Source organism: Zea mays, chromosome 9 (assembly GCF_902167145.1).
Source record: "Zea mays cultivar B73 chromosome 9, Zm-B73-REFERENCE-NAM-5.0, whole genome shotgun sequence".
NCBI lineage: Eukaryota > Viridiplantae > Streptophyta > Magnoliopsida > Poales > Poaceae > Zea > Zea mays.
In genome coordinates, this window is record NC_050104.1 from 97,204,246 (window position 1) to 97,276,334 (window position 72,089).

The 72,089-nt window shown below is 49.5% G+C and overlaps 1 long non-coding RNA gene and 1 pseudogene across 1 annotated transcript; both read left to right on the forward strand.

The window, feature by feature from the left end:
* The first annotated feature begins 36,813 nt into the window (after nt 1-36,813).
* On the forward strand, nt 36,814-37,916 carry LOC103640097 (acidic leucine-rich nuclear phosphoprotein 32-related protein 2-like; annotated as a pseudogene).
* A 2,431-nt stretch (nt 37,917-40,347) lies between these two features.
* On the forward strand, nt 40,348-41,502 carry LOC109942351 (uncharacterized). Its single transcript, XR_002265120.2, has 3 exons — nt 40,348-40,435; nt 40,743-41,133; nt 41,274-41,502. It is a non-coding gene; the product is annotated as an uncharacterized lncRNA (long non-coding RNA).
* Nucleotides 41,503-72,089: the final 30,587 nt, after the last annotated feature.

Below are 72,089 nucleotides of genomic sequence, written 5' to 3' on the forward strand. Positions count from 1 at the left end.
CAACCAAATAACATGAAAAAGGGTAAATGTAACATTTCATCTGTTCATGTTGTTTGCACTAATGATATCTAGGGGTGGTAATGGATCACGATCCAAATGTTTCTTCACAAAAAGTTAAGGCCCTCAAATAATATTAGTTCAAAAATGAATAAGAATAAGGTCCGATTCTAATCCGATTCGACTCTTAAAATTTGCAGTGTAAAGTTTATAGCCCATTACCACCCCTAATGATATCTCTATGACCTCCAAGAGCAAAAAGATGATGATAAATGGCAGGCACGTCCATAGCACGGTGCAAACAAAGCGATGGCACATGGCCCCTATTTTTTATGGGCTCCCAAATTCATCATATATAAAGGAACTAAACATTCCAAAATCAAACCGTCAAACAACCAGCACACAATGGACTGCTAGGGCCGGCCAGCGGCCAGATGCCTAGATTGTGGTGTGTCGGCGTCGCATCACGTTGGCTCCGTCGTGGTCGAGTCAAAACCTAGAAGACGACCGCTGGGACATGAAGGTCTAGAGCGAGTCAGCGAGCACCCGAGTAGCAGTGTGCCACCGCGCCGGAGAGAAGACATAAGGCATCAGGCCATCAGTCATGGAGCGACGGTATTCAGGTCTGGCTATAGCCTATAATTAATGTTTATTTTATTTTATTTATATTGTGTAACAGTTGTGAATGTGATCAACAAATTATTTTTAGTTTATTCAAAAAACAGGCCTCATTGACGGATTGTCATTGATCATCAAAAGTACTAAACTAGAGGTGCAGGTTAGCTCTTTGTTCTTTGTCGTTAATTTATTATTTCATTTATTTGTACCATATTTCTTGATGTGTTTTATTCACACAACAGAGAAATTATTTATCATGTCTTCTAGAATTAGAAAATATGATTCTAGCTATGAGAAGCACAAGAAGAAAAAAAGGCTTCAACAATTTGTGGACACTCAAAAAGGTGCTCTTGATAGATTTGTTGTTAAATAACACCAAACTAGTATAGAAGATCAAACTTTACAGATAAGTAGAGATGAAAAATATTGGTAATAACTTCCATACCACTGAAAGTATTGAAATCAACAATCAGCCTATAGACTATGATGATTTGTGAGTTCCTTTTCAGCCTGATATTTTTGATTCGAGATACTGGGATGGGCTTGATAGAAAATGATTGATATTTTACTTCAAATGGGTCCTAAGAGATACTTATTAGTTCAGAAAGGTCCTAGAGATAGGCTCAATAGAAGGTTTTCTGCAAAATTATTCACTAGAGTTTTATCAAATTGAGAAACATGTGATAGTTGTATATTCAAAAGAGCTTGATAGAGTATTTTGTTTTTGTTGCAAATCTCTACTACTTATTAAGACTGCAATAGTAGTCGGCCATTCCCTGTTCTGCCTTTCCGATTCCCTCCTCCCCGCGCACAGTCCATTCCTATGTTGTGCATTCTCATTCCAAGGCCATTCTCATTCCCCGTACAGCCGATGCCTAGCTAAAATTAAAAAAATACACATGGCTCCAAAGGGATTCAAACCCACGACCTCTCAAACAAATAATAGCAGTAGCTACCACTACACCACCTGTGTGTTTATGTCTACATCTATAACGGAAAACACATCTACTATATCTCTCACCAAGTCCACCTGCTACCCTTGCACAATGCGTGTAGTAGATAAGTATCACCGAGATTCTTCAATTATATTTTTGGATGGAGGGAGTAGTATTTAAAGAAGAGCCTTGCATGCAATTTCTTTTGTTTGAATAATGTTTTCAACTTAAATTTCTTTTTTGCATGTGTGATATTTATTCTTCGTAATATTTTTTCCATAGACTTTTATAAACCAACGCCAAACATGAATCCACATTTCTTACTTGAAAACCCCGAACAAACACCATTAGCAGGAGGCACTCGTGTTGGAGTCGCTCATCGACGACAAGAAAAACTTGGCGACTGCCAGTCCGACCTCTAGAAACAGTCCTACGTGGCCGCATGTGCCGCTATGTACGACAAGCTCCGGCGCAGCCGCCGCTTGGACGCGGTGCAGAGCGGCTGCTCCGCGCTGTCCATCGTCAAGCAGGGGGACCTCATGGTCGTCGCCAACGTCGGCGACTCTCAGGTTGTTCTGGGCACCACATTCGACGACGACGCCATCACGTCGTCCAGCTCATCGTCCACCTAAAGCCCAACCTGCCACGTAAGTCGCTACTGAATGGCCATGAATTCTTGTGCGCTGAGACGATGGCCGTTGCTGACGTTGTATGAGTGTCCTCGAACACGATGTATGTAGAGGAGTAGCGCATCCGGTGGTGTAACGGTCAGGGGTACTACCTTGCTGATGAGCCCGGGGAGCACTTCGTTTTACAGCCCAGCCAAGAGTCATCAGTACTCGGTATGTCGCGCGCGTTCGACGACTACTATATCGAGGACTGTGACGTCATCTTGGCGCCAGAGGTGACGCAGAGGAGGACCGACAACAATGACCAGTTCGTCATCCTCGCCACCGTTGGGGTAGCTTTTGTGCTGGCTTGCCTTTAATTCTCTTCGCAAACACACACTTGCCTTTTTGTTTAAGCAAAAGCGTATGGTGGTACGTGTCTGATGACTAACGATGTACGAGGGAATTTCTTCCGGTATGTGTGAAACGTGCTCTCCAATGATGAGACCATGCAAATCGTGACATATATCGAAGTCTGCATGATACTGATGGTTGCAATATAGTGGTGAAACAGATAGATTATAAATAACAAAATTTATGTATGGCCAGAATCATAAATTGATTATGAAACATTTTCTTATAACGGTATAACACACATTTTATATATAAGTTATCGTAGTATACTGATATTATATATTCTCGTTGCAACGCACGGGCATTCAGCTAGTTATTAAGAAAGGGGCATTTGAAAAGTCAGCTAGCTAATGAAGGTTTCAATGACTGGTCTCATGTTAACACTAGGCTTAATGATCATGAAACGAGTGCAGATCATATTACAAATATGGTCACATGGTACGACATGCGTCTTAGGTTTGATAGTAATCAAACCATTGATAATGTTGCACAAAGAGAACTTGAAAAGGAAAAGGAGCACTGGAAGAAGGTTTTGCTCAAAATCATTATGATTGTAAAATTTCTTACAAAACATAATTTAGCTTTTCGTGGTACTAATTGTAAGTTGTACCAAGATAGCAATGGGAACTTTTTAGGCCTGGTGGAAATGGTGGCTGAGTTTGATCCGGTAATCCAGGAGCATGTCGAGCGCATAACAAATGATGACATTCATATTCATTACCTTGGTCCTAACCGCGTGTGCAGAGCAGATTAGGGTTCCGAGTTTTGTGTTACGGTTGTTAGCTAAAATCACGGGAAAAGCTCGGAAATTAGTTTGTAAAGGGTCCAGCCCCCCACCTCTATAAATAGAGAGGTATACGGCCGATTTGTAATCATCATCAATCGAATCAATACAACTTCTATTTCGCATTTTATCCTAGGAGTAGTTCTAGTCTAGTATAGGTTTAGCCTCTCGATCCCCAAATTCTCCGCCTCTCCTCGACTCTACGTCGATTAGATGAGTCTAGGTCGGCCTGCCCGAGCCTAGACAACTCCTAGGATCTCTCCTCCCCGACGGGGTCCCTCCCGGGAGCGAGATCCAGGCGCCGCCGGCGATCTTCCGCCGCCCCTGCGCACGCGCGGACCGTCCGGCCCTAGGGCGCGGACCGTCCGGCCGTCAGGCAGGGAACCCGAGCTCCTGCACCAGGTCGCAGACCGTCCGGCCCCGTGCCGCGGACCGTCCGCGCTTGACCAGAGAGCACAGCCGCCTCACGCCAGGTCGCGGACCGTCCGGCCCCAGGCCACGGACCGTCCGCGCCTGACCAGAGAGCACCGCCGCCGGTTCTTCTTGAGTATTTGACGCTCCGAAAAGGCGTCAACATACTTTTTGGCGACTCCGCTGGAGACAACACATATAGACCTATCAAATCGGTCCTCAATGGCCGGTTCAAAAGATAGCTCTGAAGTTTCCACCAGCAATATCATCACACCGACATGGGAAACCTTGCCGACTGAAGAACAGCTCCTGTTCGAGGAGCGCCAGGAGCAGCTGATCCAAGAAGCAAAGGCGAAGTTCCTGGCCGACTTCAAAGTGGACAGGAACAACAAAGTCGTTCGGCAACGGGCGACAGATCTGGCTTTGCTCCGACCTACTACGATTACCCCCAATGTATGTAGCACCAACAAACTCCAATCTCTTAAAGCTTACATAGACGAACAGCGAGAACAGTTACAACGTATCGTAGGGGATATACAAAATGATCATAAAAGGCTAGTGCGTGTGCTTGATAAGTCTACTATGGCAAATCTTCCTTCGCACGAGGTTGATTTGAGGGAATACACACATAATTCATCGGCTACAGGTTGTCACGACCAGTCACAACCCCTTTTTGGGATGCCGATGAACATGTACCCTGGCCAACGACAGCCTCCCACTCATATCGGCGATAAATTTGTCGATCTGCGCATGTCCGGACCGTCCGCACGTGGGCGCAGACCGTCCGGGCTAGCGGCGGTCGATCCCATTTTTAGAAGCGAATTACCGAGACCTGCACCCAAGCCACCACATGCCGTGCAAACCCTAGATAGCCCATTCGGACCGTCTGCGTATGGCGCCAGACAGTCCGAATATAATGTCGGACGGTCCGGCCACATGGCCGGACAGTCCGCGCACGGGACCGGACGGTTCGCGTATTCAACCGGACGGTCCGACACAGAGTTTTTTAAGGAGGATGGATATCCAACTCCGTATCCGTCCCAGCTAGACTCCCCATCTCACCATATGACACACCAGCACCATAATATAATCTATCAAACCCGTGAGAGTGAGTACTTTCCGGCCCCTAGAAGGCCAGAAAGGAATGGCCAGTCTTATGAACCTCATAGGGCATGCATTAACACGCTGCAAAACCCAAACCAATGGGGAGGAAAACAACACACCAACATCCAAACAAACTCACCCATATTGGATCAAAGAGCCAGTGGTCTCCCACCGGCTGCCATCGATATAGTAAGGGAGGAAATAGCTGGGGCGTTCCGAGATAAGCTCAGAGTTAGTATAGTCCCCGGGGGGCAGTCATATCGGAGACCTTATGATAGCCAGTTTGACCGGCTCCCATACCCACAAGGGACCAGAATACCTGAATTTGCAAGGTTTTTGGGTGACCAAGAAAAGAACACGCGTGAGCACATAGACCAGTTCTTAGCACAGTTAGGAGAATTGGCCGACACCGAAGCATTCCGTGTACGTTTATTTTCATTATCTTTAACAGGAACTGCTTTCACATGGTATGCCACGCTCCCTCCTAACTCCATTTTGTCGTGGGGGGATTTAGAACAAAAATTTCATGAACATTTCTTCTCTGGCGATTATGAGCTAGATTTAGTAGACTTAGTAGCCCTACGACAAGAAAAAGATGAATCGGTTAGTGATTACATCCGGAGATTCCGGGATACGAGAAACCGATGCTTTCAAATTCATTTAACAGATAAACAACTGGCAGGAATAGCCTTTGATGGATTGCGCTATTATTTACAAGAGAAATTAGAAGGCATCCAATTCTTTACGCTAGCACAATTACAGCAGAGAGCTTCGGCTTGTGAAAGCCGAAGCAAAGAACTAGTCAAAACGGTTCATCATAATGTCCATATAGTAGAACATAGTCAAAGTAGTTCGGACGGTGAACCAAAGGTAATTCACACTGCCGAAATAGTTTGGCCTGAGCAGGCCAAATCTTCGGCTTGCTCCTCCTTGCAGCCAGTTCAAAAGAAACGACAGGAGGAGATTAAGTTTACATTTAATGTTGGCAAATGTGATAAGATATTCGATGAATTACTAAAAAATGGTAACATTAAGATTGATTATATCGTTCCACCTGCCGACGAACTAAAGCGTCGCGCATATTGCAAGTGGCACAACTCATTTTCCCATGCCACTAATGATTGTAATGTGTTCCGACGACAAATTCAATCGGCCATTAATGAGGGACGATTGAAATTTCAGGAGGACACAAAGCCCTTCCCAATGAATATGATTGACTTCAATGGCAAAAAAGTCCTAATTCGGCCCAACACAGCCGATAAGGGCAAAGACAAAGAAGTCATCATCGGCAATGCACGGGAGGCCGATGGAAACAACAAAATTTCTTGCAGGAAAGTGGTGGACGAGAAGACTCCTGATGGAGGAGAGACACTGAAAGTAACCATCACAAACTCCAGCACTGGGGGGCAAGCGCAGACAAGGGAATACGCGCGAGGACCCATACTACGCATCGCAGACGGTCCGGTATCCAGGCGCGGACGGTCCGGAGCGTTCCAGCGGACGGTCCGGCAACACCGAGGAGCCACGACGACCACGCACCTTCAAACCACGATGACCAGAAATAGGTACGTGGAAAACTAACATGTTCAAGGCAACTGACCGGTTGGTAAAATCTAGCCCGACCTTTGATCAATTATTGTCTAAATATGTGAAAAAGAAGGCTGGCCCCAACAACCGGCCACCAAAGGGACCTCGCTTACTCACCTAGGTGCGACGGCAGGTTAAGCCGATTGGACCACCACACCAATCGGAAAGGACGGAAGGTCATAATGTTCAATTAAGACCTAACGTGCCTGCATGGACACCACCACCACCATATCCACCTATGCCATATCCATACACATACATACCTCCACCATATGTCCCAAATCAAATGTGGGGCATGCCACCATACCCATTTGGGATGCCACAGTACCCCGCTTGGGGGGGCACCCCAAACATCTGTATTCAATAGGTTGACACCTCCAGTACAAGACCGATTGAGAGCCCCTCAATCTGGTCCACGAGCACAGGCCCAACAAGATTGCCGAACAACTCGGCCCCAAAGGCTGACTAATACGACAGGGGGGCATACAGCTACAACCTCCAACACTACGAAAGAGGGAGACGTCATTAAAATAGGAACGACAGATGTCGTCGTACAACAAAATAACGAAGGGCCGATGATTTTTGGTGAATCGGCCGACACAAACAAAAAAGAAAGTACGACTGTCAATAAAATAGCTGATCCAAAATACTCCATGCCCCGATGGTGCCCATCGGGATTGACACGATCGCAAAAGCGAAAATTACAGCGCCTTAGAGCAAAGGAGAATCAGGAGAAGGAGGCAGAAAAAATATTCAATGACACACATCCGCAGTACCCGCCACCACAAAAGAGATGGAGACCAAAGGTTGTTGAGGAAAATCAAACGGCCATAAAGACAGAAAATAAAACAACAACTGTGCAGCTCTTTGCAGGTATAGCAGACAGTCCGGCTATAAAGAACGGACCAACCGTACAGGGCACGGACCGTCCGACCCCTGAGGTCGGCTCATCCGCAATACACCATGACACCTGCAACGACGTACCAACACCCATGGAGGAAGACGACCTGCAAGGAGAAGACCTGGTCGACTACAAAGCTACGCCAGAACACTTAGAAAATTAGGAAAGCAAGGTGACGAATTGGTCAGGACCAGTATGGCGCTCGACGGTATTGGGACTAACAGTTCGATTAAAGCTAAAGGGGTCAAGTCCGTTGAGTCAACCATCGGGACTAAGGCCACTGCGTGTCATCCTAGTAAGTGTCAAGATGCCTAAGAAAACTGATGTGATCACATCGAGTTAGTTGCTTTTGGTTCGCTCAGCTCCACCAAAAGGCAGGGGGCATATGTTGAGCACCGAATTGAGCCTGCGGACGGTCCGGCCCCGAGGCCGGACGGTCCGTGGTCCGGACAGTCCGCGCCTGGGGGCCGGACGGTCCGCGCGTGCGCAGAGCAGATTAGGGTTCCGAGTTTTGTGTTACGGTTGTTAGCTAAAATCACGGGAAAAGCTCAGAAATTAGTTTGTAAAGGGTCCAGCCCCCCTCCTCTATAAATAGAGAGGTGTACGGCCGATTTGTAATCATCATCAATCGAATCAATACAACTTCTATTTCGCATTTTATCCTAGGAGTAGTTCTAGTCTAGTATAGGTTTAGCCTCTCGATCCCCAAATTCTCCGCCTCTCCTCGACTCTACGTCGATTAGAGGAGTCTAGGTCGGCCTGTCCGAGCTTAGACAACTCCTAGGATCTCTCCTCCCCGACGGGGTCCCTCCCGGGAGCGAGATCCAGGCGCCGCCGGCGATCTTCCGCCGCCCCTGCGCACGCGCGGACCGTCCGGCCCTAGGGCGCGGACCGTCCGGCCGTCAGGCAGGGAACCCGAGCTCCTGCACCAGGTCGCGGACCGTCCGCGCTTGACCAGAGAGCACAGCCGCCTCACGCCAGGTCGCGGACCGTCCGGCCCCAGGCCACGGACCGTCCGCTCCTGACCAGAGAGCACCGCCGCCGGTTCTTCTTGAGTATTTGACGCTCCGAAAAGGCGTCAACACTATTGCTATCAGGTCCGAGATAATTAAAAAAAATAAAGGAATCAAAGTGTTTTGCAGTTATACTTAACTGTACTCCTGATATAAGTCACCAAGAGCAAATGTCCTTGATCATTAGATATGTTGATACTTCTTCAGATTGCATTGAGGAATCATTTTTGGGTTTTCTAGATATAGATGATACAACATGGCAAGGATTGTTTGATGTTTTACAAAAGGAACTGAAGAATCTTGACCTTGAAATAGATAATGTGAGAGGTTAGGGATATGGTGGATCAAATATGAAAGGGAAAAATCAAGGAGTACAAAAGAAACTTCTGGATATTAATCGTAGGGCCTTTTATTCTGCTTGTGGTTGTCATAGTCTTAATTTAACACTATGTGATATGTCCAAGAGTTGTGGTAAAGCAAAAAACTTCTTTGGAGTCATACAGCGGATCTATACCATTTTTTGCTAAGTCTACCAAGAGATGGAAAATTTTGAAGGATAATTTGACAGGACTAGCTCTAAAGCCCCTTTCAGCTACTCGTTGGGAGAGTCGTGTTGATAGTGTAAAGGCTATAAGATTGCATATGCTAGAAATAAGAGAAGCTTTACTTCAAGTATCTGATACCAATAATGATGAGATAATAAGTAGTGAGGCTAATTCCTAGGCAACTAATGAGCTTGGTAACTTTGAATTTGTGGTGTCAATAATTATCTGGTATGAAGTACTATATGCTATCAATTTGGTTAGCAAACAATTACAAGAAAAGGATATGCTTATTGATATTGCAATTGATAAATTGCAGGGGCTAATTTCTTTCTTCACTGCTTATAGAGAAATTGGTTTTCTAAAAGCATTAGAGTCTACAAAAGAAATTGCACGTGACATGGATATTGAACCAACATTTCGTACCCAGCGTAAAATTAAAAGGAAGAGACAATTTGATGAGACCCTTGATGATTCATTTATTGCTTCATAGTCTGTTGAGGACTCAATCAGAATAAATTACTTTTTACCCATTGTTGAACAAGTTATTACTTCGCTGACTACAAGGTTTAAACAATATCAGGGGTATGAGAAAATCTTTGGATTTTTGTTTACATCACATAAGTTGTTCTCTCTAGATGACAAAAGTTTGTTATCTTCTTGTACTCAACTTGAGATGGCGCTAAAGAGTGGCCCACAATTTGATGTTGATGGCAAAGGCTTGCATACAGAGTTAATGTTCCTGCAACGGTTTATCTCTAACAAAGACATGCAACCTCGTGATATTCTAAAGTTTGTAAAGCGGATGTGTTGTTTTCCTAATGCATATATTGCATACAGAATTTTGTTGACTATTCCGGTGACAGTTGCATCCGCAGAATGAAGCTTTGCAAAATTGAAGTTACTCAGGTCCTACATGCGCACTACTATGACACAAGAAAGGTTGAATGGATTGGCAATAATTGCACTTGAAAATGGTATTCTGGAGAAGATTAAATATGAAGATGTAATTGAAGATTTTATTTCAAAGAACGCGAGACGCAAGATACTCTTTACTAGAAGTTAAGTATATCAGTGTCATGCACCTTTATTTCTTAACATTAATGTTCGATGCTGACTTGCTGTTCTAAATATTGAGATGAAAATAGTGAAATGAAATTTATATTATTTTATATCTATTTAGTACATATTATATTATTATAGGGCCCATTTTATGTTTTGCACCGGGGCCAAAAAAACTCGGAGACGACCCTGATAAATGGGAGATGTTTCCGATGCAACCAAAAGGGTCACTTCTTTGCTTCATGTCCTAGTAATCAAGAAAGCACATCTCCAAGGGTGACCTTCACCAAGAAAAAGAGCAAGTAGCAAGTGTCATGCAAGACTGAGCGTCGTTTCTTCTGCACATGTGGTGAACGAGGTAATCTAATAATGGTTTGTTCTAATGGTAAAATTTATAAGCCAAATAATTCATTATATTATTATTTGCTTAGGGGACCCAGATATTACACTTGTGCTAGAACCATGATCAGTTCACCTAGATTTAGCACAAATGCTATTTGAGCACTTAAGGCACTATTATCTGATCTTAATGGACCCATCTCAAGATGGGTACCAAAGTGTGCACACTATACCTTGCAGGTACCCAGAGATGAACTAGAGACTTTGGGAATACTTAAGACGGTTGCTTCAGATTCTAAACTTAAGCTAGCAAAATTATTGTTTATTCATTGACCCAAAGTTGAGATTATTATTATATCTATAACTCCATGTTCATCTCAAGTCGAGTTGAGTTGTAGGGATAAAGGACTTTAATGGAGAATGAAGAAAGAAACCTACAACATGGAAATCTCCAAAGGACGATAACTCTGTGATCCTAAGCACATTATTTTCAATTGGTATATTCCTTGTGCTTTGAGTAGTCACATAGGAAATTCTTGATGCGCTTGAGTATGTGTATATATTTCTTTGCTTGTCCTTGGAGTGCTCCTTCTATATACGAGATTGCTTATGCCTTCACTAGTTCATTCTGGCAATGCACATGTTTAAATTAGTTTGATCATGGCATATACTTCAATTGGTATTTATCATGCTTATATAGTCATGTCATTGCGATTAATAGATTCTATCTAGATCTATTTATTTGTATCTGCCATGGCTTATGATATGTTGATTTATGTGGCTAAACCTGGAGTTTGTTTTGTATTAATCATACTATTTCATATTTGGCGCAATTTTGCAATTAGTATGAGCATGCATAAATTGGTATTCATCTTATGCAAGCATGATATTTAAAGTTTAGCCCATAACTATGGGGATTCTTTCTTTTCGTAACATATGGTTGCTAGAACAAGAAAACTTCTTGCTTGTGTGCCTAATGCACTCTGTGAGCTATGTCAAATAGAGATCAAAGGAGGAGTGGCATGAACAAGCAAAAGAAGAAATGCCTTAAGAATGGACTTCGTTATATTCAGGTAATGTAAAGCCCAAAATTGGTAGAAAAAATAAAATAAAATAATAAAACAAAGGAATAGATATAGTTATTGTAGAATGAAAGCCTTTGGAGAATTTACTAGGACCTTTCCTATTCATAATCAATTAATAATGTTAATTTAGTTAAGTAGCCACTAAATAAATAATGAGGAGATGCATCTCTTGCTTATAAATTGTGGTGATACATCCTATTGAAATAAGGTATCATAATTTAAATTTGACCTCAAAATTTTAAATGAAAATATAAAAGAGAAAATGAAGGAAGAAATTGTAATGGTCACTGATTAAAATTATATAATGGGTAGTAGAATAAATAATAATAGGGATAATATTAGTGTTTATATTCATGATTGATCATATTTGATATTGGGAATCTAGAATTCAAAATAGAGATTTAAATTTGAGTTTTAAATAATTCAAATTGGAAATAGAAATTTGAAATAGAAAAGAAAAGAGAGAAAAAGGAAAAAAATGCAAACCTAATGTGGGTCTGATCCCACAATTCTGGCCCATTCCTCCACTAGCTCGGTCTGCTTCAGGGTTGTGCGCCCGCACGCTCCTCAGCCCCGCCTTGCCCCATCACGTTTCGTGGATGACTGGTGGGCCCCGCTCGCCCAAACCCTCACTCTCACTAGCGTACGGGCCCCATTGCTCAGATTCCCTCGCGTCGTTACTGCCACCACCATGGGGACCCCACAACCTGGTAGCCGGCCGCGCGCTCAGATTTGTTCCCTGTCACTGAATGGTGGGGCATGGCTGTTGTGGTCATCCCCTAGTTCTCGCCTTAACAGAACTCCAGCGTCCGCGCCGGGAATCACGCGACTTCTTGGCCAGACACCCCCTCCACTGATGGCCTATAAAACTCGGGCCCATTCCCTCATCCATTGGTACCCGGGCTCCATAAATTCGTGCAAGAATTGGTGTAGAGGGAGAAGCTCACCCTGACCGCCGCCATCGTCGCCGGGTGGCATCGTAGGGAAGCGTGATGTCTGCTAAGGGTTGAGGTCGGGAATAGGCTCCGGGACCTCTGGGTCTCGCCCGTGCGAGTTTCTGGTCGACGAGGCGTCGAGAAGCACAAACGGTCCCTCACCGAAGTCCCCAGTCGACTGACGCACCTCCTGGTGCCGTGATTCGGGTCTTCTCCACCGTGAACTAAGGTAATTTTGCCCTCCACCTCTTCGCCATGTCCTCGTGGTGGTTTAGCTTCAGCCAATTTTGAATATGGGGCGTCAGGGTGCTTGTTGGTGGGCTCGCCGGCGGAGCGCCGCCGCGGTGTCCCTGCTCCGCCGCCCAAATTCGGCCAGGGCGGGAGGTTGGGGCTGGGACCGTTTGGATCTCAACGGATGGTTGAGATTAAGCCAGAACGTGCCTTTCCGCGAAATCAGATGGTGACCATGGATCTAGAATCGGACGGATGAGAGTCAACTGTGGGCGGTATTAAATCCGAACCGTAGTTTCTTAATCTAGTGGCTATGGGGAGAATAGGGTGTCGCGAACCGTGGACCGTGGATACTTGATCCAGCAGTTGAAGTGCAATGATGAGCCCTCGGGAACCCGATCTATTCCTGGCTGTAGCTAAGGGATCCAACGGTCATGATCCAAAGATACCTTTTCGGCCATAGTCTTTTGCATAAGAGCCCTCGGGTTTCTGAAAAATAAACCCGTCGTCCACCCTAATGTTGTTAGTATTATGGATTGGCCCTGAACTTTATGAGTTAGCCCCTAGGCTTCTAGAAAATTGTGGGCGCAGTCTAGAACCCATGGGAAATTCAGGATTAAATAAGGAAAATGGGATTTAGTATAAAAATAAATCTTGAAACTTGTTTAATTCATATTTAATTCATTTTAACTCCAAATTGATCCAATCCAATTGCATTAGATCCATAATAATATTGTTTATCCCTTGGTAGCTTTATTTTGTTATGAAATCTAAATTAAAATTATGTTCTTAATATCTTTTGTACCTGACTCCTAAATCTTTAGAAAATCATAACTTTATAACCGCAACTCCAAATTTAGTGATTCTCGAACCTACGATCTCGTGGCAACGCGTAGTTATTATTATGCATCTTGTGCTTATGTTTGGTGTGATGTTAATTTTGCCTATACCATGTTTGTTTGTATTGCTACATTTAGTAGTGAGGTCACGAGTCACCTGAAGAGCAAGTTGGTACCTGGAATATCAAGTCCCACGCAAGTTGTGCCCTTGATCACTTCTATTTACCCAATAATGTTCCTTTTAATCATTATGATCTGCATAGGTTAATTTTGATGGGACCCAATAGGTCACCCTAGTTTGGTCATCTTTACACCTTGTTTACCCCTGAACTATTTGTGTAGTTTTTGCTATTGCTCTATATGGTTTTCGGATTAATATTACATTATGATTATGTTCCAATTATACTATTGTTTTACTTATTGTTCATGACAAGATCATTGTATTAATTGGAATATCGAGCTTAACTTGAGAAACATGTGCCACCATAAGGGTGCCATGGGACGCCCTTGGCTGACTAATTAGGAAAGCTAGTGGAAGACTACCTTACCCGAAAGGGGCAAGGGCAGCAGGGGAGTAGGCGTGTAGGGAGGTTCTCGAGTTGATTTTGCTGCGATGGCAGTCAGACGAGGGATTCCTACATTGCTCTTCCTAGAACTGTAGCGTGTTTTCGGAAGCTAGTGGAACTTTCTAAAGGCCTCATAGTGGATCCCTAGTCATTCACCTTGGAAGTGTCTAAGGGTATTGCAAACCTAGGCGAAATGGGATACACGACTTGTGGGTACAGGGTACAACCTCTGCAAAGTGTAAAACTGGTAGACTAGCCATGCTCGCGGTCATGAGCAGCTTAGGACTCTCGCATGATTAATTTATAGAACTAAATTCAATTTGTCATATGCATTGCATCGCGGGTGTTGTTATCAATTTTGATATATTATTACTCTGGTTTGGTATCTAATTATACTTAGTAACTGCTAATAAAATTTTGACCAACTTTATAAGCAATGCTCAGCTTCAACCATCCTCTTTGGTAAGCCTTACACTTCACATGAGCTCCCACCTTTGGCGAGTTCATGCACATTATTCCCCACAACTTGTTGAGGGATGAACATATGTGAGCTCACCCTTGCTGTCTCACACCCCCACAGGTCAAGAACAGGTACCGCAGGATGAGGTGCATGGATGATGCTGCGATGTGTTCGTGAGAGGTCTAGGCCGTCATCTCCCAGTCAACTTTGGGTTGCTTGATCATTGTCTCCTTATGATGTAATTATTTATTTATTTTGTATAGAACTCCTATTACATAGTAAAGATGTGACATTCGTTTATGTACCATGATTCATCATATGTGTGAGACTTGGTCCCAGCACACTTGGTGATTATGCTCGCACCTGGGTCTTGGTGCCCAAAATTCGGATGTGACAGAAGTGGTATCAGAGGAATGTTGACTGTAGGACGAAACCTAGATAGAACTGGATAACCCTTATCTTACTTACCTTTGCTACGCTGATTCTTTCTAAACTTTTCTTAATCTCTTCTCATCCACTGGCGCTCTACTCTGATTATTATTACCCTTTTCACTTCTAAAGACAAAAGTGGATTTCAGACTTTGAAATCCTGTACCTAAAGTGACCCTTAGGAATAGGAGACCTAATCTTAGGAACCAAAACAAAACTATTTTTATAAGTATCTATATGCTTGAATGCTTGTTCTTATGATATTTGTCTGATTTGGATCTTTGATTGAGTGTGATGAGTTGTGGAGTAATGTCCACAATTGCATCTGCATATACATCTAGGCATAAAGAAGAATATTTATAAAATAACTAGACAAACTATATTATACCCATTAAAAATGTATCTAGTATCCCACATCTATCTTATCCTGGCAGATTCTATCCTACCTTTTTGTCAGCGTTTCGAGACCGGGGGGTCCCTGGACCGACGAGTAAACTATCGCCGCGTGCCCCAGCCCAGATGGGTCGGCGCGAGACGGAGCGCGAAGGGGGGAAGGCAGCCGGAGGGAGACGGGCGTGAGAGGTGGAAATCCCGCGGCCTTCATGTTTGTCCCGCGCCCAGGTCGGGTGCGCTTGCAGTAGGGGGTTACAAGCGTCCACGCGGGAGGGAGCGAGCGGCCTCACGCGAGCGTCGTCCCATCCTTCCCCGCGCGGCCAACCCTCTGTAAGAGGGCCCTGGTCCTTCCTTTTATAGGCGCAAGGAGAGGATCCAGATGTACAACGGGGGGTGTAGCAGTGTGCTAACGTGTCTAGCGGGGAAGAGCTAGCGCCCTAAGTACATGCCATTGTGGCAGCCGGAGAGGTTTAGGCACCCGGTTCGTGTGGTGTCGTGGCCGTCGGAGGAGCGCTGGAGCCTGGCGCAAGGACAGCTGTCGGGGCTGTCGAGTCCTTGCTGACGTCCTCTTGCTTCCGTAAGGGGGCTGAGAGCCGCCGTCGTCATAGAGCGTGCAGGGCGCCATCATTACTTGTCTGGCGGAGCGAGCCAGATGGGACGCCGGTCTTGTTCCCGTAGCCTGAGTCAGCTTGGGTAGGGTAATGATGGCGCCTCCTGTTGACGTGGTCGGTCCGTGCCCTGGGTTGGGCGATGTGGAGGCTCCTCCGAGATCGAGGTCGAGTCTGTCATCTGAGGTCGAGGTCGAGTCCGAGCCCCCGGGTCGGGCGAGGCGGAGACCGTCGGTTGAGGCTAGGGCTGAGTCCGAGCCCTGGGGTCGGGCGAAGCGGAGTTCGTCGTCTTCTGGGGCTGAGCCCGAGTCCGAGCCCTGGGGTCGGGCGAAGCGGAGTTCGTCGTCTTCCGGGGCTGAGCCCGAGTCCGAGCCCTGGGGTCGGGCGAAGCGGAGTTCGTCGTCTTCCGGGGCTGAGCCCGAGTCCGAGCCCTGGGGTCGGGCGAAGCGGAGTTCGTCGTCTTCCGGGGCTGAGCCCGAGTCCGAGCCCTGGGGTCGGGCGAAGCGGAGTTTCCCATGGCGCCTAGGGCCGGACTTGGCTGCTGTCAGTCTCACTCTATCGAGTGGCACAACAGTCGGAGCGGCGCAGGCGTCGCTGTCCTCTTGTCAGACCGGTCAGTGGAGCGGCGAAGTGACTACGGTCACTTCAGCTCTATCGACTGGAGGGCGTGCGTCGGGATAAAGGTGTCAGGCCACCTTTGCATTAAATGCCCCTGTGGTTTGGTCGGTTGGCGTGGCGATTTGGCCAAGGTTGCTTCTTGGTGAAGGCTGGGCCTCGGACGAGCCGAAAGTATGTCCGTTGCTGGAGGGGGCCTCGGGCGAGACGTAGATCCTCCGGGGTTGGCTGCCCTTGCCCGAGGCTGGGCTCGGGCGAGGCGTGATCGAGTCCCTCGAATGGACCGACCCTTGACTTAGTCGCACCCATCAGGCCTTTGCAGCTTTGTGCTGATGGGGGTTACCAGCTGAGAATTAGGAGTCTTGAGGGTACCCCTAATTATGGTCCCCGACAGTAGCCCCCGAGCCTCGAAGGGAGTGTTAATACTCGCTTGGAGGCTTTTGTCGCACTTTTTTGCAAGGGGACCAGCCTTTCTCGGTTGCGTTTTGTTCCGGTGGGTGCGCGTAAGCGCACCCGCTGGGTGTAGCCCCCGAGGCCTCGGAGGAGTGGTTTGACTCCTCCGAGGTCTTAATGCCTCGCGCAATGCTTCGGCTGGTCTGGTCGTTCCCTCATGCGAGCTGGCCGTAGCCCGGGTGCACGGTCGGGTCCCAAGTTCTCGGGCTGGTATGTTGACGCTGTCAACGGTTTGGCCGGAGCCGGGTTTGCGAGAGCAGCCCCCGAGCCTCTGCACAGGGCGAGAGGATGGTCAAGGGCAGACTCGACTTTTTTACATACGCCCCTGCGTCGCCTTTCCGCAAGGAGGAGGGGGGGAAAGCGCCATGTTGCCCTCGGAGGGCGCCGAACATGGTGTCTCCGGTGAGCTGCTGGCGGGTAATCCGAGTGGACGCTCGTGCCCCATTTGTTAGGGGTCGGCTAGAGGCCCGGTGGCGCGCTCAAAAGTACCTGCGGGTGATCTGCCGGACCCGGTCCCCTTTCGACGGGGTCCGAGGGCTCGATGCCTCCCTCTGATGGGATTCCGTTACAAGATCGTTCCCGCTGGTCTCGAAAATGTCCTAGGGTACCTCGGGAGTGTAGCCCGAGCCTTGGTTGTGTATCGAACGTACCCAGGGTCATCCCTCGCTCTATGTCTGAGGCGACTGTGAACCCTTCGAGGGCCAGCCTACGAACCCCTGATCAGTAGTGGGCGCGGAGCCCGAGTGGCCTGAGGCGGCCGTTGAACCCTTCCGAGGGGTCGGCCTTCGAACCTCTGACCAGTAGTGGGTGTGGAGCCCACGCGCTCTGCGGCGGCTGTTAAACCCCTCCGAGGGGCCAGCCTTTGAACCTCTGATCAGTAGGGAGGCTCGGGGCCTGTTTCCTTCACGGAGAAGGATCCTTTTCGGGGTATCCCCCTTTCCCGGTACCTGCTGTAAGAGAGAGAAAGAGGAAAAGGATACGAAATCGAATGACGTGGCGTACCTTTTTTTGACGCGGTCATTATGGCGAAGGCGAAGCGTCGCTTGCTTCCCCTGCCAGAGGCGCCGCCTGTCCCGCCGCAGAGTTAATGCGATGGGGCGAGTGGTTCGCGAGGTGGCCGTTGCGCGTGCGTGAGCCGTTCGAGGAACGGAACACGGGCGCGCCGTCTTCACGCTGTGAGAGAGGGTTCTCTCACTGCCCTTGGATGGGACATAAGCTTGGCTGACGACGTGACCGCTGCTCCTGCCCACCTGCCACCGCCATTACTGCCGGCCCATTTCTGGCCGTATTGACCGTCGCGCCAGGCTGGCACTGCTGGGTCGTACGCAGGGTTGCCTCGAGTCACGGTACTGGTTCCGCAGTCGAGGAGGCGTGGTAGTGGTGCGAGTGGCGGTGCAGTTGCTCGCACGCAGCAACCGGCGCACCGGTTGCATGACACGTGGGCCTGGGCCTCCATGCTGGGTGTGTTGGAAGTCGGAGGGGCGCGCCCACTTGGCGCGGTTGCATGCCGCCTGCACAGCTGTCCGCCCTTTCACCCGCTGGTCTGGGCGAAAGTGGAGGGACGCTTGTAACCGCCGGGCGGTTGCATGCACCGCGCGCGGCGGTTTGGCTTCTTCTGCTCTAGGCCAGCTTGCATGACGCGTGGGACCCAGCCCCGCGCCATAGGGGGAGGACCTTGGATCGTGTTGGAGAAGACTCAGCCCACGACGGCTGGGGACGCAAGTAGGGAGAGTCGCCTTTAAAAGGAGGGTGACCCCCTTGAAAGGCGACCATGTCTTCGCGCTCCCTTATGCATCGTGTCTTTCCACCTTCCGAGCCCCCGGATGGGGGACACCCGCAATCCTTTCGCCTTGTCGTTGGAGGAACGCAACTTCGTGGAAGTTGGTACCTTTCAGCCATCGTTCGGCTTCAAGGATTTTCATCAGTCAACCCGGCTGCATCCCTTCACCGGTGGTCACCCAAGACGGTGACCACCAGCCCCTGGGTGGGGAGAAGCAAGCCGGGCTGCGATCTTGGTCCCGCCCTCAGCTTCAAGGATGTTCATCATCCTTGGTGGGGCGGAGGACGGGCTGAGCCGGAGCTCTACCTCCCGTGCGGGTTCGTGGGTCAGCCTCTCCTTCAGCATTCGAGGGAGAGGGCGCTCACTGGCCCTGCGAGAGGGGCGGACTTCGACAACGCGGGGCTGGTCGACGGCGGGCGTCGTCAGCTTCAGCGCGTTGGGCTCGCCGGCTTGACTCCCGGTGCCCCCTCCTGTCGCAAGGGCGGTTGTCGCGCCGCGCGCACGGGAGGACCACCCAAGACGTCGCGTGCTGCTAGGGCGGCGTTCGTGTTCTGGGGCTGTCCTGCCTTTGCACCGGTACGGCGCCTCTGCGCGGAGGTCGGTGCTCCACTCGTCCGGGAGGATCTGAGTGGGGATCTGCCGGAGGGCTGACGGCTCCTGTCGTCGGTGCCGAGGTGGGGGCGGCTCGAGAAGTCCCCATCGCCGATGGGATCACCGCCACCATCCGCGCTTCAGGCCTCCAGCTCTTTGTACTTGTCCTCGCCCCTCGAGCGTCGGCGTGGGCGAGGGCAAGGTTGCAGCGGCGTCCGCCCTGACGCCATTGCTGCTGCAGTTCGGCCACCCGCAGCGGGGGCCGTTGTCGCTGCTGCTGGAGCGGGCGACGGTGAGCCGTCCGTCGGCCTTCTGTTGCTCCGCAGGCCCCCCAATCGTGTGGGGTTGTTCGTACCTGCGGAGGTGGAACCGGGGTTCCGTTTGTAATGGCATCTTGAATGCCGGTGTTTTGTTCATCGTGGCTGTCGGGGCCTGAACATGTATGTATTTTTGGCGCGGAGCCGTGTTTTTTCCTCATTTTCGAGCACTAAGACTCGCCTGTTGGTTATCTGAACCGCTTCACCAAGCGTGAGTCGCCCCGTGCAAAGGTGACGAGTGAGGTATCCGTATTCCGGAGGCGTAGGAGTCCCTCGGCTGGTCGACCTTGCTGTTCGAGGCTTCTCTTGCTTAGTTAAAGGAACCCCTCGGCCGCTCTTCGATGAGCCGAGGCCAGGGGTAGCGGTGTCAGCACGGACAGAGGCAGAGTTGGCTCATAAAGAAGACTTGGCCGGCCAGGGCCTGGCCGGGTCGTCCACTGGCGGGACCGTCGCCGGAATTGAGTTGCCGAGGCCTCCGGCCGGGCTGATGTCTTCGGGGGACAGCTGGCCGAGGCCTCGGGGTGACCGGCCGAGCCGTCTGCTCGAGCCGGATTCCTGGAGAAGACCCTGGCTGTGATGGCCCGGGCGTGGTGCTGATGTCGTCCTTCAGAGTGGAGATCCTCGGACCGCGCCGCCGTCCGAGGCTAGGTCGGACCTCGCCGAAGGTGTAGTTGGCGCCGAGGGTGCTGCTGCTCCCTTCAACTGTCAAGATCCGAGCCTGCAGGATCGGATTATCTTGTAGCGTGTGTTTTCTGCGGCCGCCGAGGCCCAAACACACCATCGTCGTGTTGTAAAGCTGCGCTTCTTTTCCTCTTGTTTCGAATATCTAGACTTTTTCGTCGGTAACAGAATTGTCTGTGCGAGCGAGAGTTGCTTTTCATGGAAGGTGATGAGTGAGGTATCCGTATCCCGGAGGCGTAGGAATCCCTCGGCTCGGTCGGCCTTGCCGCTTACACGCACTCTTGCTCGTCCATAGGGTTCTGTCATCGACGCAGTCGAGAAGGCCCGAAGAATCGCTTCGGCAGAGGAGCTTTCGAGCGTGAAGACTTGTTCGGTCCGCAGAGTCACTTATCCGAATGCGAGTTACTTATCGCAGAAGGTGATGAGTGAGGTATCCGTATCCCGGAGGCGTAGGAGTCCCTCGGCTCGGTCAACCTTGGCTGCTTACGTGTACTCCGTCGTTTTCAGGATCCACTTTCGAAGTAGTCAAAAAGCACGAAAGACATTCTGACAGAAAGGATCTTTTTTCGAGGAAAATTTCGACGCAGAAGGGGTTCCCCCCTTTTAGCCCCCGAGGGAGGGTCGGGCTTTGCCGAGGCAAGGCTGACCCTTCCTTGATGACTAAACTTTGCGTGGGAACGAGGTATACGAACAACTTGAAAGCATCTTAAGGGTAGAAGTGACATAGCTGTTGGATGTTCCAAGCGTTGCTGTAGACCTCGCCTTGGCTGTTGGCCAGCTTGTACGTTCCGGGCTTCAGAACTTTGGCGATGACGAACGGCCCTTCCCAGGGAGGCGTGAGCTTGTGCCGCCCTCGGGCGTCTTGTCGCAGCCGAAGCACCAGGTCGCCCACCTGGAGGTCTCGGGACCGAACCCCTCGGGCGTGGTAGCGTCGCAGGGACTGTTGGTACCGCGCCGAGTGTAGTAAGGCCATGTCCCGAGCCTCTTCCAGCTGGTCCCATGAGTCTTCTCGACTAGCTTGATTGCTTTGGTCGGCGTAGGCCCTCGTCCTTGGGGAACCGTATTCTAAGTCTGTGGGCAAGATGGCGTCGGCCCCATAGACTAGAAAGAACGGCGTGAAGCCCGTGGCTCGGCTCGGTGTTGTCCTTAGACTCCAGACCACCGAGGGGAGTTCCTTCATCCATCGCTTGCCGAAATTGTTGAGGTCGTTGTAGATCCGAGGCTTGAGTCCTTGTAGAATCATGCCGTTGGCACGCTCTACTTGCCCATTCGTCATGGGGTGAGCCACGGCGGCCCAGTCCACCCGGATGTGGTGATCCTCGCAGAAGTCCAGGAACTTTCTGCCGGTGAACTGGGTGCCGTTGTCGGTGATGATGGAGTTTGGGACCGCAAAGCGATGGATGATGTTGGTGAAGAACGCCAACGCCTGTTCGGACCTGATGCTGTTTAGGGGTCGGACCTCGATCCACTTGGAGAATTTGTCGATGGCGACCAATAGGTGCGTGTAGCCCCCGGGTGCCTTCTGCAAGGGGCCGACGAGGTCCAGACCCCACACAGCAAAAGGCCAGGTGATGGGTATCGTCTGCAGGGCCTGAGCGGGCAGGTGGGTCTGCCTTGCGTAGAACTGACACCCTTCGCAGGTGCGGACAATTCTAGTGGCGTCAGCCACCGCCGTCGGCCAGTAGAAACCTTGTCGAAAGGCGTTTCCAACAAGGGCTCGAGGTGCTGCGTGATGGCCGCAAGCCCCCGAGTGTATCTCTTGTAGGAGCTCCTGGCCTTCGGCGATGGAAATGCATCGCTGGAGGATGCCTGAGGGGCTGCGGTGGTAGAGTTCCTTCCCGTCCCCAGCAAGACAAACGACTTGGCGCGCCGCGCCAACCGCCGAGCTTCGGCTCGGTCGAGGGGTAGCTCTCCTCGGTGGAGATATTGCAGGTACGGGGTCTGCCAGTTTCGATTAGGCGTGACCCCGCTTCGCTCCTCCTCGATGCGTAGTGCCTCACCCTCGAGGGCCGAGGGTACCTTGGGCCGAACCGAGGGTGCCTCGGGCTGGACCGAGGGTGCCTCGGACCGAGCCGAGGGCACCTCGGACTGAGCCGAGGGTGCCTCAGGTTGGGCCGAGGGTGCCTCGGGCCGAGCCGAGGGTACCTCGGACTGAGCCGAGGGTGCCTCAGGCTCGGCCGAGGCCTTCTCGGGCTCGGGCGTGTCGTCGGTCTTGACGGAGGGTTGATGCAGGTCTCGGGAGAAGACGTCCGGGGGAACCGTTGTTCGCCCCGAGGCTATTTTAGCCAGCTCGTCCGCAGTCTCGTTGTAGTGTCGGCCGATGTGGTTGAGCTCGAGCCCGTAGAACTTGTCTTCCAGGCGCCGAACCTCATCGCAGTAGGCTTCCATCTTCGGGTCGCGGCAGTGGGAGTTCTTCATGACTTGGTTGATGACGAGTTGCGAGTCACCGCGAGCGTCGAGGCGTCGGACCCCTAGCTCGATGGCGATGCGCAACCCGTTGACCAGAGCCTCGTACTCAGCCACATTGTTGGACGCCGGGAAGTGGAGGCGTAGCACGTAGCGTAGGTGCTTCCCGAGGGGCGAGATGAAGAGCAGGCTTGCGCCTGCTCCTGTCTTCATCAGCGACCCATCAAAGAACATGGTCCAGAGTTCCGGTTGGATCGGAACTGTGGGGAGCTGGGTGTCGACCCATTCAGCCATGAAGTCCGCCAAGACCTGGGACTTGATGGCCTTCCGAGGGGCGAACGAGATCGCTTCGCCCATGATTTCCATCGCCCACTTTGCAATTCTACCCGAGGCCTCTCGGCACTGGATGATCTCCCCCAGGGGGAAGGATGACACCACAGTTACCGGATGAGACTCGAAGTAGTGTCGCAACTTCCGTCGCGTCAGGATCACTGCGTATAGCAGCTTCTGAATTTGTGGGTAGCGGATCTTGGTCTCGGACAGTACCTCGCTGATGAAGTAGACTGGCCTCTGAACGGGCAATGCATACCCCTCTTCTCGTCTCTCAACCACAATCGCGGCGCTAACCACCTGAGTGGTCGCGGCGACGTAGATCAAGAGGGCTTCTCCGGCAGCGGGAGGAACCAAGATGGGCGCGTTTGTAAGGAGCGCCTTTAGGTTCCCGAGGGCTTCCTCGGCTTCAGGGGTCCAAGTGAAGCACTCGGCCTTCCTTAAGAGGCGGTACAGAGGTAGGCCTCTTTCGCCGAGGCGCGAGATGAAGCGGCTCAGAGCCGCAAGGCATCCCGTGACTCTCTGTACGCCTTTCAAGTCCTTGACGGGCCCCATGCTGGTGATGGCCGCGATCTTCTCTGGGTTGGCCTCGTTGCCCCGCTCGGAGACGATGAACCCCAAGAGCATGCCTCGGGGAACCCCGAAGACACACTTCTCGGGATTAAGCTTCACGCCTTTCGCCTTGAGACATCGGAATGTCACTTCAAGGTCGGAAAGGAGGTCGGAGGCTTTCCTCGTCTTGACTATGATGTCATCGACGTAGGCCTCGACCGTCCGGCCAATGTGTTCGCCGAACACATGGTTCATGCACCGTTGGTATGTCGCACCCGCATTCCTCAAGCCGAACGGCATGGTGACATAGCAGTACATGCCGAAGGGTGTGATGAAAGAAGTCGCGAGCTGGTCAGACTCTTTCATCCTGATTTGGTGATACCCTGAGTAGGCATCGAGGAAAGACAGGGTTTCGCACCCAGCAGTGGAGTCCACAATTTGGTCGATGCGAGACAAAGGGTATGGAACCTTCGGACATCTTTGTTTAGACCAGTGTAGTCTACACACATCCGCCATTTCCCTCCTTTCTTTCTCACAAGCACAGGGTTGGCAAGCCATTCAGGATGGAATACCTCTTTGATGAACCCTGCCGCCATTAGCTTGTGGATCTCCTCGCCTATGGCTCTGCGCTTTTCTTCGTCGAATCGGCACAGAGGCTGCTTCATGGGTCGGGCTCCATCTCGGATATCCAGCGAGTGCTCGGCGACATCCCTCGGTATGCCGGGCATGTCCGAGGGACTCCACGCGAAAACGTCGGTGTTTGAGCGGAGAAAGTCGATGAGCAATGCTTCCTATTTGGGATAGAGCTCGGAGCCGATCCGGATCTGCTTGGAGGCGTCGCTGCTGGGGTCGAGGGGGACGGACTTAACCGTCTCCGCTGGCTCGAAGTTGCCGGCGTGGTGCTTCACGTCTGGCACCTCCTTAGAGAGGCTCTCCAGGTCGGCGATGAGGGCCTCGGATTCGGCGAGGGCCTCGGCGTACTCCACGCACTCCACGTCGCATTCGAACGCGTGTCGGTACGTGGGGCTGACGGTGATGACCCCGTTGGGGCCCGGCATCTTGAGCTTGAGGTAGGTGTAGTTGGGGACGGCCATGAACTTCGCGTAGCATGGCCTCCCCAGTACTGCGTGGTAGGTTCCTCGGAACCCGACCACCTCGAACGTGAGGGTCTCCCTTCGGAAGTTGGAGGGTGTCCCAAAGCAGACGGGAAGATCGAGTTGTCCGAGGGGCTGGACGCGTTTCCCGGGGATGATCCCGTGGAAAGGCGCAGCGCCTGCTCGGACCGAGGACAGATCAACACGCAGGAGCCCGAGGGTCTCGGCGTAGATGATGTTGAGGCTGCTGCCTCCGTCCATGAGGACCTTGGTGAGCCTGACATCGCCGATGACGGGGTCGACAACGAGCAGGTATTTCCCCGGGCTCGGCACGTGGTCGGGGTGGTCGGCTTGGTCGAAGGTGATGGGCTTGTCGGACCAGTCTAGGTAGACTGGCGCCGCCACCTTCACCGAACAGACCTCCCGACGCTCTTGCTTGCGGTGCCGAGCCGAGGCGTTCGCCGCTTGCCCACCGTAGATCATGAAGCAATCGCGGATCTCAGGGAACTCTCCTGCCTGGTGATCTTCCTTCTTATCGTTGTCGCGAGCCCTGCCACCCTCCGCGGGTGGCCCGGACCTGTGGAAGTGGCGCTGAAGCATGCCGCACTCCTCAAGGGTGTGCTTAACGGGCCCCTGATGATAGGGGCATGGTTCCTTGAGCATCTTGTCGAAGAGGTTGGCACCTCCGGGGGGTTTCCGAGGGTTCTTGTACTCGGCGGCGGCGACAAGGTCCGCGTCGGCGGCGTCGCGTTTCGCTTGCGACTTATTCTTGCCTTTCTTCTTGGCACCGCGCTGAGTTGACGCCTCGGGAGCATCTTCCGGTGGGCGGCCCTGGGGCTGCTTGTCCTTCCGGAAGATAGCCTCAACCGCCTCCTGGCCAGAGGCGAACTTGGTGGCGATGTCCATCAGCTCGCTCGCCCTGGTGGGGGTCTTGCGACCCAGCTTGCTTACCAGGTCGCGGCAGGTGGTGCCGGCGAGGAACGCGCCGATGACATCTGAATCGGTGATGTTGGGCAGCTCGGTGCGCTACTTCGAGAATCGTTGGATGTAGTCCCGGAGAGACTCTCCCGGCTACTGTCGGCAGCTTCGGAGGTCCCAGGAATTTCCAGGGCGCATGTATGTGCCCTGGAAATTGCCGGCGAAGGCTTGGACCAGGTCGTCCCAGTTGGAGATCTGCCCCGGAGGCAGGTGCTCCAACCAGGCGCGAGCGGTGTCGGAGAGGAACAGGGGGAGGTTGCGGATGATGAGGTTGTCATCGTCCGTTCCACCCAGTTGGCAGGCCAGCCGGTAGTCCACGAGCCACAGTTCTGGTCTCGTCTCCCCCGAGTACTTTGTGATAGTAGTCGGGGTTCAGAACCGGGTCGGGAACGACGCCCATCGTATGGCGCGGCTGAAAGCCTGCGGACCGGGTGGTTCGGGCGAGGGACTCCGATCCTCCCCGCTGTCGTAGCGTCCCCCACGCCTGGGGTGGTAGCCTCGGCGCACCCTCTCGTCGAGGTGGGCCCGACGGTTGCGATGATGGTGCTCGTTGCCGAGGCGACCCGGGGCCACAGGCGCTGTGTCGCGCGTGCGCACGGTGTGGACCGAGGCTTCCCGCATGAATCGGGAAGTCGCGGCGCGATGTTCCGAGGGGTACCCCTGCCTTCGGGAGGTGGAGCTTTCGGCCCGTCGGACCGCGGCGTCCTCCAGGAGATTCTTGAGCTCTCCCTGAATTCGCCGCCCCTCGGTGGTTGATGGCTCCGGCATCGCGCGGAGAAGCATTGCCGCTGCAGCCAGGTTCTGGTCGACTCCACTGGAAGTGGGTGGCGGCCTTACCCTGACATCGTCGGCGATGCGGTGCTGGATACCCTGGGGTAGATGACGCACTTCTCCGGCCGAAGGTTGGCCCGCCCATTCCTGCCCGACGTCCCAGCGGATCGGCTCAAGTGTTCCTGCTCCCTCGTCGAGCCTGGCCTGCACCCCGCGGATTTGCTCGAGCTGTGGGTCATGACCCCCCGCCGGAACGGGGACCACAGCTAGCTCCCGTAAGATGTCAACGCGAGGCACAGGCCTAGGGAGATCACTGTTCTCCGGCATACCAAGATGGTTGCCTTCGTTGGGACCCCCTAGATCGACGTGGAAACATTCACGACTTGGGCCGCAGTCCTCGTCGCCGAGGCTGCGGCTACCGTCAGAATAGTCGGAAAGGCAGTAGTCGCATGCTGTCATGAAGTCCCGCATGGCACTGGGGTTACCAAGTCCGGAGAAATCCCAACAGAAGTCGGGCGCGTCATCTTCCTCGGACCCCGAGGGCCCGTAGGTCGAGACGTCCGTCAGCCGGTCCCAGGGTGACCGCATACGATACCCCAGAGGGTTTGGACTCGCCTCTACGAGAGCGTCCACCAAAGCGAAGTCGCTTGGCGGGTCGAGGCTGAATCCAAAAGGCGTGAGATGGGAATCGGTTGGTACCTCTTGGTCGACGGGCGGTGACGAAGTCACGTCAGGGACTGACTGCACCGTCGTCTCAGGTACGAGGGTGACGCCCAGCAAGTCCTTCGCGAGCGTGCTGGCGTCGTCCGTTTGCTTGGGATTGGCGCGTTGCGGGGAGACGGCGCTCGTCTTCGTCTCAGACGCGAGGTCGATGCTCGACGTGCCCCCCGTTGGGGCGCCGGCGCCGTCGACTCGCTCGACAGCCGACGAGGTGCCGCCTCCTGCTTGGCCTTGGTTGCCCCGCCTCCTCCTCCGTCGGCGGGGGTAGGGGTGGGCATTTTAAAACCGAAAACCAAACCCGAACCCGAACCGAACCCGAATAGACCGAATTGTCGGTCTATTCGGGTTTTCGGGTTCGGGTTCGGTTCCTATTTGTGCTATATTTCGGGGTATGGGTTCGGGTTCGGTTCCTAACCTTTAAAACTCGAATAGACTTAATAACCCGAAATATAAAAAGCTCTTAATATGTGATAGTATTATTATATGATTTATGAACTTATTAGCTAGAAATAATGATATCATCTTAACAATAGTATATATATATATCTTTGTATGCTAATTTTTATAGTCACTTGTTGTATCTCAATTATGCAAAATGGGTTACAACTGTCTATTCACTGATATAGGTGTCACTGTCTTTAGAAGAAGTGATGATTCAATAGCATTTAAGGGTGTGTTAGAGGGTCAGCTATACTTAGTAGATTTTGATAGAGCTGAACTCGACACATGCTTAATTGCTAAGACTAACATGGGTTGGCTCTAGCACCGCCGACTAGCCCATGTTGGGATGAAGAATCTTCATAAGCTTCTAAAGGGAGAGCACATTTTAGGACTAACCAATGTTCATTTTGAGAAAGACAGGATTTGTAGCGCATGCCAGGCAGGAAAGCAAGTTGGAGCCCATCATCCACACAAGAACATCATGACGACCGACATGCCACTAGAGCTCCGACACATGGACCTATTCGGCCCGATTGCTTACATAAGCATCGGCGGGAGTAAGTACTGTCTAGTTATTGTGGATGATTATTCTCGCTTCACTTGGGTGTTCTTTTTGCAGGAAAAATGACAAACCCAAGAGACCTTAAAGGGATTCTTGAGACGGGCTCAAAATGAGTTTGGCTTAAGGATCAAGAAAATAAGAAGCGACAACGGGACGGAGTTCAAGAACTCTCAAATTGAAGGCTTCCTTGAGGAGGAGGGCATCAAGCATGAGTTCTCTTCTCCCTACACGCCACAACAAAATGGTGTAGTGGAGAGGAAGAATCGAACTCTTTTGGACATGGCAAGAACCATGCTTGATGAGTACAAGACTTCGGATCAGTTTTGGGCCGAGGCGGTCAACACCGCCTGCTACGCCATCAACCGGTTGTATCTACACCAAATCCTCAAGAAGACATCATACGAACTCCTAACCGGTAAAAAGCCCAATATTTCATATTTTAGAGTCTTTGGTAGCAAATGTTTTATTCTTGTTAAGAGAGGTAGAAAATCTAAATTTGCTCCTAAGACTGTAGAAGGCTTTTTACTAGGATATGATTCAAACACAAGGGCATATAGAGTCTTTAACAAGTCCACTGGACAAGTTGAAGTTTCTTGTGACGTTGTGTTTGATGAGACTAACGGCTCTCAAGTAGAGCAAGTTGATCTTGATGAGATAGGTATTGAAGAGGCTCTATGCATCGCGCTAAGGAACATGTCCATTGGGGATGTGTGTCCTAAGGAATCCGAAGAGCCTCCAAATGCACAAGATCAACCATCCTCCTCCACGCAAGCATCTCCACCAACTCAAAATGAAGAAGAGGCTCAAGTTGATGAAGTAGAAAATCAAGAAGATGAGTCACCTCAAGATGATGGGAATGATCAAGGGGGAGATGCAAATGGTCAAGAAAAGGAGGATGAGCAAGAACCAAGGCCGCCACACCCAAGAGTCCACCAAGCAATCCAACGAGATCACCCCGTTGACACCATCCTCGGCGACATTCATAAGGGGGTAACTACTAGATCTCGTGTTGCACATTTCTGTGAGCATTACTCTTTTGTTTCCTCTATTGAGCCACACAGGGTAGAGGAAGCACTCCAAGATTCGGATTGGGTGGTGGCAATGCAAGAGGAGCTCAACAACTTCACTAGGAATGAGGTATGGCATTTAGTTCCACGTCCTAACCAAAATGTTGTAGGAACCAAATGGGTCTTCCGCAACAAGCAAGACGAGCATGGTGTGGTGACAAGGAACAAAGCTCGACTTGTGGCCAAAGGATACTCCCAAGTCGAAGGTTTGGATTTCGGTGAAACCTATGCACCCGTAGCTAGGCTTGAGTCAATTCACATATTATTGGCCTATGCTACTTACCATGGCTTTAAGCTTTATCAAATGGACGTAAAAAGTGCCTTCCTCAATGGACCAATCAAGGAAGAGGTCTATGTTGAGCAACCTCCCGGCTTTGAAGACAGTAAGTATCCTAACCATGTCTATAAGCTCTCTAAGGCGCTTTATGGGCTCAAGCAAGCCCCAAGAGCATGGTATGAATGCCTTAGAGATTTTCTTATTGCAAATGGATTCAAAGTCGGAAAGGCCGATCCTACGCTCTTTACTAAAACACTTGAGAATGATTTGTTTGTATGCCAAATTTATGTTGATGATATTATATTTGGGTCTACTAACGAATCTACTTGTGAAGAGTTTAGTAGGATCATGACACAGAAATTCGAGATGTCTATGATGGGGGAGTTGAAGTACTTCTTAGGATTTCAAGTGAAGCAACTCCAAGAGGGCACCTTCATTAGCCAAACAAAGTATACACAAGACATTCTCAACAAGTTTGGGATGAAGGATGCCAAGCCCATCAAGACACCCATGGGAACTAATGGGCATCTCGACCTCGACACGGGAGGTAAGTCCGTGGATCAAAAGGTATACCGGTCGATGATAGGCTCTTTACTCTATTTATGTGCATCTCGACCGGATATTATGCTTTCCGTATGCATGTGTGCAAGATTCCAAGCCGACCCTAAGGAAGCTCACCTTACGGCCGTAAAACGAATCTTGAGATATTTGGCTTATACTCCTAAGTTTGGGCTTTGGTATCCTAGGGGATCCACTTTTGATTTGATTGGTTATTCGGATGCCGATTGGGCGGGGTGCAAAATCAATAGGAAGAGCACATCGGGGACTTGCCAGTTCTTGGGAAGATCCTTGGTGTCTTGGGCTTCAAAGAAGCAAAATTCGGTCGCTCTTTCCACCGCCGAAGCCGAGTACATTGCCGCAGGTCATTGTTGCGCGCAATTGCTTTGGATGAGGCAAACCCTGCGGGACTACGGTTACAAATTAACCAAAGTCCCTTTGCTATGTGATAATGAGAGTGCAATCAAGATGGCGGATAATCCTGTCGAGCATAGCCGCACTAAACACATAGCCATTCGGTATCATTTTCTTAGGGATCACCAACAAAAGGGAGATATCGAGATTTCATACATTAATACTAAAGATCAATTAGCCGATATCTTTACCAAGCCTCTTGATGAACAAACTTTTAACAAACTTAGGCATGAGCTAAATATTCTTGATTCTAGGAACTTCTTTTGTTGATTTGCACACATAGCCCTTTTATATACCTTTGATCATATCTCGTTCATATGCTATGACTAATGTGTTTTTCCAAGAGAATTTCAAACAAGTCATAGGAATATTGAAAGGGAATTGGAGTCTTCGGCGAAGACAAAGGCTTCCACTCCGTAACTCATCCTTCGCCATCGCTCCAAGAGACTCTCCATTCTTGGGGGAGAAAGCATGAGCACAAAGCAAAGGACTCCATCTTTTGGTATAATCTTCACTCATTTGTTTTGACCAAAGAAGGAGAATGTAATCCGAGGGCTCTAATGATTCCGTTTTTGGCGATTCATGCTAAAGGGGGAGAAAGTAAGAGCCCAAAGCAAAAGGACCGCACCACCACCACCAATTTCAAAAATTTCGTGTTCCAAGAATATTACCAATTGATTTCCTATTATGTTCAAAAGGGGGAGAAAGTAGTATTTCAAAAATATATCAAAACCCTCTTGAACACTAAGAGGAGGATCTCATTTAGGGGGAGTTTTGTTTAGTCAAAGGAAAAGCATTTGAAACAGGGGAGAAAATTTCAAATCTTGAAAATGCTTCTCAAAATCTTATTCATTTACCTTTGACTATTTGCAAAAGAACTTTGAAAAGGATTTACAAAAGAGTTTGCAAAAACAAAACATGTGGTGCAAGCGTGGTCCAAAATGTTAAATAAGAAAGAAACGATCCATGCATATCTTGTAAGTAGTTTTATTGGCTCAATTCCAAGCAACCTTTACACTTACATTATGCAAACTAGTTCAATTATGCACTTCTATATTTGCTTTGGTTTGTGTTGGCATCAATCACCAAAAAGGGGGAGATTGAAAGGGAATTAGGCTTACACCTAGTCCCTAAATAATTTTGGTGGTTGAATTGCCCAACACAAATAATTGGACTAACTAGTTTGCTCTAGTGTATAAGTTATACAGGTGCTAAAGGTTCACACTTAGCCAATAAAAGGACCAAGAGTTGGGTTCAACAAAAGAGCAAAGGGTCAACCGAAGACACCTCTGGTCTGGCGCACCGGACTGTCCGGTGTGCCACCGGACAGTGTCCGGTGCACCAGAGGACTCCGACTCGAACTCGCCACCTTCGGGAATTTCTTAGGCCGGCGCGCTATAATTCACCGGACTGTCCGGTGTACACCGGACAGTGTCCGGTGCTCCAAGGAAGCGCGGCCCCCGGAACTCGCCAGCCTCGGGAACGCGCAGCAGCCGCTCCGCTATAATTCACCGGACATGTCCGGTGTGCACCGGACTGTCCGGTGTAACAGCGGAGCAACGGCTATTTCGGCGCCAACGGCTACCTGCGGCGCAATTAATGCGCGCTGCGCGCGCACAGAAGTCAGGCGCGCCCATACTGGCGCACCGGACAAGGAACAGTGCATGTCCGGTGTGCACCGGACATCCGGGCGGGCCCACAAGTCAGAAGCTCCAACGGTCAGAATCCAACGGCAGTGATGACGTGGCGGGGGCACCGGACATGTCCGGTGTGCACCGGACTGTCCGGTGCGCCATCGAACAGACAGCCTCCCAACGACCACTTTTGGTGGTTGGGGCTATAAATACCCCAACCACCCCACCATTCATTGCATCCAAGTTTTCCACTTCTCAACCACTTACAAGAGCTAGGCATTGAATTCTAGACACACCAAAGAGATCAAATCCTCTCCAACTCCACACAAGGCTTTAGTGATTAGCGAGAGAGATTTGCCGTGTTCTTTTGAGCTCTTGCGCTTGGATTGCTTCTTTTCTTTCTCACTTGTTCTTGTGATCAAAACTACATTGTAATCAAGGCAAGAGGCACCAATTGTGTGGTGGCCCTTGCGGGGAAGTTTTTGTTCCTGGCTTTGATTTGAGAAGAGAAGCTCACTCGGTCCGAGGGACCGTTTGAGAGAGGGAAGGGTTGAAAGAGACCCGGCCTTTGTGGCCTCCTCAACGGGGAGTAGGTTTGCAAGAACCGAACCTCGGTAAAACAAATCCGCGTGTCACACTCTTCATTTGCTTGCGATTTGTTTTGCGCCCTCTCTCGCGGACTCGTTTATATTTCTAACGCTAACTCGGCTTGTAGTTGTGTTTATATTTGTAAATTTCAGTTTCACCCTATTCACCCCCTCTAGGCGACTATCAATTGTCAACAGGTAGCACTCTAGGGTAGTTAGTGGACTGACTAGAGTGTGAGATTATGCTTGTGCAACCATGTAGGCTGCCTTGTGGTGTGCAGGTGTGGAGCACAGAGATTATGGTCGACAATTGAGGTGAAGGTCATGTGGGCTCGTGCTGATGGACAGGGAGCGGTGAAGGGCGAGTGCTGGGTCTTGACTGATAGACCGGAGCAGCGGAGTGACCAGCCGTGGTGGCTAACACCTGGGACACGCACTCGCGTGAGGACATGGTGAAGTGGGCCGTGTTGCCAACGTGGTCAAGGACTGGCGGGATACGCGTCTGATCGTGGAGGATGCGCACGTGGTGCGATACTCACGACATGTTTGGTGGTTTGGGCCTCAAAACCACCAAGTGCGACGGATGGTGGGTTTTGCTGAGTTTGGGCCTCAAAACTCAGTGGCGGCGGTTCCAAAGGGATCCGGTAGCAGCACGTGGCGTGATCGCAGAGGGTGCGTCAAGGCAAAGCAACTCCTTGTGAAGGACGTGGTCGTCAGATAAAAAATCTAGGAGTTGGTCCATTTCGCCCCGATCGAGTGGATAGGCTCTTTGTAAATAGTGCTAGTTTAGGAAGTGTAAATAACCCTCTATAAATAGAGGGGTAGGCCGTTTAGTTTAGTATCACTCGACTGCTATTTGTTTTGGCTTAGGATTTAAGTACTCATATTTCCTATCCCTAGACTAATCTAGTTTTAGCCAAGGATTCACAATGATTTTGTTCTTCAACTATGATTGTGTTCTTCAATTTTAACCAGAGGAAGGGTCGCTCGTACGACCCACATGTTTTTGATCACTTCTCAATTTTAGTTTTGCACCCTTGCTAGAATTTCTGAAGTTTAGTGTTCTTGGTTTCTCCCTTTCCCTTGTCTTGTGGTTTTGTGGAGAAACTTTGAGTCCTTTTGATATATGTTCTATTTGGAGTTGATTTGTGGAGAAGTAGGGTCTTTGGATCATTGCATACACTCATATGACACAGTTCTTGGACGTGATCCGAGCAGATTTCTCTCTGATTTTGGTTTGAGAAAACCCCATCACTCACGGGATTTCTGATCTGTGGTTTGATTTCTTGTTTGTTCGGGTTCATACTTCACCAGAGAACTTATTTTACCCCATGCAAGCTGTCTATCAAATTTGAGATTATTCTGGGCATTTTTGCTTGCCCAGCACTGCCGCCAATGCCAGACCTCAGGCCGGCACTACCGCTCGTACTTCATTGTGATTTTGACTCTAATATTTTCTAGGAAGTTTGGTCTGCTATTATTAGGGGTTTTGGTGCATACAAACGACACTGGTTTGCATTGCACTCTGGTCTGCTGCTCTGAGTCCGTAGAGGGCTTTGGGGTTGAATTTTGGGATCAAAGTCACGTACTCGCAAGACGAGAATTTTTAGTGGCTCCCATTCACCCCCTCTGGTCGCCTCATCGGTCCTACAAGTTTAATTGCATATCCATGAAATACCATGATAGCTCATGTTATGTTGAGATTTTTCCATGATCTTAATTGCTAGGATAGTGCATCCTGCTTCAATTTTGATGATTCCCCTGGTGTGATTTATTTTGAGATCATTCATCTTCTTTAGATGCACTAACATGATAGGAAATTTTTAATATGGTGCTTTTACAATTCTTGTGATTTATGTTTCCTTCATTGTATTTGGTGTTGTATGAATCACTAGATTGTAGGGTGTATGCATTTAGTGTCTCACCATATGGTTATTGAGTATTAAATCGATATTTGTTTCAATTGGTATATTAAGGTGATCACTAGCTTTAGGAATATTCTCTTGTGCCATTAATGCTATAACTTGTTCTTATCCCGTTGGTTAAGTTACAAGTGTAGATCGAGATGGAAGATCAGGCACAAAGGGAATATCTTGTGAGAAGACTCTAAAATGGTGTCATTAAAGAAGAGTCTTCAACTAGTATCAACACAAAGCTACACAATGAGGTAAAACACTTGTGGCATTTATTTTTGTACCTAGATCCCCTATGGAGTTTGTATTGCTTGTCCTATGGTGTAAGGGGGAGTAAGTTAGTAATTTTGTGTGCATATCCCTGCTTCATGCCCTGTTCTCCCTTGACATCATTGTCATGCTATTTAATTATGATGTATTATGTGTTTGGTGTTTGATGTCAAATGGGGAGACATTATTGTTTAAATCTTACCTTACATGAGAGGGAAGCTTGTCTTGAGGGACAGAAGTGTTTTGGTGCATAAAGAGCTTAAAGCTTATCCTTGTAGTGAGGACAAGCTCCCTTTGTGCTCAAAGCAGGAGGGTTTCCTTAAGTATTTTTATATCTTTTAGGGAATGCATTCTTTATGTTGATATTATGTGATTTGTCGATGCACTAATTGGTGTTATGTAGTGTTGGTCACTTGATTTCAATCCCCTAAAGGTATTAAAAATCAAGACAATACAAACATGTCAAGCTTCATAGTCATCCCTCCCTTTGATCATTCTCAGAGAGAAGATAAAATGGAAGGATGGAGGTAAAAATTTTCTTATGTAAGTGGGTCATTCAAACATAAACAAAGACAAAAACAGGTAATTCACACGAAATATAGAATGTGTTGAAATCCTTCTTCCTTATTACATGAATTAGAAGATTGAACAAATACCTTCAGCTTCGTAAAAATTACAATGAGAGAGTACATAACTTACAACTTCATATAGAGAGAAAATTGAGTTTCACCCCTCCAAAAAAGTGTCCCTAGTGCATGGCATTGTTCCTCTATTTATAGGCTCGGGATTTGTTTCAGGCGAATTTACAATTATATCCTTAATCTCTATACATTAAAACTATTGTACATGTCAGGGGTAAAGTTGTCCTTCTTCTCTCGGGTTATCTCTTTGGACCTCGAAGGTGTCACACCCGGGTTCTAGGGGTGCCAAAACCCGTGCGTGAAAATAATCACCAAGTGTGCTGGGACCAAGTCTCACACATATAATGACTCATGGTATAGAAACGAATGCCACATCTTTACTATATAATAGGAGTTCTGTATAAAATAGCTAAATAATTACATCATATGCAGACAACGATCCAGCAAGCATAGTTGACTAGGAGACAACGGCCTAGATCACTCACAAACACATCACAGCATCCTTCATTTGCCTCATCCAGTGGTACCTGTTCTTGACCTGGGGGATGTGAGTACAACAAGGGTTAGCTCACATACATTCATCGCTCAACAAGTTGTGGGGAATAATGTGCATGAACTCACCAAAGGTGGGAGCTCATGTGAATTACTACTAGAAATATGCTTATTTAAGGCACACATTTTAAGACAGATATCAGTGTATTTTATAGAAGCGTCTTTTATCATATGGTGATGAGTAAGGTAAGACAGTTTGTTGGGGATCCGTCTTAAATAAAAGAGGTGTTTTGAGACAGTTACATCTTAAGAAATGTCCTATATTAATTTAAGACAGATTGTTATTGAAAATTGTCTCAAATAAATATACCTTTTGAGTCATTAAGATTGCAAGAATTGTCTTAGATTTTGGTCAGTATATTAGACACTTTTGTATATGAAACCATCTCAAATAAAGATATTATTAGAGTCGTCTAGACTATAAGAACTGTCTTAGATTTTAGTGAGTATCTAGACACTTCTAAATATGAAACGCCTTCGTATGATATTTCTAATAAGATGTATTGTGAAAAAACGTAATAAATAGTGAATTTGGCTTAGTTTGGTGATAAATATGATATAAAATGTAAAACGTATCTCTACAACTTGATATATATAGTAAAACAGACCCACATGCGACCCGATCATTAATGTGTCACACAACAGACCTAAATCATCGTTTTGTAAACTGACTTTTTATAAACTCCTCATATCCACACGGGGTGCTCTGCAAACTCCTTATTTCTATGTTCGGCCAGTAACAGAACCGATGGATCGTAGCGTCCTCTACGATCAAACATGTGAGCTTCTTCTCTAGATGGTTCACGTCGTGGCATCTTAGATACCTCTCGTCCATCTCTCACTCAAGACGATCGTCTATCTGGAAATCTTAATGAAGTTCCATGGGCCTCAAATCAAAACCGTCGATCACATCAGCCTTTCTCTTCTTCTTAAGAGCATGGGCTTTCCTCCGAAGAAAAAAACAACATGGACTAAAAGCCCAAATCAACCCACGTCCAGACGTTTGCAATTCCCCATCCATTTCCGTATGCCGTACTTCCCCATACACACTCAGCCAGGAGTTTTGCTAGGGTTCTCATCCTTCCGCCACCGCCCCTGCCCGCCGCTAGCGGCGGTGAGGATGACGCGGCGTGGGTGCGCGCCATCTCCGCCGCCACCAAGTCCACCTCGGCGCCCAAGACCCTCACCCTCGATGGCACCGTCAAGTCCTCCATGGGCGGCCTCCCCTCCGCCGCGCTCCTCGAGCGCTTCGCCACCTCCCTAGAGGAACTCTCCATCGCGGGGGTGCGCCTCTCCTCGCTCACGGGCCTGCCACGCCTCCCGGCGCTCCGGTGCCTCTCCCTCCCTGACAACCGCCTCTCGGGGTCCGCCGCCCTCGCCGCCGTCGCCGAGTCATGCGGTGCCACGCTGCGCCACCTCGACCTAGGGAACAACCGGTTCGCAGAGGTCCAGGAGCTCGCGCCGCTTGCCGGGGTCCGGGTCGAGTCACTTGACCTGTTCTAGTGCCCCGTCACCAAGGTCAAGGGGTACAGGGAGGAGGTCTTCGCGCTGATTCCCAGCCTCAAGTACCTTGATGGCGCTGACGCTGAGGGCAACGAGCGTTTGGAGACGGATGACGACGAGGACGAGGAGGAGGACGACGAGGGAGAAGAAGGGGCGGAGGGAGAGGAGGAGGGCGATGAGGATGATGGAGAGGAAGAAGATGACGAGGACGGTGAAGGGGACGAAGAAGAAGAAGGTGATGAGGAGGTGATGGTTTACTCTAAATCTCTCTTTTTTTATCGGTCAATATCTGTATTCAGTATTGTGTTTCGATATGATGCGCTTCAACTCCTGTACCTGAGTAACTGACAAGTGGCAGTGCAATTCAACACTTAAGCTGACAACTCCCAACTAGAAAAAACAATGGGCTGTAAAATCATGTGCTGATGAATTTGTAAGTTTCGATTGATGAAGATAGTTACATGGATATTATTTCAGATAATTGATCTACTGTTACTAATAATGTAACATTGCTAGATTGAGGATGTATGATGCTATCTTGGAGGTATTACATTTGCGCGAGTGCCATTGTTAGTTAAATGTCGTTGTACTGCATACAATTCATTTACTTGTGGACAACTTTTCTTTGGTAGGTTCCTGCATGTATCAATGTGAATTCATTTGTTTTCTTTTATTCATGTTTGCTTCTGTGCCATCCATCAAGTTGTGTACACTCTCATATTTTTTTGGCATTCATTGCTGTTGATTTCTGCATGAGATGAGTAATTGTTGGTGTCTTATCCAATAGGAAAACCATGGGATTGTATATTTGTTTGTTTTTTGGTGCATGGAAGCAAACCTTGTGCAAGGTTATAAAAAGTATGTCATATTTGCATCAAGTGAAGGTGCATTGTTCTAAATGAAATATTATTCTATCTGTTAGCAATTTCATTATTCCTAGAATGTATAGTGTTCTGGGTCTTTCCTGCTTGATCTTGATCTACATGGACGATTTGCCCTGGGGCTGCTATTTTCATGCCTATATTTTCACTTTTTAATATTTATCATTCTTGCGCTTTGTATCATCAAGGTTCACCACTTGTCTTTTTATGTATTATCACCTAGTTATTTGTTCTTGTAAATGCTTCGATGCTCCATAATTTGAGTTTAGTCACTGAACCCTCACAGTTCTTGGGCTGTGAGTATGTCTATCACCTTGATTTTGTTTTAACATCTTGGCAGCTGTCAGTAAAATCATTCTTTGTTTGTTGTTATCTAAACATGGTAGTGTTGAACACTTGATGATATATGTTTGCACTTTGTAGTACGAGTTTGGCTCTGTTTTATACCTTCAAAATTAACTGTCATGACCTCGCAGCCTTGCGTAGATGCCCCAAACCATTCTATCTAGCTCATTATTGGACTTTCCTACGGTAAAACGTAAACAAGTTTGATTGAGCAGTCTAGTTAGACTATTATTGTTTATATGTCATGTCAATGTAGTTTGCATAGTGCATGCTATTGCTTCTGAATGATACGTTAGCGAATAATGATTCCACACTTGTGATGATTGCTGTAGATTTAAGCTTAGTAAATTTGTTTTGCTGATCTTGCTCTGTCTAGAAATCCCATGTTACAGTAACCTTTTCATATGGCTAACCAATTATAATAATTGTGCATTTTGAATGCTTAGGACTGCACTTCTGGATATTGGTAAGCACTACTAGAAATATAACAACTTGGTCACTTCCTCCAGTTACAGTGCATGCATCAGACCAGGACATGCAGAAGAGTTATGTGTCATTTTATTGATGGTTCATGCCCATAAATTCTTAGATAATTTATTCCATCCTTCCATAAATTCAGCCAGTTGCAAGATTTTAAATAGACTGCCAAACCGTGGAGCAATTGGGGGCACATAAATACTATTGACATCCAATCCAGGCTTTTAGCAGGCCTAACCACAACTAGAAGAATTTATAGAGCAGTTGTTCGCATATTTGTTGTTCATGACCAGGCACAACCTTATTTGTGTCAAATTGCATTCTAGAATTTTACTTTAAATTGCATCCTAGAATTTGCAAGAGTTAAGCGAAAAGAACAAATTGCAGGCTAGAATTTTACTTTAAATAGATAAATCAAATTTGCAGACTATAACTTTGTTGTTCTATAATTTGACATCCAATCTAGACTATTAGCAAGCCTAACTGGAACTAGAAGTATTTTATTGAAACAATCAGACAATACATTTCAAAAGATATATAAGCAGAATCATATGGAGCAAGTCCTTTAGGTTAAATACATTGCAATGACCATTCTGATGTATGTAGTCTATGGAGCAGAATCATATGGAGTCAGTGCAGCTAGCAATATACGCCTACAAATAATTTAATAGATGACATTTGTGCTGACATTTAAGCCCCTCTTCTCCCATTTTTTCTTATGCTTCCGTTATGTTACTTGGAGAATCTATGCTAAAATTTGCATATGTAGTCTATCCTATAAGATAGATGCATGCAGGCTCCATTTTTCTATGGTGTAAACAAAAAAAATGATGATATGGTCTTGATTTTGTCTACACTTCCATGTTGTTGATTGTACGTGTTGTTTTGGTGCCTAATTGTTTTACTTCCACTATTCCTTTCTTTATAGGTGACTGGATTCTAAGCGAGGCTACTCATCACCTGTAACTTTGGAAGTGTGAGTTAGTTGACATACTATTCACTTGTACCTCGTGCGATTTCTTATACGTGTACTTGTGTGCGTTCTATGGGACGCACTGAGCCCATAAATCGATTCGTGACTATGTAGGTATGTGTAGTGCTGTTGTGTGTACCTTGAATTTCTTTCTACATCTTCCTGTGGTGGCATAGAATGCGTGCAGTAAGGTATGGTCTACCTTCTGTTTGACATGCCTTGTGTATTTATGGTCGATATGTGTTTTTGTTTAAATGATGTTTCTCTGTTGCTCCCTCTGGGTAACAGATTGTTATTGACTTGGGTGTTGCCTAATGGCCCTTGTGCCTCCTACCTCGCCTCTAATCTGGGGTAGTGGGACCTTCAGGCCTACAAAGTTGTTTTATTGAGCTAGCAATGAAGCTAGTACCGGATGCAACTTGCATCATATCTCTCTTACATTTATGAACTAGCGGTTGATCCAATCCATATGTGTGATCTCCCCTCATCTACTTGTAGCTGCATTCCACCAATGGTCAGATTGATGCATAAATCATCATGTGCGTGGTGATTCAGGATAAACTAATTGCCTGATTGGGTTTTGGGTGCTGCCAATTTATCTGCATAAGTTTTTGTATTGTTATCATACATCTCCATAAGCTTTTCTAATCTACACAAGCTTTTCTAACTGGTTTGAATAGAGAATAAGATTAACATCTTATGAAGGATTGTTGGGATATATAATAGTGCAAATGTAGTTCAGGCGACCTTTTGGATCTCCCTGCAATTACTTATTAACTAGACGTATAACTCAGATTTACAAGAAGGCAGAAAATGATGCAAAATCTACGTGTCCTTTTGGATCTCACCAATTGTCAGCACGTCTGCTTATAACGAAGTTCTAGAGAAGGTACATTCTTTTGATAGATGCAAAATCTAGCATTATTTAATCCTTTTTACGTGTTGATATGACTTTTGTGATATGTCACGCTGTGAAATGTTCAACTGTGTCTAACTACGTATTATTGCCTTCTCCTTTTTGTTGTACAGGAAAAGATGGAATGAAACTCAAATTTTGGTGGCTGCATAAGTGTGGAGACTTGAATTCATATATACTTAGTTAGGCTCAACGTTAGCGCAAATAGTTGATGACCAAGTTTTTCCATTAGTATTTTAGTTTGGATTTAAAGTACACTTATGTATGAGTTATTTGACAATGCTTATTTATGAGATATTGAATGATACTTATCTATATTATATTAATTATAATGTTATTAAATATATGTGTGTATGTATATTTCTCTTTCAAATTATTATAATGCGGTATCTAAAATGATAATATAAATTGAAGAATGTACAAAATAAGACAGTTTAAATCTTAATAAGACGGTTTCTAAAACGTCCAATATTAGTCATCAAAATAAGACAGTTTCTAAATCGTCCAATATCAATATCCTAAATAAGATGGTTTTCCTGTTACAAGCCTCTATTATTATAGGATATTCTAGACAGTTTGATAAATACCTTGTGACTTATAATGTATGTATTCTCGATGGTTGTTTAGAATAAGTGTCTTAAACAAAAATCTAATTCAAGACGGTTTATCGGACAAAACGACTTAACCAAATACCTTTTTAAACGGTTATGAATTAAAAACTGCCTTATATAGTATCTTTTAAGACAGTTATAACCATCTTAAATGCGAGACATCTTTTGCGACTCCATCAAATTTGGACACTTCATAAGTGTCTTAATAATTGAAAATTAACCGTCTCATATAACATGTTCTGTAGTAGTCGAAGTGTAAGGCTTACCGAAGGAGATGGTTAAATCTGAGCATTGCTTTTAAAGTTTGTCAAAAATTTATTAGCAGTTACTAAGTATAAGTAGATACCAACCCAATTAAGTAAGAGATCAAAATTGATAATAACACCCACAATGCAATGCACATGACAAATTAAGTTTAGTTCCATAAATTAATCATGCGAGAGTCCTGAGCTGCTCATGACCGCGAGTATGACTGATATACCAGTTTTACACTCTACAGAGGTTGCGCTCTTTACCCACAAGTTATGTATCCTGTCTAGCCAGGGTTAGCTAGACCCTTAGACACTTCTGAGGTGAATGGCTAGGGATCCACTAGGAGGCCTTTACAAAGTTCCACAAGCTTCAGAAAACCCACTACTGTTTCCAGGAAGGGCAATATAGGAATCCCTCGTCCGAAAAGCCATCGCAGCATGATCGACCCGAGAACCTCCCTATACGCAACTCCTCTATTGCGCTTGCCCCTTTCGGGTAAGGTAGTCCTCCACTAGCTTTCCTAATTAGTCAGCCAAGTGCGTCCCATTCCACCCTTGTGGTAGCACGTGTTGCTCAAGTTAAGCTCCATGTTCCAGTTAACACAATGATCTTGTCATGAACAATAATTAAAACAACAGTATAATTGGAACATGATCATAATGTAATATTAATCCTAATACCAGATAGAGCAATATCATAACTACCCAAAAGTTCAGTGGTAAACAAGGTGTGAGATAAACAAGTCTAGGGAAACCTATTAGGTCCCATCAGATTAACCTGAGCATGTCACAATGATTAACAAGAATTTTATTGGGTAAAGAAAAGTGATCAAGGGCACAACTTGCCTTAGACTCAAGATCCCAGGTACCAGAATGACCTTCAGATTCTTGTGACCTCACTGCTAATCGTAGCAATACAAACAAACATGATATATGCAAAATTAACATCACACCAAACATAAGAACCAACTGCATAATAATGATCGATGCGTCGCTACGAGACCGTGGGTTCAAGAATCACTAAATTCGGAGTTACGATTATAGAGTTATGACTTTTCGAAGGTTTATATGGTTAAACAGGAAAACTATGTTCTATGATGATTATTCTAAATCATGTGAGAAAGATATTCCTAAGAAACCATTAATTTATTTTTAATCCAAGCTATAACTTGATTAGAAAACATATTTTAGTCAAATTATAACTAGAGATTGAAAACATTACTTTAATTTTAATGAGAGAAGTTAATCCAATGAACATATGGTAAACAAATTAATTATTTAAAAACATGTTACATGATAAAATAAGGTTACTAAAGTGTAGATAATTTTATTACGAAGCTAACACAACTTGAACGGAGAAAATCGGAGTTAAAATAATTAAGTTATGAAGTTTACAAGTGTTTAGATTTATCTTTATACTAAAAATTCATTTTTGGATTTAATTTTATTGAGTTTATAATCCCCTAGGACTGTGGTTACTGTTTTCCGAGAGCACGGGGTTTAATCTGCAAATATCAGGGCCTTCTTGTAATTATTTTCACCTGAGGGAGGATGGCGGTTTATATTAATAAAGAACAGGGGCTCTTACGCTAATATTCTACATCGAAGGGGTATAGGTTGATCGCAGCCACCCGATCTGACTGACGGTCAGGATTTAATGAACGAAACGTTACGCGGGGATCTAATCATACCCACTGATCCAAAAATCAATGGCCCAGAATCATTGGCCGAACCGATACACAACCCTGGTCGCCAGATCTCGCATCCACGGCTTAGATTTAAAACACGAAGGGGTAAGCGATCCTTTTATTCACGTCCGTCCGTGATCGGTCCTAGGGCCCAGGAAGCGTCACCTCACAAGCACCAATCCGTGGCGGCGCACGGTTCATACACGACGGCGGCATCGCCAGGGGAGCGCTAATCCCACGCCCCAATGCATTCTTTCCAATCAAACCTGTGCTACACGTAGAGGGGGAAGTGGCGAACATGAGCAAGAACGTCTTACTGTGAATCGCACATCCGTCAGCTCTGATTACGGCGCGTGGCGGCATGCCGGCACGGAGCAACCATCGGTGAGGAATCCTTGAGGTTCTAGGTCATCACTGTGCCCGATGATGCGGCTAATAGTTTCCTGGGAACACTAGGGAAGTCGACGCCAACCGCAGGTACCGGCCGTTAGTGGATGCACGAGGGCGCCGCGGCGGCAGTCCAGCTCCAATGAAGCGCCCGGACCTATAACGTTTATTAGTGGCGATGGTTCGAGGTTTGATGGACAATGAGACTCTCGGGGTATGTCGTCGCTAGGATTTATAGCCATGGAGAGGGACAATTGGGCTGTAAGACTCTCTTCAACGGTGGACGCTAGCGTCCCCCTCCTCTGTCTGTGACGGCTACAGGCCTTCTCTTGAAGCTACAACGTTGCCCCCTAGCGCTGCTACAGTGCTAGCGGCTGGTAGGTGCAGACGCTACATCAAGGGTACCACAAGGGCTCCTCTTGCCTCGATTTGTGTGTACAAAAGTATTTATTAGTTGTGAAAAAATTGATAATAGATGATGAATAGGTATGGAAAATAGTATTTTATGATTATAGTGGGGTATAGGGGAAGGATTTAGGGGGAACCGCTGTAAAGCGTGGAGATATAGGGGGAGAGAGAACGCTGACGTGGCACGTGAGTGAGATATAGAGGAAGAAATTTAGGGGAACGGTTGAAGACAGTCTAATCGATGGCCAACCAGAAGAATTCCGAACAGACCACGTCTTCTGTTTGTGATCCGCGCAGGTTCTGTTTTGGTCACCATCTGCCTCATCCGTCCCAGGACCACCTCGTTATGACCAAGTACATGCTAGTCAACCCAAGTTCCCAAGGCAAGACATACAACAAAGGGACAAAAGGGAGGGATCTGAAACTCGAACTGTCAACAGTATGGTCCCGAAGATGAAGCACATATATTAAAGACCCCAAGGGGCTAGGTAAGTGAGCCCGAAGTTATCAAGAAGCCATTATTGTCTATCTACATTTACTTTCACAAAATTTTTCCTATATCATGCAAATTAATACAATAATGATCTGGCACCTTCGAGTGCAATGACAAAAATGTTGCAATTAAATCTTTGGGTAAGTAATGGTGAAAAAAGCTATGAAGTTGTTCCTAAGGGAATGCAGAGTTATGCCTCATTTCACCTAAGTAATGGCGAAAAAAACTTCGAAGTCGTTCCTAAGGGAATGAAGAGTTATGTCTCATTTCACCTAAGTAATGGTGAAAAAGCTCCGAAGTCGTTCTTAAGGGAATGCAAAACTATATCCGATTTCACCTAAGCAATGGTGAAAAAAGCTCCGAAATCGTTTCTAAGGGAATGTAGAGCCATGTCTCATTTCACCCAAGCAACGGTAAAAAAGCTCTAAAGTCGTCCCTAAGGGGATGTAGAGTCGCAATTCATTACATCCAAGTAATAGCACAAAAACCTCATAGACATTCCTAAGGGAGTGTAGATCTATGCTTTCCTTTGTAATTTGTGAAAAGAAGGGAATGTGTTTTTCACTATTGGCTCAAAAACGCATGTTGAATAAAATTTCACACATCACAAAAGTAAAGAGGCAAAAATAAAAAAAATACAAATATAATACAGAACATCTGAAGAAGCTTCAGGAGAGTTTAGACACTTTGTAACATCAAAAATATTACAACAAGCAATCATTGTTTTTCACATTATCTAATCAATTTCCTGGGTTGCCTTGCATTAGTTCGTCATAAATTTGCTCGTAAATCTTGAGGACAGCATCATCGACATCATCCTTTGCTTCGGCTTCAGTATGTTTCACTTCAATTATTACCTGTGAAGTGGAGAATTTTTTAGCAAGGGTTAGTAAAGCAATCGCTAGAACTTGAGCACACTAAAATTTAACAAAAGCAAAAAGTCAAATACCTTCAAATTTCTTGCCTTGAAGCTTCTTCCTAATGTCTACAACCTTTTTAGCTGCTTGTCGTGCCTATAGAGATTTTTTTGGAAAGTTAGTATGTACATACCCCGTGAAAGGTAAGGATGAAGGTAACAAAGTACATACCTTCTCCCTGTTCTTTACAGATTCTTCAATGCTTAATTCTTTTTTGCCCCTTTTCTAAATTTTAGAAAAGGTTTTTTAGACCACTCTAAAGCTTGACAGTCGATCTTCGGACATGGTCAGCAGAAACTCTGAAATCGGGGTCTGTGCAAGCCCTCACATGATTGCACCAGACTTTCAGCAAAACCAAAGTAGTGCTTCGGGCACCTATCTAAGCACAATAGTTCTCTCGTGGCGAGAGAACACTTTTGAAAGCACGTGTCTTACTAATAACCCATCTCATTAGGCCCTCCAAGTCACCATCTAAAAAAGTATTCTCTTTAGAAAGAGCCCCGACAGAGGAGAAGGTTTTCAACAACTCATTATGACATCTGTTGCCGAGGGTGTGACAGTTGGATGGCAGGATTCCGTAGTTTTCATTAAGTCCTCTCACATGGTTTACTTCATCTTTCAGGTCATCAATTTTCACCTGAGCGCCACTAAGGTTGACAGTCATTTCGGTAGATGCTTACATTAGCTTTATTGTTTTAGCTTCATGCTCCTCTTTTACTCACTTCAGCTCAGCTTCAAGCGTCACAATTCATCTTTCCTTTTCGGCATTAGAAGCTTTGAGCTTATTTTTCTCTTTGTGAAGTGTCTGAACTTCGGTTCCATTATCAATAAAATCCTTTTCCAGAATCTTGAATTTTTCCTTCTCATCTCAACCGAAGCCAAAACACTTTGGATCTAAGTTTCATTATTTCTTTTTGAGCGGCTTCGCCCTCAACATTCCTCTTGTTCCTTAAGGCCATGCTTAGGAAAAGACCTTGTAAGATATAAAGAGAAAAATAAATGATCCCATCAAACCAACCCTAAGCTAAAAAAGTAGAAGTCAATAGAAATTATCTTAAGATGTGTGTAATCCAGGCAATCAGAAAAGTCTTCAAAAGACATAGTCGAAAGCATGGCCTCCAGCTTCGGGAAACCAATATTATAAGCCATATAGCGGCATACTTCAGTTTCCATATTGTCTGGGCAGCATAATAAATAATTGTCTGGCCCGCCCCCAAAGATTGTAGACCCCGAAGGGTATCCAAGTTGTTCGGTCAAACCGTTAGCCTCGGCCAGGTGCTTCGCACCCATGACCTTCACAACAGCATGATGGACCTGATACCTTCGACCACCCAAATCTTGGTTTTAGAAGGTCTTTGTCACACCCGGTTTTAGAACGTAAACCGAATGCAGACCATGTACGTGCCAGGATAAAAAATTCACGTACACAACGATAACATAACTGGACATCATCACATAGTGCTCAAATAATAGCGTAAAGAGGTATTAACTTGATTACATCATGATGTCGAAAACATCCTATTGGGGGTCTTCTCCACCGAAGGTCCTCAAGACAAAGGTATCACTGGCAAAGTGATGTTGAGGATCCTCTCTGCCGAAGGTCCTCGAGACGAAGATACTATCTGATAGCTATAATGACGAATATCGAAGCTTCTACCAAAGAACGACAGCTTTGGCTTAAGGTGACGATGAAGGTTGTCGGGGACCATAATTAGGGGTACCCCCAAGACTCCTAATCTCAGCTGGTAACCCCCATCAGCACAAAGCTGCAAAGGCCTGATGGGTGCGATTAAGTCAAGGCTCAGTCCACTCAAGGGACACGATCTCGCCTCGCCCGAGCCCAGCCTCGGGCAAGGGCAGCCGACCCCGGAGGATTCACGTCTCGCGCGAGGGCCCCCTCAAGCAACGGACACACCTTCGGCTCGCCCGAGGCCCAGTCTTCCCTGAGAAGCAACCTTGGCCAGATCGCCACGCCGACCGACCGTATCGCAGGAGCATTTAATGCAAGGATCGCCTGACACCTTATCCTGACGAGCGCTCCTCAGTTGACAGAGCCGAAGTGACCGCAGTCACTTCGCCGCTCCATTGACCGACCTGACAAGAAGACAGCGCCGCATGTGTCGCTCCGACTGCTGTGCCACTCGACAGAGTGAGGCTGACAGTAGCCAAGTCCGGCCTCGGGCGCCATAGGAAGCTCCGCCTCGCCCGACCCCAAGGCTCGGCCCCCGTCTCGGCCTCGGACGACAAACTCCGCCTCGCCCGACCCCAGGGCTCGGACTCAGCCTCGGCTCCGGAAGACGACGAACTCCGCCTTGCCCGACCCCAGGGCTCGGACTCAGCCTCGGCTCCGGAAGACGACGAACTCCGCCTCGGCCGACCCCAGGGCTCGGACTCAGCCTCGGCTCCGGAAGACGACGAACTCCGCCTCGCCCGACCCCAGGGCTCGGACTCAGCCTCGGCTCCGGAAGACGACAAACTCCGCCTCGCCCGACCCCAGGGCTCAGACTCAGCCTCAGCTCTGGAAGACGACGAACTCCGCCTCGCCCGACCCCAGGGCTCGGACTCAGCCTTGGCCTCGGACGACGGTCTCCGCCTCGCCCGACCCGGGGCTCGGACTCGACCTCGACCTCGGAAGACAGACTCGACCTCGACCTCGGAGGAGCCTCCGCCTCGCCCGACCCAGGGCTCGGACCGACCACATCACAGGGGGGGCCATCATTACCCTACCCCTAGCTAGCTTAGGCTACGGGGAACAAGACCGGCGTCCCATCTGGCTCGCCCCGGTAAACAAATAATGATGGCGCCCCACGTGCTCCATGACGACGACGGCTCTCAGCCCCTTACAGAAGCAAGGAGACGTCAGCAAGGACTTGACTGCCCCGACAGCTGTCCTTCCGCAAGGCTCCAGCGCTCCTCCGACGGCCACGACATCACATGAACAGGGTGCCAAAACCTCTCTGGCTGCCACGACGGCATGTACTTAGGGCTCTAGCTCCTCTCTGCTAGACACGTTAGCACACTGCTACATCCCCCATTGTACACCTGGGCCCTCTCCTTACGCCTATAAAGGAAGGTCCAGGGCTCTCGTACGAGAAGGTTGGCCGCGCGGGGGAACGGGACGACGCGTAAAGTCTCTCGCTCTCTCCCACGCGGACGCTTGTAACCCCCTACTGCAAGCGCACCCGACCTGGGCGCAGGACAACACGAAGGCCGCGGGTTTCCCCTTTTGCCTGTCTCCTTTTCTCCCCCCTTCGTGCTCCGTCTCGCGCCAACCCATCTGGGCTGGGACACGCGGCGACAATTTACTCGTCGGTCCAGGGACCCCCCGGGGTCGAAACGCCGACAGTTGGCGCGCCAGGTAGGGGCCTGCTGCGTGTTGACGAACAGCTTCCCGTCAAGCTCCAGATGGGTAGTCTCCAGCAACCTCTCCAACCCGGGACGATTCTCCGTTTCGGGAGTCTTGAGGTCATGTCCCTCGACGGCGGCTACGACATGATACTCCTTCCTCCGTCTCGCGACAGCGACAATGGCGGCCGACAGCCCGCCCGCCGGTGGCGGAATCAACGACGTCTTCCCCACGTGGCGGAAGAACAACATTCGGGTTTGTCCCGTCGCCTCCCCCGCCGATGGAGGAGGAGGCGGGGCAACCATGGCCAAGCAGGAGGCGGCACCTCGTCGGCTGTCGAGCGAGTCGACGGCGCCAGCGCCCCAACTGGGGACACGTCGGGCGTCGACCTCGCGTCTGAGACGAAGACGAGCGCCATTTCCCTGCAACACGCCAGCTCCAAGCAGACGGACGACGCCAGCACGCTCGCGAGGGACTTGCTGGGCATCATCCTCGTACCTGAGACGACGGTGCAGTCCGCCCCTGACGCGACTTCGTCACCGCCCGTCGACCAGGAGGTACCGACCGATTCGCATCTCGTGCCTTTTAGATCCAGCTGCGACCCACCGAGCGACCTCGCTTTGGTGGACGCTTTTATAAAAGGCATGTGCAAACCCTCCGGGGTATCATATGCGGTCACCCTGGGACCGGCTGACGGCCGTCTCGACCTACGGGCCCTCGGGTTTCGAGGAAGATGACGAGCCCGACTTTTGTTGGGATTTCTCCGGGCTCGGTAACCCCAGTGCCATGCGGGACTTTATGACCGCATGTGACTACTGCCGCTCCGATTGTTCCGAAGGTAGCCGCAGCTTCGGCGACGAGGACTGCGGCCCAAGTCGTGAATGTTTCCACGTCGATCTAAGGGGTCCCGGCGAAGGCGACCATCTTGGTATGCCGGAAAATGGCGATCCCCCTAGGCCTGCGCCTCGCGTCGACATCCTTCGGGAGCTAGCTGTGGTCCCAGTCCCTGCGGGGGGTCAGGACGCACAGCTCGAGCAAATCCGCGAGGTGCAGGCCAGGCTCGACGAGGGAGCAGGAACACTTGAGCAGTTCCGCCGGAACATCGGGCAAGAATGGGCAGACCGAGCTCCGGCCGGAGAAGCGCGTCATCTGCCCCAGGGCATCCAGCTCCACATTGCCGACGACGTCAGGGCAAGGCCGCCACCGGCTTCCAGTGGGGTCGGCCAGAACCTGGCAGCAGCAGCAATACTTCTCTGCGCGATGCCGGAACCATCGACCACCGAAGGCCGGCGTATCCAGGGAGAGCTCAAGAATCTCCTGGAGGATGCCGCGGTCCGACAGGCTGAAAGCTCTGCCTCCCGAAGGCAGGGGTACCCCTCGGAGCATCGCACCGCGACTTCCCGATTCATGCGGGAAGCCTCGGTCCACACCGGGCGCACGCGCAACACAGCGCCTGCGGCCCCGGGTCGCCTCGGCAACGAGCACCACCACCGCAACCATCGAGTCCACCTCGACAAGAGGGTGCGCCGAGGCTACCACCCCAGGCGTGGGGGACGCTACGACAGTGGGGAGGATCGGAGCCCCTCGCCCGAACCACCCGGTCCGCAGGCTTTTAGCCGGGCCATACGACGGGCGCCGTTCCCGACCCGATTTTGAACCCCGAGAACTATCACAAAGTACTCGGGGGAGACGAGGCCGGAACTGTGGCTCGCGGACTACCGGTTGGCCTGCCAGCTGGGTGGAACGGACGATGACAACCTCATCATCCGCAACCTCCCCCTGTTCCTCTCCGACACCGCTCGAGCCTGGCTGGAGCATCTGCCTCCGGGGCAGATCTCCAACTGGGACGACCTGGTCCAAGCCTTCGCCGGCAACTTCCAGGGCATGTACGTGCGCCCTGGGAACTCCTGGGATCTCCGAAGCTGCCGCCAGCAGCCGGGAGAGTCTCTCCGGGACTACATCCGGTGATTCTCGAAGCAGCGCACCGAGCTACCCAACGTCACCGATTCAGATGTCATCGGCGCGTTCCTCGCCGGCACCACCTGCCGCGACCTGGTGAGCAAGCTAGGTCGCAAGACCCCCACCAGGGCGAGCGAGCTGATGGACATCGCCACCAAGTTCACCTCTGGCCAGGAGGCGGTTGAGGCCATCTTCCGGAAGGACAAGCAGCCCTAGGGCCGCCAGCCGGAAGATGTCCCCGAGGCGTCCACTCAGCGTGGCACCAAGAAGAAAGGCAAGAAGGAGTCGCAAACAAAACGCGACACCGCCGACGCGGACCTTGTCGCCGCCGCTGAGTACAAGAACCCTCGGAAACCTCCCGGAGGTGCCAATCTCTTCGACAAGATGCTCAAGGAGCCGTGCCCCTATCATCAGGGGCCCGTCAAGCACAACTCGATCTGTCTGTCTGCTTCGGGACTCCCTCCAACTTCAGAAGGGAAATCCTCACGTTCGAGGTGGTCGGGTTCCGAGGAACCTACCACGCAGTGCTGGGGAGGCCGTGCTACGCCAAGTTCATGGCCGTCCCCAACTACACCTACCTCAAGCTCAAGATGTCGGGCCCCAACGGGGTCATCACCGTCGGCCCCACGTACCGACACGCGTATGAATGCGACGTGGAATGCGTGGAGTACGCCGAGGCCCTCGCCGAATCCAAGGCCCTCATCGCTGACCTGGAGAGCCTCTCCAAGGAGGCGCCAGACGTGAAGCGCCATGCCGGCAACTTCGAGCCAGCAGAGACGGTTAAGTCCGTCCCTCTCGACCCCAGCAACGACGCCTCCAAGCAGATTCGGATTGGCTCCGAGCTTGACCCCAAATAGGAAGCAGTGCTCGTTGACTTTCTCCACGCAAACGCCGAAGTTTTCGCGTGGAGTCCCTCGGACATGCCTAGCATACCGAGGGATGTCGCCGAGCACTCGCTGGATATCCGAGCTGGAGCCCGACCCGTGAAGCAGCCTCTGCGTCGATTCGACGAAGAAAAGCGCAGAGCCATAGGCGAGGAGATCCACAAGCTGATGGTTGCAGGGTTCATCAAAGAGGTATTCCATCCCGAATGGCTTGCCAACCCTGTGCTTGTGAGAAAGAAAGGAGGGAAATGACGGATATGTGTAGACTACACTGGTCTAAACAAAGCATGTCCGAAGGTTCCCTACCCTTTGCCTCGCATCGATCAAATCGTGGATTCCACTGCTGGGTGCGAAACCCTGTCTTTCCTCGATGCCTACTCCGGGTATCACCAAATCAGGATGAAAGAGTCCGACCAGCTTGGGACTTCTTTCATCACACCTTTTGGCATGTACTGCTACGTTACTATGTCATTTGGTTTGAGGAATGCGGGTGCGACGTACCAAAGGTGCATGAACCACGTGTTCGGCGAACACATTGGTCGAACGGTCGAGGCTTACGTCGATGACATCGTAGTCAAGACGAGGAAAGCCTCCGACCTCCTCTCCGACCTTGAAACGACATTCCGGTGCCTCAAGGCGAAAGGCGTAAAACTCAATCCCGAGAAGTGCATCTTCGGAGTCCCCCGAGGCATGCTCTTGGGGTTCATCGTCTCCGAGCGGGGCATCGAGGCCAACCCAAAGAAAATCGCGGCCATCGCCAACATGGGGCCCATCAAGGACTTGAAAGGCGTACAGAGGGTCATGGGATGCCTTGCGGCTCTGAGCCGTTTCATCTCGCGCCTCGGCAAAAGAGGCCTACCTCTGTACCGCCTCTTAAGAAAGACCGAGTGCTTCACTTGGACCCCCGAGGCCGAGGAAGCCCTCGGGAACCTGAAGGCTCTCCTTACGAACGTGCCCATCTTGGTGCCCCCCGCTGCCGGAGAAGCCCTCTTGATCTACGTCGCCGCTACCACTCAGGTGGTCAGCGCCGCGATCGTGGTTGAGAGACGAGAAGAAGGGCATGCATTGCCCGCCCAGAGGCCGGTCTACTTCATCAGTGAGGTACTGTCCGAGACCAAGATCCGCTACCCACAAATTCAGAAGCTGCTGTACGCGGTGATTCTGACACGGCGGAAGTTGCGACACTACTTCGAGTCTCATCCGGTGACTATGGTGTCATCCTTCCCCCTGGGGGAGATCATCCAGTGCCGAGAGGCCTCGGGTAGGATTGCAAAGTGGGCGGTGGAAATTATGGGCGAGACAATCTCGTTCGCCCCTCGGAAGGCCATCAAGTCCCAAGTCTTGGCGAACTTTGTGGCTAAATGGGTCGACACCCAGCTTCCAGCAGCTCCGATCCAACCGGAACTTTGGACCATGTTTTTCGACGGGTCGCTGATGAAAACAGGGGCAGGCACGGTCCTGCTCTTCATCTCGCCCCTCGGGAAGCACCTCTGCTACGTGCTGCGCCTCCATTTCCCGGCGTCCAACAACGTGGCTGAGTACGAGGCTCTGGTCAACGGGTTGCGTATCGCCATCGAGCTAGGGGTCCGACGCCTCGACGCTCGCGGTGACTCGCAGCTTGTCATCGACCGAGTCATGAAGAACTCCCACTGCCGCGACCCGAAGATGGAAGCCTACTGCGACGAGGTTCAGCGCCTGGAAGACAAGTTCTACGGGCTCGAGCTCAACCACGTCGCCAGACGATACAACGAGACTGCGGATGAGCTGGCTAAGATAATCTCGGGACGGACAACGGTTCCCCCAGACGTCTTCTCCCGAGACCTACATCAACCCTCAGTCAAGACCGACGACACGCCCGAGCCCGAGAAGGCCTCGGCCCTGCCCGAGGCACCCTCGGCTCAGCCCGAGGCGCCCTCGGTTCAGCCCGAGGCACCCTCGGCCCCCGAGGGTGAGGCACTGCGCGTCGAGGAAGAGCGGAATGGGGTCCCGCCTAATCGAGACTGGCAGACCCCGTACCTGCAATATCTCCACCGAGGAGAGCTGCCCCTCGACCAAGCCGAAGCTCGGCGACTGGCGCGGCGCGCCAAGTCGTTCATCTTGCTGGGGGACGGGAAGGAGCTCTACCATCGCAGCCCCTCCGGCATCCTCCAGCGATGCATATCCATCATCGAAGGCCAGGAGCTCTTACAAGAGATACACTCGGGGGCTTGCGGTCATCACGCAACGCCTCGAGCCCTTGTTGGAAACGCTTTCCGACAAGGTTTCTACTGGCCGACCGCGGTGGCCGACGCCACTAGAATTGTCCGCACCTGCCAAGGGTGTCAATTCTACGCAAGACAGACCCACCTGCCCGCTCAGGCTCTGCAGACAATACCCATCACCTGGCCGTTTGCTGTGTGGGGTCTGGACCTCGTCGGTCCCTTGCAGAAGGCACCCGGGGGCTACACGCACCTACTGGTCGCCATCGACAAATTCTCCAAGTGGATCGAGGTCCGACCCCTAAACAGCATCAGGTCCAAACAGGCGGTGGCGTTCTTCACCAACATCATCCATCGCTTTGGGGTCCCGAACTCCATCATCACTGACAACGGCACCCAGTTCACCGGAAGAAAGTTCCTGGACTTCTGCGAGGATCACCACATCCGGGTGGACTGGGCCGCCGTGGCTCACCCCATGACGAATGGGCAAGTAGAGTGTGCCAACGACATGATCCTGCAAGGACTCAAACCACGGATCTACAACGACCTCAACAAGTTCGGCAAGCGATGGATGAAGGAACTCCCCTCGGTGGTCTGGAGTCTGAGGACAACACCGAGCCGAGCCACAGGCTTCACACCGTTCTTTCTAGTCTATGGGGCCGAGGCCATCTTGCCCACAGACTTAGAATACGGTTCCCCGAGGACGAGGGCGTACGATGACCGAAGCAATCGAACCAACCGAGAAGACTTACTGGACCAGCTGGAAGAGGCTCGGGACATGGCCTTACTACACTCGGTGCGGTATCAGCAGTCCCTGCGACACTACCACGCCCGAGGGGTTCGGTCCCGAGACCTCCAGGTGGGCGACTTGGTGCTTCGGCTGCGACAAGACGCCCGAGGGCGGCACAAGCTCACGTCTCCCTGAGAAGGGCCGTTCGTCATCGCCAAGGTCCTGAAGCCCGGGACATACAAGCTGGCCAATAGTCAAGGCGAGATCTACAGCAACGCTTGGAACATCCGACAACTACGTCGCTTCTACCCTTAAGATGCTTTCAAGTTGTTTGTACACCTCGTTCACATACCAAGTCTAACCATCAAGGAAGGGTCAGCCTTGTCTCGGCAAAGCACGACCCTCCCTCGGGGGCTAGAAGGGGGGAACCCCCTCTGCGTCAAAATTTTCCTCGGAAAAGGTCTTTCTGCTAGAACGTCTTTCGTGCTTTTTGACTGTTTCGAAAGTGGGATCCTGAAGACGACGGAGTACACGTAAGCAGCCAAGGCCGACCGAGCCGAGGGACTCCTACGCCTCCGGGATACGGATACCTCACTCATCACCTTCTGCGATAAGTAACTCACGCTCGGATAAGCGATTCCGCTGACCGAACAAGTCTTAATGCTCGGGAACCTTTCTGTCGAAACGATTTTTCGTGCCTTCTCGACTATATCGATAGCAGAATCCTACGGACGAGTAAGAGTACACGTAAGCGGCAAGGCCGACCGAGCCGAGGCACTCCTACGCCTCCGGGATACGGATACCTCACTCATCACCTTTCGTGAAAAGTAACTCTCGCTTGGACAAACAATTCTGTTACCGACAAATAAGTCTTGATCTTCGAAATAAGAGGAAAAGAAACGCAGCTTTACAACACAACGACAATATGTTTGGGCCTCGGTGGCCACAGAAAACATACGCACACTACAAGATGAACCGATCCTGCAGGCTCAGACATCGATGGAGGGGGAGCAGCAGCACCCTCGGTGTCAACTCCACCTTCGGCGAAGTCCGACCGAGCCTCGGACGGCAACACGGTCGGAGGATCTCCGCTCCGAAGGGCGACGTCAGCACCGCGCCCGGGCCATCGCCGCCAGGGTCTCCTCCAGGAATCCGGCCCGAGTAGACGCCTCGGCCGGCCGCCCCGAAGCCTCAGCCACCTGTCCCCCGAGGACATCAGCCCGGCTCATGGCCTCGGCAACTCGACTCTGGTGTTGGTCCCGCCAGTGGACGGCCCGGCCAGGCTTCGGCCGATGAAGTCTTCTTTTCGAGCCAACTCTGCCTCTGTCCACACTGACACCGCTGCCTCCGGCTCCAGCTCATCGAAGAGCGGCCGAGGGTTCCTTTAACTAAGCAAGAGAAGCCTCGAGCGGTAAGGCCGACCGAGCCGAGGGACTCCTACGCCTTCGGGATACGGATACCTCACTCGTCACCTTCGCACGAGGCAACTCACACTTGGTTAAGCGGTTCAATTAGCCGACAGGCGAGTCCTAGTGCTCGAAATAAGGAAAAAACACGGCTCCGTGCCGAAAATACATACATGTTCAGGCCCCGACAGCCACAACGGACAGACACCGGCACTCAAGGTGCCATTACAAATGGAACTCCGGTTCCACCCCCGCAGGTACGAACAACCCCCCCCCCCCCCACATTGGAGGGCCTGCGGGGCGACGAAACCCATGGTGGCTCGCCGACGCCCGCTCTGGTAGCAGCGACAACGACCTCCGCTCCAGGTGGCCAAACAGCAGCAGCGATGGCCTCAGGGCGGATGTTGCTGCAACAAGGCCCTCGCCCACGTCCCCACTCGAGGGGCGAGGACAAGCTATCAAAGCCAAGGAGCCGGAGGCCCGGAGCGCGGATGGTGGCGGTGATCCCGTCGGCGACGAGGACTTCTTCAGCCGCCACCACCTCAGTGCCGACGACGGAAGCCATCTGCCTATCGGCAGATCCCCACTCGGATCCTCCGCGTAGAGGCGCCGTACCGGGGCAAAGGCAGGATGGCCCAAGAACACGAACGCCGCCCTAGCAGCGCGCGACGTCTTGGGCGGTCCTCCGGTGCGCGCGGCGCGACGACCGCTCTTGCGGCGGGAGGGGGCACCGGGAGCCGAGCCAGAGCCAGCTGAGCCAGCGAGCTCAACGCGCTGAAGCTGACGACGCACGCCGCCGACCAGCCCCGCATTGTCGAAGTCCGACCCTCCCGCTAGGCCGATGAGCGCCCTCTCCCCTGAATGCTGAGGGAGAAGGTGACCCACGAACCCGCGCGGGAGGTAGAGCTCCGGCTCAGTCCGGCCTCTGCCCCAGCCAGGATAATGAAGATCCTTGAAGCTGAGGGCGGGGCAGAGGTCGCAGCCCGGCTTGCTTCTCCCCACCATCAAACTGGTGGTCACCGTCTTGGGTGACCACCGGCGAGGGGATGCAGCCGGGCTGCCTAATGAAAATCCTTGAAGCCGAACGATGGCTGAAAGGTACCAACTTCCACGAAGTTGCGTTCCTCCAACAACAGCAAGACGAAAGCGACACGAGTGTTCCCCATCCGGGGGCTCGGAAGGTGGAAGGATGCGATGCATGAAGGGAGTACGAAGACATGGTTGCCTTCCAAGGGGGTCACCCTCCTTTTAAAGGCAACTCTCCCCACTTGCGTCCTTAGCCATCGCGGACCGAGTCTTCACCAACACGCTCCGAGGTCCTACCCCTACGACACGGGGGCTGGGTCCCACGCGTCATGCAAGCTGGCCCAGGACAGAAGAAGCCAAACCGCCGCGCGCGGAGCACGTATGTAACACCCACTTTGTAAATTGCTAGAAATAATACCAATAGAGAAACAATTTCTCTTTATGTGAGTTTGATCTTTAAGCATCATCATATGTGAACACCATGTCCAAAAACAATTAATAAAAAGATATGCTACTAAATCATTGCATCATGCTAAATATTTTATTTGTGTGTGCATTTTTGTGACAATATTATAATAATGTAAAAAAAAAGAAATATGTTAAATATCCAGATGGGGATTTAAATCCTAAAGTAACCCTAGAAAAAAGAGAGAAGAGAAAGAAAGATAGAAAGGATTATGAAGGTATAAATAATATATATGTTTATATTTCTAAAATTGGTATTTTAGATTCCATAATATTATCTAAAAATAAAGTTGGCATAAGTTAGGACTCAAAAAAATTCGAATTCAAATTGGATTTGAAAATAGAAATCAGAAAAAAAAGGGGGGGCTCACCCTGTATACCTGGGCCGAATTCGGAGTCGCTCGGCCCATCTCTCTATGCTCCTTTCCCATTTTGCTGGCCCAACCACGCGCAAACCGACACCCGCCACTTGCATGTGGGCTCTGCCAGTCTGGGTACTCCTTGAACGCGCATGCGCCACTGCTGCGTGGGGCCTCGGCGTCAGACCCCTCTTCCCCGTATCGCAAGCTCCGAAAACAGAACATGTCTCCTGCGCGAACTCCGCGGGGTAGTTCCAACCAAATCTCCGCGAAATCCGTGGCTCCTGTGGTTAAGTACCGTGCCGGCTACCTCTCTCTCCTCTCCATTCTTCTCCCACGACCGAGCCCTTTCCCCGGGGCAGCAGCTCCCTGCTCGCCGCGCTGCTCTTCAATGGCGCCCAGGTCCGGCGACTCCGCTGCTCGCTCCTTCTTCCTCCCTCCGGCACTGCGACCGCGGACTGGCCCTGGTTCTTCCCCAAGTCACGAGCACCGGCGCGCCTCACGGCCTCCATCGCCCACCTCGGGCCCTCATCCTCTCCTGTGCGCGCATCACCGCCGGGAACACCGACACCTTCCCCACCTCGCCCGGCGTACAACATCCTGACTCCGACCTCCTTGAATTCCTCCTCGCTGGTTGGCTTCAGTGCTCGGCTGGGTGTAGGGTTAATCTCTGTGGGTTGTCACAGTGGAATCGAGGGGCTCGTGAATCCGGAATCCGTCGCTGTTGACTGTTCACCGCCGCAATGCCGCTCGTCGTCGTGGGCAGTGCCCTCTGCGCTTCCAACCTCGGTAAGATTCATACCAACGTACCCGCTAGGATCCAAGCATTGGTTAGCACCTGTCGGTTCAAAGGTTCTAAGCGCTGTTGCGTGGGATGGCCATCGCCGGCCATGGCTCCGTCGTGGGGAGCTATTGGCGCCGCCACACCTGTCCGCCTTGCGTTTGGGGGAGATACCCTGGCCGTCCAAATCATGATGTGCGTGCGAGATTTAACATCACATGCCATTTCGATCGGATGCAATCAGGGCCATTCGATCTCGATCGGACGGGTCGGAACAGATCTCAGGCGTTTGGCATCTGGTCCGTTGGCGGTTCATCCGAGGGCATGTGAGCGGAGGAAACGTGGTTGGATCTGGGGCGTAGATCTTAGATCCTGCGGGCGACAAAGCATACCGGTTCGCATAGATCTGAATCTAATCTGGAGCGTCGCTCATTGATCCAACGGCCGAGATCTGAGAATACCCCTTCGCCGTGGCAATCTTTGTAAAGAGCCCCTGTTCTTTTTGTAAATGAACCCGCCGTCCAATGCGTGGGAAACCTGTGTCTGGGTTATTTTGCGAATTGAGCCCTGACCTTTTGTTTATTCATGCGCTCGGTCCAGAACACTTAGGATATTCAGAAAACAATAAAGAAATAGATTTTTAGTATGAAAATAATTCTATAAACTTGTATAATTCATAGTTAATTCATTTTAGCTCCAAATTGAGTCATTTCAGTTGCAATAATTTTGTACTAATATTATCTATCAACTAGTAGTACTGTTTAGCCATGAAACTTGAATTAAAATTGTTCATTTGGATTAATTTATTCTAAGCATTAAATAAATTCAGAAATTCATAACTTAATAACTGTAGCTTCGAATTTAGTGGTTCTTGTTTCTACGATCTCGTAGTAACGCATAGATTATTATTATGCAGTGTATTCTTATGTTTGGTGTGATGTTAATTTTGCATATACCATGTTTGTCTGTATTGCTACGACTAACGCGAGGTTACGAGTCACCTGAAGATCATCCTGGTACCTGGAATCTCAAGTCTCAGGCAAGTTGTGCCCTTGATCACTTCTTTTACCCACTCATGTTCTAATTAATCATAATGATCTGCATAGGTTAATTTTGATGGGACCCAATAGGTTACCCTAGTTTGATTATCTTTATACCTTGTTTACCACTGAACTTTTTGGGTAGTACTTGCTATTGCTTTATGTGGTTTTGGGTATGAAGATTACACTATTCATGATTATACTTTTGTTATCAGTTGTTATTTATTGTTCATGTTAAAGATCATTATGTTAATTGGAACATGGAGAACCACCTGGGAAAACAGTGCTACCACAAGGGTTTATGGACGCCCTTGGCTGACTAATTAGGAAAGCTAGTGGAGGACTACCTTACCCGAAAGGGGCAAGGGCAGTAGGGGAGTGGTCAGTGTAGGGAGGCCCTCGGGAGGATTTTGCTGTGATGGCGGTCCTGCAAGGGATTCCTGCATTGGAGCTTCCTATAAACTGTAGCGGGTTTTCTGAAGCTAGTGGAACTTTGTAAAGGCCTCGTAGTGTTACCCTGCCTCGCCTCCTCGGTAGAGGTGTATGGGAAGTCGCGATCCCTTGGCAGATGGGTAACATGACTTGTGGGTAAAGATGCGCAACCTCTGCAGAGTGTAAAACTGGTATACTAGCCGTGCTCACGGTCATGAGCAGCTCGGACACTCACATGATTAAATTATGGAACTTAAACTCAATTTGTCATATGCATTGCATCGCAGGTGAGGTTGTTACTTTTGTTCTACTATTTAATTGGGCTGGTATTTACTTATACTTAGTAATTGCTAATAAAATTTTGACCAACTTTAAAAGCAATGCTTAGCTCTAACCATCCTCTTTGGTAAGCCTTACACTTCACGTGAGCTCCCACCTTTGGCGAGTTCATGCACATTATTCCCCACAACTTGTTGAGCGATGAACGTATGTGAGCTCACTCTTGCTGTCTCACACCCCCCACAGGTCAAGAACAGGTACTGCAGGATGAGGCGCATGGAGGATGCTGCGTTGTGTTCGTGAGAGGTCTAGGCCGTCGTCTCCCAGTCAACTTTGGGTTGCTGGATCGTTTCCTCATATGATGTAATTATTTAATTATTTTTGTACAGAACTCCTGTTATATAGTAAAGATGTGACATTCAATCCTGTGCCACTATGCATCATATGTGTGAGACTTGGTCCCAGCACACCTGGTGTTTATGTTCGCGCCCGGGTTTTTGATCCCTAAAATCCGGGTGTGACAGAAGTGGTATCAGAGGAATGTTGACTGTAGGACGAAACCTAGATAGAACTGGACAACCATTGTCTACTTACCTTTGCTACTCTGATTCTTTTCTAAACTTTTCTTAATCTTTTCTCATCTATTTCTGCTTTACTCTGATTATTCTCACCTTTCCCTTTCTAAAGACAAATGGGGATTTCACACTTTGAAATCTCGTGCCTAAAGTGACCTCTAGGAATATGAGACCTACTCTTAGGAAAAGAAAACAAAACTATTTTTATAGGATCTATACGCTTGAGTGTTTGTTCTTATGATATTTGTTTGATTTGGATCTTTGATTGAGTGTGATGAGTTGTGGAGTAATGTCCACAATTACATCTGCATATACATATAGAAAAAAAACACCTATAAAAAAATACTAGATAAACTAGAGTATCTAGCCTAACAATATCCATCTTAGCTTAAAAGATTCATATTCTACACTCATAGATCCATCTTATCTTAAAAGATACTCTATCACCTTAGTAGATTAATCTTATCTTGAAAAGATTTTATCTTATCCTAATAGATCTAACTAACCTCAAAAGATTCTACCTTATCCCTATGAATGCATCTTGCCCTAATAACCATATTTACCCCACACTAGTGTAACAACCATGATCTAATCCAAAGTAATTAGACATTATCTAGTCTAACCTAGTTGTACCAATCTAATCTAGATCCCATCTAATCTACTATGATCCAATTTAAAGAGAGTGACCTAAGAAGTTAGTTAGTTCTAGTGAAATACATTAGACCCTGCTCCTATAAACAAGTTTGAGATCCTAGATCAACTCGGCCATACCCAACAACTTGACCCACATAATAGATCTATCTTGACCTCCTGTCCCAAACCCGGATGGAGACACCAAAGAGCAAGAAGGAGGAGATCAACCTCGACATGGAAGAATAGGAGTCAAATCAGATCTCGAGATGATTCAAATTTACCACCTTGGACGGAGTCTTCCCTTACCAAGTTCTTCTTACCATAAGCTAACCTCACTCTGACCATCTCTCTTCTTACCTATGTGTCTAAACATAGAAGATACCCATTAATTTCTAAGTACTTGCTAAATAGTATTTTAAAAAAAAAGAGAAAGAGAGAGACTCTTAATTTTTGAATCAATTAGAAACTACAATCTCAATTATAAACCAACCTCGGTATAACCCCTCTGCTTACTAATCTCGAGGACGAGATTATTTTTAAGGGGGGTAGGATTTGTAACACCCACTTTGTAAATTGCTAGAAATAATACCAATAGAGAAACAATTTCTCTTTATGTGAGTTTGATCTTTAAGCATCATCATATGTGAACACCATGTCCAAAAACAATTAATAAAAAGATATGCTACTAAATCATTGCATCATGCTGAATATTTTATTTGTGTGTGCATTTTTGTGACAATATTATAATAATGTAAAAAAAAGAAATATGTTAAATATCCAGATGGGGATTTAAATCCTAAAGTAACCCTAGAAAAAAGAGAGAAGAGAAAGAAAGATAGAAAGGATTATGAAGGTATAAATAATATATATGTTTATATTTCTAAAATTGGTATTTTAGATTCCATAATATTATCTAAAAATAAAGTTGGCATAAGTTAGGACTCAAAAAAATTCGAATTCAAATTGGATTTGAAAATAGAAATCAGAAAAAAAGGGGGGGCTCACCCTGTATACCTGGGCCGAATTCGGAGTCGCTCGGCCCATCTCTCTATGCTCCTTTCCCATTTTGCTGGCCCAACCACGCGCAAACCGACACCCGCCACTTGCATGTGGGCTCTGCCAGTCTGGGTACTCCTTGAACGCGCATGCGCCACTGCTGCGTGGGGCCTCGGCGTCAGACCCCTCTTCCCCTTATCGCAAGCTCCGAAAACAGAACATGTCTCCTGCGCGAACTCCGCGGGGTAGTTCCAACCAAATCTCCGCGAAATCCGTGGCTCCTGTGGTTAAGTACCGTGCCGGCTACCTCTCTCTCCTCTCCATTCTTCTCCCACGACCGAGCCCTTTCCCCAGGGCAGCAGCTCCCTGCTCGCCGCGCTGCTCTTCAATGGCGCCCAGGTCCGGCGACTCCGCTGCTCGCTCCTTCCTCCTCCCTCCGGCACTGCGACCGCGGACTGGCCCTGGTTCTTCCCCAAGTCACGAGCACCGGCGCGCCTCACGGCCTCCATCGCCCACCTCGGGCCCTCATCCTCTCCTGTGCGCGCATCACCGCCGGGAACACCGACACCTTCCCCACCTCGCCCGGCGTACAACATCCTGACTCCGACCTCCTTGAATTCCTCCTCGCTGGTTGGCTTCAGTGCTCGGCTGGGTGTAGGGTTAATCTCTGTGGGTTGTCACAGTGGAATCGAGGGGCTCGTGAATCCGGAATCCGTCGCTGTTGACTGTTCACCGCCGCAATGCCGCTCGTCGTCGTGGGCAGTGCCCTCTGCGCTTCCAACCCCGGTAAGATTCATACCAACGTACCCGCTAGGATCCAAGCATTGGTTAGCACCTGTCGGTTCAAAGGTTCTAAGCGCTGTTGCGTGGGATGGCCATCGCCGGCCATGGCTCCGTCGTGGGGAGCTATTGGCGCCGCCACACCTGTCCGCCTTGCGTTTGGGGGAGATACCCTGGCCGTCCAAATCATGATGTGCGTGCGAGATTTAACATCACATGCCATTTCGATCGGATGCAATCAGGGCCATTCGATCTCGATCGGACGGGTCGGAACAGATCTCAGGCGTTTGGCATCTGGTCCGTTGGCGGTTCATCCGAGGGCATGTGAGCGGAGGAAACGTGGTTGGATCTGGGGCGTAGATCTTAGATCCTGCGGGCGACAAAGCATACCGGTTCGCATAGATCTGAATCTAATCTGGAGCGTCGCTCATTGATCCAACGGCCGAGATCTGAGAATACCCCTTCGCCGTGGCAATCTTTGTAAAGAGCCCCTGTTCTTTTTGTAAATGAACCCGCCGTCCAATGCGTGGGAAACCTGTGTCTGGGTTATTTTGCGAATTGAGCCCTGACCTTTTGTTTATTCATGCGCTCGGTCCAGAACACTTAGGATATTCAGAAAACAATAAAGAAATAGATTTTTAGTATGAAAATAATTCTATAAACTTGTATAATTCATAGTTAATTCATTTTAGCTCCAAATTGAGTCATTTCAGTTGCAATAATTTTGTACTAATATTATCTATCAACTAGTAGTACTGTTTAGCCATGAAACTTGAATTAAAATTGTTCATTTGGATTAATTTATTCTAAGCATTAAATAAATTCAGAAATTCATAACTTAATAACTGTAGCTCCGAATTTAGTGGTTCTTGTTTCTACGATCTCGTAGTAACGCATAGATTATTATTATGCAGTGTATTCTTATGTTTGGTGTGATGTTAATTTTGCATATACCATGTTTGTCTGTATTGCTACGACTAACGCGAGGTTACGAGTCACCTGAAGATCATCCTGGTACCTGGAATCTCAAGTCTCAGGCAAGTTGTGCCCTTGATCACTTCTTTTACCCACTCATGTTCTAATTAATCATAATGATCTGCATAGGTTAATTTTGATGGGACCCAATAGGTTACCCTAGTTTGATTATCTTTATACCTTGTTTACCACTGAACTTTTTGGGTAGTACTTGCTATTGCTTTATGTGGTTTTGGGTATGAAGATTACACTATTCATGATTATACTTTTGTTATCAGTTGTTATTTATTGTTCATGTTAAAGATCATTATGTTAATTGGAACATGGAGAACCACCCGGGAAAACAGTGCTACCACAAGGGTTTATGGATGCCCTTGGCTGACTAATTAGGAAAGCTAGTGGAGGACTACCTTACCCGAAAGGGGCAAGGGCAGTAGGGGAGTGGTCAGTGTAGGGAGGCCCTCGGGAGGATTTTGCTGTGATAGCGGTCCTGCAAGGGATTCCTGGGAAGGCCCTCGGGAGGATTTTGCTGTGATGGCGGTCCTGCAAGGGATTCCTGGGGAGGCCCTCGGGAGGATTTTTGCTGTGATGGCGGTCCTGCAAGGGATTCCTGCATTGGAGCTTCCTATAAACTGTAGCGGGTTTTCTGAAGCTAGTGGAACTTTGTAAAGGCCTCGTAGTGTTACCCTGCCTCGCCTCCTCGGTAGAGGTGTATGGGAAGTCGCGATCCCTTGGCAGATGGGTAACATGACTTGTGGGTAAAGATGCGCAACCTCTGCAGAGTGTAAAACTGGTATACTAGCCGTGCTCACGGTCATGAGCAGCTCGGACACTCACATGATTAAATTATGGAACTTAAACTCAATTTGTCATATGCATTGCATCGCAGGTGAGGTTGTTACTTTTGTTCTACTATTTAATTGGGCTGGTATTTACTTATACTTAGTAATTGCTAATAAAATTTTGACCAACTTTAAAAGCAATGCTCAGCTCTAACCATCCTCTTTGGTAAGCCTTACACTTCACGTGAGCTCCCACCTTTGGCGAGTTCATGCACATTATTCCCCACAACTTGTTGAGCGATGAACGTATGTGAGCTCACTCTTGCTGTCTCACACCCCCCCCACAGGTCAAGAACAGGTACTGCAGGATGAGGCGCATGGAGGATGCTGCGTTGTGTTCGTGAGAGGTCTAGGCCGTCGTCTCCCAGTCAACTTTGGGTTGCTGGATCGTTTCCTCATATGATGTAATTATTTAATTATTTTTGTACAGAACTCCTGTTATATAGTAAAGATGTGACATTCGATCCTGTGCCACTATGCATCATATGTGTGAGACTTGGTCCCAGCACACCTGGTGTTTATGTTCGCGCCCGGGTTTTTGATCCCTAAAATCCGGGTGTGACAACGTAACTGCCCAGCGGTTACAAGCGCTTCTCCACTTTCGCCCAGACCAGGGGGTGAAAGGGCGGACCGCCATGCAGGCGGCATGCAACCGCACCAAGGGGGCGCACCCTTTCGACTTCGACGCGTCCAGCATGGAGGCCCAGGCCCACACGTCATGTAACCGGAGCGCCGGTTACTACGTGCGAGAAACTGCACCGCCACTCGCGCCAGTACCGTGCCTTCTGGACTGCGGAACCAGTGCCGCGACTCGAGGTGACCCTGCGCATGACCCGACAGTGCCAACCGAGCACATCGGTCACGGGACAGTCAGCCGCAGGGGAAGGCGCGACGGTCGATACAGCCAGAAATGGGCCGGCAGTGATGGCGGTGGCAGGCGGGCGGAAGCGGCAGTGAAGTCGTCAGCAGGCTCACGTCCCCTCCTACAGCGAGAGAACCCTCTCCCACGGCGTGAAGACGACGCGCCCGGGTCCCGTTCCTCGAACGGCTCGCGCACGCACAACGGCCGCCCCGCGAACCACTCGTCCTGTCGCATTAACTCTGCGGCAGGACAGGCGGCACCTTTGGCAGGCGAAGCAGGCGACGCTTCACCTCCGCCATGATGACCGCGTCAAAAAAGGTGTGCCACGTCGTTCGATTTCATATCCTTTTCCACTTCCTCTTTCTCTCTCTTGCCACAGGGACCGGGAAAGGGGATACTCCGAAAGGGATCCTTCTCCGCGAAGGAAGCGGGCCCCGAGCCCCCCTACTAATCAGAGGTTCGAAGGCTGGCCCCTCGGAAGGGTTCAACGGCCGCCTCAGGCCACTCGGGCTCCGCGCCCACTACTGATCAGGGGTTCGTAGGCTGGCCCCCGAAGGGTTCTGACAGCCGCCTCAGAGCACGTAGAGCGCGGGATGACCCTGGGTACGTTCGATACTTAACCAAAGCTCGGGCTACGCTCCCGAGGTACCCTAGGACATTTCCGAGACCGACGGGAACAATTTTGTAACGGAATCCCACCAGAGGGAGGCATCGAGCCCTCGGACCCCGTCAAAAGGGGACCGGGTCCGGCAAATCACTCGCATGTACTTTTGGAGCGCGCCTCCGGGCCACTAGCCGACCCCTAACGAATGGGGCACGGGCGTCCACTCGGATTACCCGTTACCAACTCACTGGAGACACCATGTTCGGCGCCCTCCGAGGGCAAAATGGCGCTTCCCCCCCTCCACCTTGTGGAAAGGCGACACAGAGGCGTATGTAAAAAAGCCGAGTCTGTCCTTGACCGTCCTCTCGCTCTGTGCGGAGGCTCGGGGGCTGCTCTCGCAAACCCGGCTCCGGCCAAACCGTTGACAGCGTCAACATACCAGCCCGAGAACTTGGGACTCGACTGTGCACCCGGGCTACGATCAGTTCGCATGAGGGAACAACCAGACCGACCGAAGCATCACGAAACACACTAAGACCTCGAAGGAGTCAAACCACTCCTCCGAGGCCTCGGGGGCTACACCCGGCGGGTGCGCTCGCGCGCACCCACCGGAACGAAACACAGCCGAGAAAGGCGGGTCCCCCTGCAAAAAAGTGCGACAAAAGCCTCCAAGCGAGTATCAACACTCCCTTCGAGGCTCGGGGGCTACTGTCGGGGACCATAATTAGGGGTACCCCCAAGACTCCTAATCTCAGCTGGTAACCCCCATCAGCACAAAGCTGCAAAGGCCTGATGGGTGCGATTAAGTCAAGGCTCAGTCCACTCAAGGGACACGATCTCGCCTCGCCCGAGCCCAGCCTCGGGCAAGGGCAACCGACCCCGGAGGATTCACGTCTCGCCCGAGGGCCCCCTCAAGCAACGGACACACCTTCGGCTCGCCCGAGGCCCAGTCTTCCCCGAGAAGCAACCTTGGCCAGATCGCCACGCCGACCGACCGTATCGCAGGAGCATTTAATGCAAGGATCGCCTGACACCTTATCCTGACGAGCGCTCCTCAGTCGACAGAGCCGAAGTGACCGCAGTCACTTCGCCGCTCCACTGACCGACCTGACAAGAAGACAGCGCCGCCTGCGTCGCTCCGACTGTTGTGCCACTCGACAGAGTGAGGCTGACAGCAGCCAAGTACGACCTTGGGCACCATAGGAAGCTCCGCCTCGCCCGACCCCAGGGCTCGGCCCCCGTCTCGGCCTCGGACGATGAACTCCGCCTCGCCCGACCCCAGGGCTCGGACTCAGCCTCGGCTCCGGAAGACGACGAACTACGCCTCGCCCGACCCCAGGGCTCGGACTCAGTCTCGGCTCCAGAAGACGACGAACTCCGCCTCTCCCGACCCCAGGGCTCGGACTCAGCCTCGGCTCCGGAAGACGACGAACTCCGCCTCGCCCGACCCCAGGGCTCGGACTCAGCCTTGGCCTCGGACGACGGTCTCCGCCTCGCCCGACCCGGGGCTCGGACTCGACCTCGACCTCGGAAGACAGACTCGACCTCGACCTCGGAGGAGCCTCCGCCTCGCCCGACTTAGGGCTCGGACCGACCACATCACAGGGGGGCCATCATTACCCTACCCCTAGCTAGCTCAGGCTACGGGGAACAAGACCGACGTCCCATCTGGCTCGCCCCGGTAAACAAATAATGATGGCGCCCCGCGTGCTCCATGACGACGGCGGCTCTCAGCCCCTTACAGAAGCAAGGAGACGTCAGCAAGGACTTGACAGCCCTGACAGCTATCCTTCCGCAAGGCTCCAGCGCTCCTCCGACGGCCACGACATCACATGAATAGGGTGCCAAAACCTCTCCGGCTGCCACGACGGCATGTACTTAGGGCTCTAGCTCCTCTCTGCTAGACACGTTAGCACACTGCTACATCCCCCATTGTACACCTGGGCCCTCTCCTTACGCCTATAAAAGGAAGGTCCAGGGCTCTCGTATGAGAAGGTTGGCCGCGCGGGGGTACGGGACGACGCGTAAAGTCTCTCGCTCTCCCCCACGCGGACGCTTGTAACCCCCTACTGCAAGCGCACCCGACCTGGGCGCAGGACAACACGAAGGCCGCGGGTTTCCCCTTTTGCCTGTCTCCTTTTCTCCCCCTTCGTGCTCCGTCTCGCGCCGACCCATCTGGGCTGGGACACGCAGCGACAATTTACTCGTCGGTCCAGGGACCCCCCGGGGTCGAAACGCCGATAAAGGTCAAGCATGACGTTGAACCAAAGAGGAAAAGACCAGTTAATCCCTGATGATCTATGTTGCGCTTGTGTATACAAATTGAGGTCATAAATATTTTTTTACCTGGGTTGTGTCCCGTGCGTATAAATAGGTGAACAGTACCCCCATACTGTTCACACTGGATTATAATTGCTCTCGCGTCAACACCTTCGAACAAGCCGAAGGTATCAATGTAATATAAATTATGTTAATGTTCTTGTGTATATTATGAAATACATATGTGTATGAATGAATGGATTCATATATCATATCTATGGATTCACATCATTATATCTTTATGAATGAATGAATGTGCATGTCCTTCATGACCTTTATCTAAAGATCATTATATCCAAAAGGAGATAATGCTTCGGAGGATGAAGGTCCTTAATCTTTAACAATGATGTTGTCTTGTTCTTGATTCACAGCATTTGAGAACAAGTGACCAACATTGGTGCCCACCTCCGGTGAACTCACTTCCACAACCACGACAATGGCTTCGCAAGGTGACCAAGTTGTGACACCTTCGGCTACGAAGCTGGTGCTTCCAATCACAGGCGGTTCAATTTCTGAACCAGCCAATAAGAAGCAAAAGAAGGAAGCACAGAGAAGGGTACAACATATTGGAGTGTAGGGACCCTTCATCAAGTCCAAGTGGTCTCATGTACCAATCACATTCTCCTAGGAAGACCTTCAGCTCAAGGACAACCCCCATAATGATGCAATGGTCATATCTTGTGTTATCAAAGGGTTTCTGGTTCACAATGTCCTTGTAGACACAGACAATGCAACAGATATCATCTTCGCAAAAGCCTTCAGGCAGATGCAGGAGCATGATGACAAGATACATGATGCAACACACCCCTTGTGTGGCTTCGAAGGAAGGCAGATAGTGGCACTCGGAAAGATAACAATGCCAATCACCTTCGGTTATGTTCACAACACAATAACAGAACAAGTTGTATTTGACATTGTCGATATGGACTATCCTTACAATGAAATCATTGGTCAAGGGACACTGAATGCCTTCGAAGCAATACTCCATCCAGAATATCTGTGCATGAAGATACCATCTGACCAAGGTCCCGTCGCTGTGCATGGAAGTCAAGGGGCTACTAGAAGGGTCGAAAGGAACTGGACAGATTCAAAGGCCATCCATAACATAGATGAAGCTGAAGCTCATCAATAGTATAAACATAAAAGAGACAAGGCTGCTTCAGTAGACCAGCCAAAGCCTATGCTTCTGTGCGAAGACATAGCCGAGCAGAAGGTGTTGTTGGGATCTTAATTGTCTGTTGAACAAGAGAAGACTCTGTTAAAGTTTCTGTTCAACAACAAGGATGTTTTTGCTTGGTCAGCCAATGCTCTTTGTGGTGTCAATAGTGATGTCATTGAAAACTCACTCAAGGTAGACCCGACCATTAGACAAAGGAAGCAGAAGCTTCGGAAGATGTCCGATGACAAAGCCAAAGGTGCAAGAAACAAAGTTAAAAGACTCCTGAGTGCCAGAGTAATCAGAGAGGTGACATATCAAGAATGGCTAGCCAATACTGTGATGGTAAAGAAGGCCAATGGAAAATGGAGAATGTGTATTGATTTTACAGATCTCAACAAGGCATGCCCGAAGGATGAGTTCCCCTTGCCAAGAATAGACTCCCTCGTGGCTGCAGCAACCACTTCAGAGCTCATGAGTTTATTGGACTGCTATTCTTGTTATCATCAAATCTGGATGAAGAAGGAGGACGAGCCTAAAACAAGCTTCATAACCCCTAGTGGGGCCTATTGCTACCTTCGATTGCCAGAGTAAGCTTCAGTAGAATGACCTCCATAGTCCTTAGCTCTCAGATTGGCAGGAATGTCCTGACATATGTCGATGATATCAATGTAAAAAGCACGAAGCAAGAAAATCACATTGCCAACTTGCAAGAAACATTTGCCAATTTTAGGAAGGCTGGTCTCAAGCTCAATCCAGAGGAATGTGTCTTCGGGGTGAAGAAGGGAAAGTTTCTTGGGTGCCTTGTATCAACAAAAGGAATTGAAGAAAATCCAAGCAAAATAGAAGCTATACTTAGGATGGAGCCACCAAGGACAAGAAAAGGTGATCAGAGATTAATAGGAAGGCTAGCATCTTTAAACAGATTCATCTTAAGATCAGCAGAGAGGAATTTGCCATTCTTCGAAGTGCTAAAATCAGCCGAAGTCTTTCAATGGGGACCAATTCAACAAAAGGCTTTCGAAGAACTGAAGCAATATCTGATACAACTAACAACATTGACTCCACCTTTGTCAGGAGCCCCATTGCCACTGTATGTAGCTGCTTCCCACGCTGCAGTCAATGCAGCGCTAGTGCAGGAGAGACAAGATGATCAAGCGAAGAAGCAAGTCCCACTATACTTCGTCTCTGAAGTACTTAGTCCATCAAAAAGAAATTACATAGAGCTGGAGAAGGTTCTATATGCTGTATTGATGGTTTCCAGAAAGCTTCAGCATTATTTCTAGTCATACCACATTATAGTACCTTTGTCTCAGCCTCTCAAGGACATTATAAGAAACAGAGAAGCCACGGGAAGAGTTGGAAAGTGGGCCACAGAACTGAATGAATTCACTATTGATTTTGTCCATAGATCTTCGATCCAATCCCAAGTGTTATCAGACTTCATTGCTGATTGGACGCCAGGGGCTCAAGATGAAGGAAGCATAAGAGACAACGAAGCTTGGACAATGTTCTGTGATGGGTCAT